We start from the raw sequence: 72089 nt of genomic DNA, 5'->3' as shown, positions 1-72089 counted from the left end.
ATGGAGTCCAGCTAACACCCCTCAAAATGACGTTCTTTATAAAAAACACAACACCTTTTAAAAAAAACACATGGTTAAAAAGTCTGGAACTGAACAATTAAGAGAACTGACTAGTTTCTTGCTCTTCTGTAATCCTGCATCACCCACTATCACCCCACCGGGCTTTCAATGTCAAATTTTAACTTTGTTCCCTAACAATTGTAAAAATATATGGAAAAATCGAAATAAATTAGTAAGAGATTATAAAATCCTGTTTCCATGCACGGGATCTTCTTCAAATTTGCTACATATATACTATAATACTACTTGCCACAAAAGAGCTACATGTTAATAGTTGCTACTCAACATATGCCCCGATTTTACAAATTCTTAAGGATATGCTTCACTTTAAGTATATGAGCAATCCCAATGAAGTCAGTGGGGCTAAAACTAGGCACATGATTAAGTACAGTGTTGAATCAGGGCCTGTTAAGAACACAACTATGATGTGGGCAGTCAGGCCTAATGGCCAAAACCATGGGAGTAGCCATGCCTGGAAGTTAAAGCAGAGCTGAGCTGTAATCAAGGAGCAGAGCCACGGGACACCTGGGGACATCACTGAGAGCAGAGCTGACAGTCAGAACCAGGGATAAGAAGCCAAATGCCAGAGTCAATGGATGAGCCGGAGACTTGGTCATGAAGTAGAGCCAGGGGTGTCAAGAATGGAGAAGGGGAGGGGCTAAAGTAGGCACAAGAATAGGTGGGGGTGGGGCAAGGGTGGGCAGAGAATGCATTGAGCAGCCAGCAAGTACTGGCTGTTGCTGGAACAAATACTAGTTAGCTCTGCCCCTCCACGACTCAGGAAGTGCAGTCAATCAGGCAGCCCCTATTAGGATCAGCTGTGTCCAGTGTGTTGCTAAGACATTGCCCCTTCTGCAGCTGGCTCCCTGACAGGGCCATAAGTACTGTATCTTTCTTCACTTGTTGGAATTTATCAAGTTCTGGGTGCTTTTGGCTCTCAAAAGTTCTTTAGGAACTCTCATGGTTGCGGCTTCCTGTCCCCTGTTCACAGAGTTCACTGTCACAGCCCTTTATCTTTTGCAGATCCACCCCTTCATTTTTATTAAGAAGTCATAAACTCAGCTTTTGCCTCACACAGAGCTTCCAAGCAAAGAAACGCAGCTGTATTGACATGCAACAACTGTAAATCTCTGCAGTCATCCCAAATAAAGGCAAAGAATCTATACTAAAATCCATGTAAAATACATATGATTTTTTAAAACTCTGTTTGTTCCATTTTATGGAACTATTTAAGGTAAATACCCTTATTTGGTATGAATGCCAATTTTTAAACCATGCACCTTGGGGAACAAATTATTTTCTTATTAACTATGAATCCAGAGTATCTCTTACTGAAGGAGACATGCTCTGGATTTACTCTGGTGTAACTAAGCAGAATTTGGCACAGTAGTTTTGTTGCCAGAACAAATTAACTTTTCAGGTTTCCTCTAACTTTTCTACACAATGATCCCCCCCTTTATAACAGTGGTTCTCAAACTGGGGTTCGTGAACCCCTGGGGATTCACAGAACGTTACAGGGGGTTCGCCAGAAAAATTACACGAATGGCGGCCAGAGGACCCCAGGCATTGGAGGCAGCAGGTAGGACCTGGTTGCAGGGCAGACAGCCCGAGCCCCAAGGAGAGCGGGGCAGGGCAGTTGGGCCTGGCAGCCCGAGCCCTGCCCCCGTGAGCGGGGGAGTTGGCAGCCCAAACCCCAGATACTGAACACTGAGGAGAAAGAGACATTGATTGAGATCTCCTGTGATTACGAACTGAAAAGGAGTTTCAGAAATCTGTCATTGATCAACTTTTGGCTGAGTTTAAGAGACGAGTACCCCCTTCTGGCAGAAAAAGCTGCTGCAGTTTTGTTACTATTTTCAACAACATACTTATGCGACAAAGCATTTTCCTCATATGCACATCTGAAAACCAAATACAGAAACAGACTTGATGCCAAACCAGACCCAAGACTTTATCTTTCTCCAGTGGTTCCAGACTTCCAAGAGCTATGCACAGCAAAGCAAGCGCATCCATCACACTGAAGAAATTTAAACTTAAATCCCTGGAAATATTCATTTTTAGGAGGGGGTTCACAATTTAGTGAAAGGGGTTCGCGGGCTGTTAAAGTTTGGGAACCACTGCTTTATAACAAGAACAAATAGCCTGATTGGCTGATTGAAAAATCCAGGTAGTTGATAAACAGAAGGTAGGTTCGGAAGTTCAAGCACCTAGGTGAACTCAATGATGAATTTATAACCAGAACAGGAAGACGTGAACTAAATGGAGAGAAGTGAATGGAGTGATTTGTGATAGTAGAATGCCTATCAAACTGAAAAGACCTACAAGACTGTAATCAGGCTTGTGCTTTGGTATGGCTCAACTGTTGAGCATTGAGGAAGCAATAGGAGCAGATCCTGAATACAGTGGAAATGAAAATGTTAAGGTGGATAACTGGAGTTACAAGGATGGGCTATGTTCAGAACACATGAAATGAAGATGGTACCAATTAGAAAAAAAGTTGAGGCAGCCCAGGCTTAGATGGTTTGTTCATATGAAAAGAAGATTGGAAGGATGTATAGGAAAGGGAGAGCTAAACATATAAGTCAAGGGTAAGAGAAGTGTTGGAAGACTCATAACTAGGTGGATGGTTTGTAGGTCATACAAAAGGATCTGATTAGCTGCAGAGTTTCCAAGGAACTGCTTCAAGACAGACTAGAATGGAGAAGAAGGGCTCAAAGAGATGACCCATATAAAGGGTCAAAGGCTAGAAAAAGAAGAGTTGATAGATAGAAGGAGAAAAATTCCCTTCTGGATATCAGAGGACAGAGTCTCATCTAGTATAAATGGGTGTGGCTCAACTGAAGTCCAGAATGGAACAAAGAAGCTATTTAACAATATACAGCAACATGTACTATAATATTTGATGCACTAACACATTTGTGAAATCATCAATAATCATGTAGTTTAGCACATGAACCACTTTCCCTAGAGAAAGATCTAACAAACTTTCACCGTGGTAGTTTGAACATCTTGAGAAATTGTTTAAAATTCTATTTTGGTTAAAATGCTCTATAAATATTTTTGGTTTCTGCCTACATGGCCATTGGCTCTTGAGTACAATTATTTTCCAGTGTAAGTTACAGCAATATCCATCACAGACTACAAAAATAAATGAAAACAGCAGATTTATAATCATAAAAAGCTTATATCACCTATTGTCTTAAAACCCATGAATGGCTGCCATATGACCAAAAACAAGTCAAATGTCCCTCCTGGAAAATATAAAATACATTCCACCTGATCACAGAGTTCTCCATACCAGCATGAAATCCATGGCAATCGTTTCCTTCCCATAACATTGTTGTGGTTATTACAGCTAGAGCAATCATTATTAAAATCAACTTCCATCCAAAAACTGTCCTTTCAAGAGCAGTTGAAAAAGAGCCAATTTTGACTCTGAGAAAGTGCTTGTGAAATCTTTTGTCCACAATTTTGTAAATCCTCTGCCTATCTGCATAGCATACGCACTATATTAAAGTTATAGGTAAACGGTTTTCTGATATATTGTATTTCGAATATATATTTAACAACTTATGTTGAAGCAATTTAACAAATGTAAGCCTCAGTGTGTCTGTTGGTAGGTCTCATTTCCCTCACTGGCTGAGACATTGCACAGAGTGCAAACAAGGGCAGCGGTGGCTAACCTCCCATAGGCATCAGCAGGAGTTCCATGTGTACAATGAGAGGCGAACACCGCAGTAATTCATGAGGAGCAGGTGAGGCACTGTGATCATTTGTGCCGTCGCACTAAACGTGTCAGAAATAATCCTCTGTATGGGGGTCACCCTTAAAAAGGTCTATATCCAAGAGATCATTTTCTGTCTTTAACATAGGAAATACCCTTTGACTGAGGGATATCTTTCAAAACCATTAAAATGTAACCACCATAGTACAGCTCTCATTTCCTAGACAGTGCACCCTGTGGTACTGTAATTGTCAGTGTGAAACCATTTGCAGTCTCTCATTTCAGCTAACAAACATTCAAACCCTTATGCAACATGCAAGGCATTCCAAGGTCCCATAGCACTTCCCACCAGATTGGGTCTTGAATCCTTCATCTTGATGCCTGGACACATTCCAGTTCAAGTAACTTACATTCTTTCCTTTAAAGAAAAGGAGTACTTGTGGCACCTTAGAGACTAACCAATTTATTAGAGCATAAGCTTTCGTGAGCTATAGCTCACTTAAATTGGTTAGTCTCTAAGGTGCCACAAGTACTCCTTTTCTTTTTGCGAATACAGACTAACACGGCTGCTACTCTGAAACCATTCTTTCCCTTGTAATTGCAATTAGATATAATATTCATATTCACTTCCTATTCTGAAGTGTTGTTACGTGGTCTAATCCATCAATCTGTTTGTCTGTCTGTCTATGGTATATCAAAGGCACATATCAACATGGTATCTAATCAGCTCCTAATTTCAGTGGTGAGGAAAGTGGTTGCAATTCATTTCCTATTTGATAGGAGAGTGTAAGTTGTGCTTCACTGATATGTGCTCTGCTTTTATAACCACTTTCTGTGACTATTCTAGTGACCCAGTCTCCTGGCAGATATATTTATAGAAACAGTGAAATTTAAGCAAACACTACAGAATATTGATAGAAAATGAATGTTGACCTTGTAAACAGAGGCATGTGCATGGGAAACCTAATCCAGTCAGGGAGCAGAAATAAACAATGTGATGCATGTGAACAGTCAAAACTCATCAATACAGCTGGAATTTCAGATCTTCACTACACATAACAAACCACTAGCAAACAATCTTCAGACCAAGAATTAGCTAAAGAAATAATTTGACAAATATTTTAAAATGACAAACTGCAAACTGCTTGCAGACAATTCGCAAATAGGACAAAAGGTGATGTTCATTCAATACATTGTTTATTCAACTGTTGAATTAAGTCTACAGAAGATTTTTTTTCCTGGTCTTATTTTAGCTTTAGGAACAGAGAAATTCATACCAATAAGTCGAATGTTGATGGCTTTGATGTTTCAGAATTTACCCATGCTGCAATTCATGATTATAATGAAACAGGGACTGTTAGAAACACCTGTCTTACAGGAAAGGAGTATGATGCATGGAAAACCTTTGCCAAGAAAATACATTGAAACAACAAAGTCCATATTTACAGATTCAGCCTGGATCTCTCTTATCTGACAAACCATGAAGGTACACTAGACAACCACAGAGTGAACAAGCCTATGGACAATGGAAACTATTTGACTTATTAAATAGAAAACCTGTTAAACTATTATATATATTAACAACAATCAGTGATGATTTAGATGCAATCCTTTAAAGGCATTCATTGGAAATCACTTTGATAATTACCCTTATTATACATCATGAAATCATGAGATTTAAGTTTGAGATTTATTTCCTGAAAGGAAGTGTGGAAATATATTAAAGGGGGTGGATGGGGGAGGAGGGAGAGAAAGAGTTAGTTTATTAATTTACTTAATTAATTAAGCAGGGTCCTGAGCAGCAGAACTGTGGGGTTAAATCCTGGCTCCGTTGAAGTGACTGGGGCCAGGATTTGACCTCCCGGGTTCTATTCCTGGCTTTGCTGCTGATTTCCTGAGAAACCATGGGTAAGTTAATTCCCCCTTTCAACTTCAGTTTCCATATCTGAAAAAAGGATCTAACAATCCTTCCCTACCTCACGTAGGTGTGGGAAGGTTTCATTTATTAGCATGGGTGAAGAACCTGGAGCACCTGAGGTGAAATATGCTTTACAGGTTGTTATTACCTTCTCCAGGTGACCTCCAGGCAGCTGTGGTTGGGAAAATATGTATCCCTTCCCTCGACCCGGTGTCACCTCTTTCCTCCTATTCCACCCTGCTCAATTCCTGCTCTCCTCCTTGCATAGATTTTGGACAATTTCCAGTTTCAAGATTTTTGAGAGGCCTTCACAGACTCCAGGAAAAATGGGAGAAGGCTACTTTTGTGGAGGAGGCTGAGTCTCCACCCTGTGCAAGAGGAAGTGGTCTGCACTGGGATCTGGGGGCATGATTTTCCCCTTTGTATACAATTTCCAAGAGCAAATAGAAAGAAGATTCAATCCTGCAAATCACTGAGTGCCTCCAAGTCCCAAAGAAATCAAAGGGAGGAAAGGGCACTTGCAAAAATCAAACCTATTGTCATCTCTCAGCTGCAAAGAGATCTCAATAAAGAACAAACAGCTGGTAAATCAAAAAACACTGCACAAAAACCAGAGCTCTTCAGTGAAAGAGCATTGGAATTCAGGATACTGATATTGGTGGAAAAACCTCCCAGTCCATTGGTTTATAATCAAACTGCCTTGGATAAAATCAGAAGGGATCCAAACCTTCAGTCAGATCTTGAACTGAATCCAGATTGAACACTTCCCCAGTTCCACATATCTCTGTCACTTCCTGGTAGAAATTGATCCAAGGTGGATTTCTGAATCTGAACTTTTGCAGGGGAAGATTTCAAATTAGACTCCCCAACTGGATAAGGAACTTTCTCTAGAACTGGTTGAACCAAAAACTCAAATTTAAACAGCCCCAAACCATTGGGGATGTTTGAAATCCAACCTACACTAGCTTTATATCAGCTGAGTATTCCTCCATGCCAGAAAATCCTTGGCTGCACATTTAGGATAGGTTTAGTGGCATGAAGGGACCTAAGCAGAGCCAGGGATCTGGCTTTTAATTTTGTGGTTTCAATCCTATTTCAGGAGCTGCTAATCCTCCACATTAATTTAAAAATAAAGTCTGCTGCCTCATTCAATCCCATTTTTAAATAGTGGTTCCAGATCCTTAGTCCCCATTCCAGCTGGAAACCCAGTGATTCCAGCTACCTGGGGATTCCCCTGGTATCTCTGGACATGGCGTACAGTTGGCACAGCTGACTCTATAACCCCCTCCCTCTCAACCCCTGGTGAAAGGGTGATGTTGGGATAAGACTGGAGTGTTGCTGTGATCCTCAGCTGCCAGTGGAATGTGGGACAGCCCTCAGGCTGCACTAACTTAAGCTGTGGGTTGAACTGGCTCCAAACATCTCTAGGGACCACAGAACCAGAAAGGTGTCTTAAAGCCCACTTTTCTGCACACTGAGATGAGCGTTGGCAAGGCTGAGGATGTGGTCCCCATATCTTGACTCTTTTTTTTTTAAAGGACTTGACCTTTTTCGGTTGCTCAATTTTTCTTTCCTTTCATTTCCACAGTCAGCATTTATGTCGCGTTGTTGTTACATTCTTTTTTGCCAGTTGATTGGCTTTCCAGTCGTGGACATATTAATGATCCCTTATTTGTTCATAACATTCCCGACAAGGCTTTTCTGTGTCAGATTTTACCATGAACTATAAACCTTTTCTTTTTCTTGTTTGGTATTGCTCCTCCTCTCCCCCACAAATGTTAATTCCTTATGAGAACAGTACATTCTGCTAGAATCCCTTTAACTAGTGTAACAAATTATGCTTTGGACATAGTCTGACCCATACTCAACATCATGGATGTGGCAATTAGATATTTCTTTTGGCTTTGACATGATAAATGACCAGTTTATATTAAACAGATATGGCTGTTAGTTGTGACTTATTTCCTCTGGCAAAGGCAGGGATTTGTTGTCTTTCCTCTTACCATTCCTTTCCTTAAAAACTGAAAAATTATAATGATTTGCAGGTATGTTTTCTGCTATTCCAAAGGGCTCAGTTCTTGGCCCTGTACCTTTCCTCTGTCTAGTTGACTCTATGGGGCAACATAAGAGTTCACCATGACCTTGAATATAATTGCTGTTCAAAAAAACACATTGATTTATTGTTCCATTGAGGGTTTACTGTCAAATTCCAATTTCAGATATTCCAGACATTAAGATTAAGCAGTGGATGTGGCCTCAGCAATTGGTCTCTGGTTGCTTTAAAAGTTGAGTTAATTGCTAATGCAGAAATTTAAATGAGTTGCTTTGCTGATGCTGAAATCTCTGGTGCAACATAGTGGCTCTGCCAGGGACATTGCAGTATGGACAATGTAATCAAAGCAGCCTGTCTAGTCAGAGGAGCATCTATATTAATGGGCTGAATTAATACTGGGCAAAAGGGGCATTTGCCTCAAACTCTGGGATTAGTGAGTCCCCAAGTGGGGTATTACATACAGGGTCTTTTGTAGTGTTGTAGCTGTGTTGGTCCCAGGATATCAGAGAGACATTGTGGGTGACATAATATAAAAGATTTTACCTCACCCACCTTGTCTTTCTGAGAAATGGTCCTGTCCAGCTACTCACTTATCTTTCTAATACTATTGACTGAAGGCACTTGTCATAAATATAAAGGGAAGGGTAAACCCCTTTGAAATCCCTCCTGGCCAGGGGAAAGCTCCTCTCACCTGTAAAGGGTTAAGAAGCTAAAGGTAACCTCGCTAGCACCTGGCAAAAATGACCAATGAGGAGACAAGATACTTTCAAAAGCTGGGAGGAGGGAGAGAAACAAAGGGTCTCAGTCTGTCTTTATGCTGCCTTTGCCGGGGATAGACCAGAAATGGAGTCTTAGAACTTTTAGTAAATAATCTAGCTAGGTACGTGTTAGATTATGATTTCTTTAAATGGCTGAGAAAAGAATTGTGCTGAATAGAATAACTATTTCTGTCTGTGTATCTTTTTTGTAACTTAAGTTTTTGCCTAGAGGGATTCTCTATGTTTTGAATCTAATTACCCTGTAAGGTATCTACTAACCTGATTTTACAGAGGGGATTTCTTTACTTCTATTTACTCCTATTTCTATTAAAAGTCTTCTTGTAAGAAAACTGATTGCTTTTTCATTGTTCTCAGATCCAAGGGTTTGGGTCTGTGGTCACCTATGCAAATTGGTGAGGCTTTTTATCCAACATTTCCCAGGAAAGGGGGGGTGCAAGTGTTGGGAGGATTGTTCATTGTTCTTAAGATCCAAGGGTCTGGGTCTGTAGTCACCTAGGCAAATTGGTGAGGCTTTTTACCAAACCTTGTCCAGGAAGTGGGGTGCAAGGTTTTGGGAAGTATTTGGGGGGAAAGACATTTCCAAACAGCTCTTCCCCAGTAACCAGTATTTGTTTGGTGGTGGTAGCAGCCAATCCAAGGACAAAGGGTGGAATATTTTGTACCTTGGGGAACTTTTTGACCTAAGCTGGTAAAGATAAGCTTAGGAGGTTTTCATGCAGGTCCCCACATCTGTACCCTAGAGTTCAGAGTGGGGGAGGAACCGTGACATGAATCTGTTTGTTTCTTATATGTTACAGTGGTCACACTTAATGTCTGGCTAGTTTCGCCTTAGATAAATCGATGAGACTGCCTAGCAGTATCTGCAGCCGTCCCCATATTTGCTATAAGGAGCACTTACAAATACTGAAGTAGTAGTATTTAGGCCAAAGGCAACTGGCAAGCCTTTAAAGATGACCACAATAACATTTTGGCTACAGATGGATAATCCATTGAAAGCTATCTGGGGATTCATCCCAATTAAGAATCATAGCAACGTATAATCACAACAGATGAATTATATGAGTAAATATTCATCATAGCCTGAAAGGAATTTTGGCAAGCTCCCATGAATCAATAACAGAAGATGTTCACCTTAGCCCTGAACACAGTGTTATCATTACTGTCGTCTCCAAGGGTGAAATCCTGGCCCCATTAAATCAAGAGGAGATTTGCTGTTGACTTCAATGGGGCAAGAATTTCATCCAAAGAGTCTAAAGGGTGTATTCTTATTTTGATGAAAGAATGGTTCCCTGGGAATATCAAATGTCTATGCACTTGAAAGTTGTTTTTCAAACTGCAGAAGACAGTGCTATGATACAGCCGATAAGTATGATCAAGAGCAGGCTAGTGTGGAAGAAGTGAACATGTACTTGGTCCTAACTTCACTTATGCCCAGGGCCTCAGCTTGAGCTGGCCAGCAAGTTACTATACAAAATCTGTCAGGTGTGTATGATTTATCATTAACTACTGACATGCATCAACTAATCGTTTCAAAGACTTAAGAATGTATCCATAACACTGTCCTCCTGCTGAGATTGATACCTATGTTATTTTGCACATGGCTTATAGTTATTTTCTTATATCAGCAAACTCTATTTTATCTGTATAGGATACAATATGTGGCAAGGACTATAAAAGAATGAATTATCTCTAATTGTGTTGTGGGCTGGAGCGCTGCTTTCCCAGCCCAAAATAAAACAGTCAGAGGTTTCCTGAACCAGTGCCAGCTCCTGTTCTTGTTATGTCCCCACTTGTTCCCTACTGACCAGGCCTGGTTTGGGCTTATTGTTAGTTTATTGACTGGGGAAGCCTTGGCTTGGGCATCTCCCCTCTTGGAACAGTCCAGCCCCCTCCTAGGCCAGTTGGAGGAGTCTATTCGAGCAATGTCTGATCTTTGCTGACCCTCACTGCACCTGAACTGTCAAGACCACACTTCAGGCTCTATGACAGGGGTGTCGACCTCTGGCCAAATACGCAACCAAGTGCTGCCTTCTGTCTGTGGACACTGAATGGAACAAGGCAGCACAGTGTCACCATATCCAGCTAGAATGAAGACACTAAAGAGGAGTTGGTGCGGGCTGAACCTCCATCCAGTCTGGATGACCTAATTGATTTGTTCATTCGACTTGACATCCCCCGACTGAGCAGTGCCATGAGCATTGCTCAGCACCCCAAAAACTGCCAACACCCTGGACTGTGACTCTTCACCTGCGCAGTTCACTTCAGGACCTGGAACCCAGGCAATATGACCAGGTCAGCTGGCATGTACCAGAAGCAGAAAACCACAGACACTAAGCATCGGTGCTGTGCTTATATTGTCCGGGACCTAGACACTTCACAGCATTATGTCTGACAAAGGCTGGGTTGGTCTTTGGGTAAGGAAGCCATCAGGCCACAGCCTCGATAAAGGAACCTGCGCTGGACCAGTCTGTTCCCTCCTTTATAACTTCTTGTCTCCCACATGCCAGTGTCAGGACAACAGCAACTGCAAATCAGCATCCGACACACCTCTGATTGTCACTGCAGATCTGGTTTTCTATGAGGCCTCAGATTCACCTGGAAGCTCTAGTTGACTGGGGGCCTTGGACAATTTTGTGAGCTGGGACTTTGCTAAGGCCTAAAGGATTCCTACCCTGTGCAAAAACTCTCCAGATCTAGTGGAAACCATTGATTGTTGGTCCTATTCTTGGGCCCAGTAGCTCACCAGACCATTCTCCTAGGAGTTGTTTATCTAGAGGGACATCAGGAAGCTCTCAAGTTTGGGTTAATTTTGCCCCCTACCACCACCACCACCACTCTGCGGTTATGCTCAGTCTGCCCTGGCTTTGTGCACATGACACTTGTAGTCAAGCCTGTCTCCCAAAAGTCAGCAAGAGGATTGGTATTCTCTGCACCTCATGCCACAACCCAAGGAATCCCTATGCAAAGAAAGTGATCTCACAGCAGTTAAACATGCCTGCCACTGTCCCATCTGCTGCTGTCAAGATATCACTAAAATATCATGATCTCACTGATGCTTTTGACAAAGGGAAAATGGACAAAGGTGACTGTTCTATCGACCTCCACACCACAGCTGAGATTCCCTTTGGCTTATATATGCCTTCTCTGAACCAGAGCTTCAAACTCTTCTCACATATCTGCAAGACAACCTGCAGAACTGGTTCATCTGTCCAGCCACATCTCTGGCAGGAGCGCCAATTTTCTTTGTTAAGAAGAAGGATGGGTCCTTGATCACTGAGTATCGAGCACTGATCACTGAGTATCGAGCAAGGTGACTGTTTGAAACTGTTATCTACTCCCTCTCATTCATGAGCTCCTAGACCACCTGTACTCCACCAAATTTTTACAAAGCTAGATCTGCATGGGATCTATAACCTGGTGCATCTGTGAGAGGGAGACAAATGAAAGACCACCTTCCACACTCAGTTTGGCCACTTCAAATACCTCTTCATGTCCGTCAGCCTGTGCAATGGCCCATCAACCTTCCAGCATTTTATTAATGACATCTTCCAGGACATGCTGGATCAATTCATCATTATTTCCTTAATGATATCTTTATTATTTTTGGAGAATCAGGTACATCATGACCTGCATATATGAAGCATCTTGGAAAGACTTCACATGAACTACTTCTATGCCAAGCCAGAAAAATGCCAGTTCAGCCAGGACAGAGTGGAATTTCTTGGCTATGTCATCTCGCCTAAGGGACTGGCTATGGACCCAAATAAAGTGGCAGCCATCGCAGATTGGGCAGCGCCAAAAGACATCCATGGAATACAATGCTTTCTGGGCTTTGCCATTTTCTATAGGTGATTTATCAAGGGGCTCTCCAGTGTGGTTGCCCCTAATACTACTCTCCTACAGAAGACAGCCTTGTTTGTCTGGTCTCCAGAAGCACAGACTTCATTTGATCACATTCATATCATCCACCATATTGATCCACTCAGATCCAGCCAAACCATTTACAGTGGGGGAAAATACTTCAAACTTTGTGTGGGGAGCAATCCTCTCCCATTTGGCTGACTCCAATGGTCAGCTTCACCCTTTTGCCTTCCATTTGTGCAAACTTATCCCACTGGAACAAAATTATGACACTTTAGACAAAGAGTTATTGGCCATTAGAGTGACTTTCGAGGAGTGGCAGCATCTCCTGGAAGGCACTAAATTCCCGGTCCAAGTTCTTACTAATCACAAGAACCTGGAACTCCTGAAGACAGCCCAGCATTTGAACCAGTGGCATGCCCACTGGTCTCCTTTACACACTTCAATTTTGTGATCACTACCACTCGAGAATAAGGAATGGGAAGGTGAATGCATTATCCCAAAAGGACAAGTATTGTGAGCCTGGCATGGAAACCCTGTGCATGATCCTGAAACCTTTGAATTTTATTGCTGATACCACAGTCCCTAACCAATACCTCCATCTGATCTCTGCTGCCCAATGATCCATTCATGATTAAAATGCATTGGGCCCTAGAAGATACCAATATTCAGTCCAGACTGGTGTTCACACTCCATGATGGAATCTTCTACTGCAAGGGAAGCATCTACATGCCTGAGGGCACAACCAGGCTCCAAATCCTATGACTATTTGCCATGACCCTCCTCTGGCAGGCCACTTTGCACGATTCAAGACCTACGACCTGATGTCTAGGCGCTTCTGGTGGCCAGCCCTGTGCACTTCCATAGCAGCTTATGTGAGATCCCGCAATCTCTATTCCTGGACGAAGAACCCCCTGACCCATATGATACCCCTGGATCTCCTTCAGCCCTTGCCCACCCCATCTCAGCCATGGACTTAATCATGGAACTGCCGCCCTCCCAAGGACACACCATGATTCTAGTCACAGTGTACCTTCTTACTAAAATGGTGCATTTATACCATGTGGAGGCCTCCGCATCACCCAAGAGACAAGCCTGCCCTTTTGAAGAAAACATCTTTTGCCTCCACAGGTTACCAACGAGCATAGTGTCTGACTGGAGATCCCAGTTCATTTCCTGTTTCTGGTGGTAATTTCCTGTGCCCTCTGGGAATCAACACCTGTTCCTTGACCACTTACTACCCAAACACCAACAGTCAGACAAAACAAGTCAGTCAGGTCCTGGAGCAGGACCTATGTGGCTTTCTTAATTACCATCAGGATGATTGCTTACCTCCCACAGAATTTGCCTACAATAATGCCACATACATCTCCATCCAACCGACATCTTATTTTTTCGCTAATTACGGATTCCATCTTTGCGTTCACCCCAAATTCCCCACCAAGTCTCCAGTGACCACCATTGCTGACCTCATCACTCACATCCTTCAGATACACCAAGAGTTTAAACTCTGGTTAGAGGAAGCTAAAGCAGCATACAAATGATATGCTGATCAGCACTGTTGGCCAGCCCCTAGCTTCTCAGTAGGGGATTAGGTCTGGCTGGCCACCCAGAACCTTAGATCTACTCACCCATCTGCAAAGCTGGACCACCAGTACATGGGGGCCTTTCAGATTACAAAATGGATTATTATAGTAACCTTCAAGCTACAGTTACCAGAATCTCTTAAAGTCCATCCCATCTTCCAGATCTCCCAGTTAAAGCCACGTACCAAAAATACCTTCCCATATTGCATCACTCCCCTGCCCTTACCAATAACCATTCAGGGTCAGGAAGAATATATGGTTTGGCAAATTCTGGACTCTCGCTGACTACAGGGAAGGCTCCAATACTTAATTGACTAAAAGGGATATGGCCCTGATGAATGCTTGTGGGAACCTGCAGAACATGTCCATAACTTAGACCTCCTGCTCGCTTTTCACTGCATCTACTGAGAGAAACCAGGCCTCATGGCCTTTGAGGAGGGTAGTGAGGGAGATACTGTCAGGGATTAGGGCTGCAGCAGAGTCAGTCTCCTGGCAATCCAACAAGCATAGCTAGCCTGCACTACATTACCTGGTTGATTGCATCACCTGTTTGGTCAGGAAGGGCAGCTGGCTGGCTTTAAGCACAGCAGCAGCTGCAGCTTCCTGGCTGCTCAGTGTGTATCCTGCCATTCCAGTCCCTGTATCCGCAGGCTTCCAGACCCTGCTCCTAACCTGCTCTGGTTCCCCTTCAGTTCCTGCCTCTGCAGAGCCTATGACCCACAACTCTGATTGCCCTCCAGCTCTGGCATTTGGCTTCTGTCCCTCTGGCCCTGACCCTTGGCTTGTTCCTGGACTCTGCTCACCCAGAACCCAGCTCTAACCAGTAGGCCAAACTCTCGCTTTAACCAGCAGGCCAGACTGCCTATGGCCCAATCTCTAGCAGTCCCATTCATTTCAAGGTGCTTTTTAGAATCTCACCAGGTGCTTATCAGCATCTCTAGGTACCTAAATAACCTTATAAAACTGTTACTTAATGCCAAGTATATTCACGTACATTCATTCAGATTGATCTTTTCCCATTTTTCTCTTGGCTACCTGCTTCTGCAGAACCAGCTGCCTTGCTTAGATACTTTAGATGAAATCCTGGCCCCCTGAAGTCAATGCAAGTTTTGCCATTGATTTCAATAGGCACCAGAATATCACCCTTTATGCAGACTTGTAAAATACGTGTCCCTAAATCCGACTTCTCATTTGGGAAAGTCCATGTTACCTGGCAAGGTGCTAATTTAAACATCCCTAAGGAGATAATATATTTCCTGTTTGAGAAAAAATTGAATCCCCAAAATAACAAACCTTCTCCATAATACCTTACGTGGGGCGAAATTGATCTGTGATACTAGTTATAAAAGAAACACTGCCCCACAAGAAATACTTCCTGGAATCATGTGATTCACAGCATCAGCCAACCATTACAATGTCATTTGCAGATTTTTCCGAGGACTCTGTCGTGATTAGCACAACACTGTGCAGACACATCGTCTGGTAAATGAAAAATTTCAACATCACTCAAAGTAATCTACACACAAAATGAGCTCATCAAAGTTGTAAACAGACATTTATTGCAAATAAAAATCCACATTCACATCATTAATTTTAAGGAGATTGTTTCACATGAAGAATCTGTATTCATCAGGGCTGCTGCTTTTATCAAAACAGCTGCTTGTGACATACATGTATTTGTTTAAATGTGGCAAACCAAAATTTAACTATAAAAGTTTTGATTTGGCTGATGACCTAGTTCTGACACTTCCATTGTTTCATTTTCTCTGGATCTGACAGTACAGGCTCATCGAAAACCCCAAACCAACAATCTAGAAAATAAAGATATTTATGGTATTACTTGGCAGTCCTGGAAATCCCTGCATAGAATTGATACACAGTGAAAACATTTTGTTTGCAAATGTCTTGGATTTACATAAATCTGTGGAGAAGTAGATTTTTTCCAATGCCTTTCATTAGAAGCATGACTCTAGAGTATTGAGATTTTAATGAAATCAGTATGTACCACAGGTAAGATTGCAGAGAAAATGGAAAACTTAAACTTTGTTTAAAAAAGATGACCCATGTTGATGGGAGACCCTTCTTCAGATGTGGGATTTTTAAATGCAGCTATTCATTTTTATTTTCTAAATCACTGGAATAACTTCTCAGACTCTGTTGTATGCCAAGATTTTAGTTTCTTTGACATCTTTAATCTTTTCTATTTTTACCTTTCTTGTGTTTCACTAGCTTTTATATTACATCTATACACACACATTATATGCATATGTACTCAGACACCCCTATCATTTTGGGTGCTAAATAGTCACATTACAAATATTTTAAATTTACCAGTAATCTGATCAGGCCAGAAGTGTTGCATCACTTAAAGAACTAGCTGACTGAAATAAAATCTGACTAAGGCCAAGTTTTGATGCAAGAATTACTGGGTGAAATTCTGTGGCTGGGGTTATACAGGAGGTCAGATTATTCAGTGGTTCTTAACCTGCGGCCCATGGGTCACTTGCAGCCCAATCAGCACAGAGCTGTGGCCCATGTGACATCCTCAGGGCCATGGAGGTACATTTGATGCAGCCCACATAACACATTGCGGGCCACATATGGTAAATAGGTTGAGAACCAATTAGATGATCATAATGATCCCTTTTGGCCTTAATTTATCAGTATTTGAAGTGTTAAGTAAAAACAGGAAAGATCCAAATAGTCATTTATGAAGCAACTAAACAATAGTGTTTAACTTTTTCAAGAAATTTACAATGGAGAACATATAGAATATACCAGTGGTTCCCAAACTTGTTCTGCCACTTGTGCAGGGAAAACCCCGGAGGGCAGGGCCAGTTTGTTTACCTGCCGTGGCCACAGGTTCAGCCGATTGTGGCTCCCACTGGCTGCAGTTCGCAGCTCCAGGCCAATGGGAGCTGCTAGAAGCAACTGTCATCTAAGTGATCCACCATAAGTAGCTTCTTGAAATAATACCCAGCTGTCATAGGCAAGCTGAGTTCAGCCTGGCTTCTGACCTAGCAGTTACCCTCAACCTTGCCCCTGATCTAACCATATAGGGGCAATTAGTGATACCAGCTGGATGTAATGGAGTGAGAGTGACTGACCCCAGCTGCAGAGGATTACTTAAACACAGCTGAGTGGAGAAGGCCTAGGAGAGAGGAGGTATGGAGTTCCGAATCTCTATGGGAAGGGGTTCGGGCAGTTAGACTGAGGAAAGCGACAGTGATAGAATTGATCCCTGTGGGGGGCAGGCCCTGGAAAGGGGACAAGATCCAGGGAAAGACCATAGAGAAGAGAAGACTTTCCTATGGAGACAAACCCACAGAGTAGGCTCCTGTGGTTGCGTAGCTCTGAGGTAGGGTTTCTACATGGCACAGAAGACTTCAGTTGCCCAAGAGGGCAGAAGAATTATTCAGATGTTTGGATTTTCATTTGGACCTTTTGGTTACCCTGAAGGGGATTTGAACTTTATGTGACTTGGCTGGAGGGCTGAGGCCTGGAAGAGACAGTGGGAGGCAGATGGTCAGTAGGCAGTGCTGGAAACGAGTACCCTGTGCAGCATCGCACCCTGACACAAAGGTGTGTTATGTGTGGTGAGCACACAGTCTTATAAAAAATGCTAAGTAAGAGGTTAGTTGCAAGTCATATCAAGCACTTCAGCTGTACTGAGTCTTTCCTGCTTACTATTACTTTCCTGGACGTGGATTTTTTAGGCTGGAGCTCCTGCCCACTTTTAGGGCAGGGAGAATAATTCTCTGCCAAAGCAGTGCTACAATTTAAATACCTTTTCAGTCTGAATTACGGATTCAGTACTGCAAAATTCACTTTGTCATTCTGTGTTTACCTCAAGCCTCTAATTTCAGGGGGGGAAACTACAAAGAAGTAATACAAAAAATGTGAAATAATGGAATGAGGCAAAGCAATTAAATCCCATGTTTCTTAGTCATAGACAGAACCTAACATTAGTCAGGTGGTTAACTAGATAACATCACTTTCCCCCGCTCATTCCTTTAGAGAAAATGTGTTGTGTCATTGTTCAGTAAATGAAGAAACAATTGACATAAACAGCCCGAACATTCCAATTGTATATTCTGCTCTTTACCTGCTTAAATCTCCTCTATGGGGGAACTGTGTCCTCAGAACAATAATTCCACATCATAATCTCTCTATTATATGAGGGCTGCAATTTAGTTACAATTGAGATAATGTAGCTGACCTGAACTCTTGACAATACAAAGCTTTCTTAAATCAATGTATTTAGAAAGACAAGGTTGATAACGTTTTTTTTGGACCTGATCCAAAGCCCATTGGAAGGTCTGTTGACTTCAGCGGACTTCAAATCAGGGCCCATTAAAGCAATTTTTAAAAAAAGAAAAAAGGTTGAATTTCAGGTTCCAGCAAGTAGTAATGACTGAAACTGAGAAGGTTCAAGGTGACCATCCGATTCACATGAGCATCCCAAAGTTCAGACCAACTTCCAGCTCATCTGGAAATCCCATAAGGATGGGTTCTCTTGTGAAATTTCTACCATTCCCTTTATCCAGTTGGGCCAGAAATAGAACAAGAATAGCATCTCTTTCTGTATTTTTGGCCCCTCTATTTCTGCTGCTGACAAGAACCTGTCATGTAATCCTGTTCAGACTCCATTTTAAAGCTATGTTGTTTGCCCCATTACCCCTATTGGGAGGCTGTTCCAGAACCTCACTTCTGTCGTAGTCAGAAACCAGTAACTGGCCAGACGCACAGTAAGTAAACTATTGTCCTCCCAGAAAGTGGGGGGAATAGGGAGAGGACTGTGACTCTCCCCAATATGCTGCTGCTACGTACCAGATCTCACTCAGGGCCAATTGTAAAATTAAGATTAAGCCTTTAGGCTGTAAATTCTTTGCAGGAAGTGGGACATGCAACCTGTTTGTACAGCACCCACCACAGAAGGGTCCTGATCCTGAGGTCTTGAGCCTTACTGCAATATACCTAAATACTAAATGATAGTACAATTAGGGATGAGGTTAAAGCCAATTCATTGTTGCTTAATAGTTGAGCAATCCAGGTATTTTAATCCCAGTCCCAGCACATTTCAAATACAACACTTTGCTTGTCATCTAGTAAATATTTTAATGGTTTATACTGATACCTCAATAAATGCCAGTCCAAATGCGATCCCCATAAGTATGACCATATGGTGTTTGAAGAAATCAATTATCACAACGCCACATGGCTGAAAGAAAAGAAAAGATTAATTATGAGTAATACAAGCTCATTAGGAGTATAGCCTCTAAAATCATTGGCTGCATGGAATAGCACTGGCCAAAAAGGTAATCCACCATGTGCAAGAGAAGCTGTTCTAATTTGCTCGGGTTTGTTACAAAGACAAAGAGTACATCTGCAACCATCCTGTGCTCTGGGAGGAATATCTGCTCTTTGTGTTCCAAAATATGAATCTAGTATCCAAATATACACGTAGGGTAAAGTTTCAGAATAAAAGACACTGCTTCAGTATCTAGGGTTTGTGATACTGCCACATGAAAAATGAAATAAAAATATCATTTACCCTTATTTTCTCTGTCTAATCCCTTTTCATTAGCGAGGGGCCAAAGCTGTGAAGTTCGGGGCTGGAAGTGAGTCAATTTCCCATTATACTGATATTTGCATTTGCTATTCCAGGTCAGGTTTATTACAGGCTCAGAGCAGGATAATTGGATATGGAGTCACATTTAAATCCAAACTTTCTCACATGTTCGACAGGCTCAGGCTGGATGTGGGATGGAGTGAGCAATTCAGATCTGAAGTTCCAGTTTGAGCCTCTCTGTATTTTTTTATAAATGTACATATGCCTGTTCTTATCATGACTACATTTGCTCAAGTCGGTGGCTAACTGCTCTTGCAAACCATGGTGAAGACCAAGTGAGCCCCAGAGCCATCAAAACTTCAGGGACCCTCCACCACCGCCACCACTATCCCCTGCCCAACATGTGGATGGACTTTCACCCTATTTCCTCCCCAATGATAAACATGTTTATCTTTCTCTCAAAAAGGCTTTAAATTTAGCTCTGACTCACTATTGCAGCAAGTCTCAAAATGGTGAGTTTCCTTCACAAGGATCCTGCCAATATCCACCCCTGCCCATAAAATTTGGTGGTTTGCACAGGGAATTTGTCTTGCACCCACAATAATTTATCTATATTTTCATGCTTGCATTCTGTGGGTTCCATTTAGGCCCTGACTAAACTTTGGCCAAAGGGGCACATACCATTTCGTATTTTTGAATGTTAGGTCTTGACTCTGCCACCCTACACACCTGCTGAATATACCCTTATTCACAAGCAGATTTCCTTCAGTGACACTACTGCAGGAATGAATTAGTACTCAGCATAAATAAGGGTGGCAGAATCTGGCCATGAACTTCAATATTTATAAAAATCTAGCCCCAAAATTTGATATTTATGGAAATTGGCTATACAATGGATGCAGATAATGGCAAAACCAGACATGTCGTAGCACTAACTTTCTAAAAATGCAGACATTTTATGCCTGTTTTCACTATTTTTCTCTGGATTTGCAGAGTTCTAATTTCCATGCAATGAAATCTTGAAATAGGTTAATTGAGTTCCCTGCTGCCCATTCTCCAATTTGTGTCTGAATCTCTCTTTGCTGCCTGTCATCATGCACCCTGTCTTACTGTTCTAATTTAATGCTGAAAGCTTTTCCACGGGGTACAGCTGGGGGGAAATGGCCCCTCAAGTGTGCTGTCAGAAAACATGCAGCATTTCCTTCCAGTGGATTCTATAACTGAGTGTGAACCTTTTTAAAAGAGATTAACAATACAAGTATCTTACATTGAAGCCTTTCATCCTGAAATATTCTTAAGTACTTTAAAAGCTATTGGTCAAATCCTGGGCAAACATGTCTGACAATGTAGTTATTTTATTGTGTGGAATCTTGAGCCTGGGGTGAGAGAGGAGGTGAGTAATCCCTATAGCAATATGGAGATGTTGCTAAGGCCTCCTGTCACTCAGAATCCTCACTGGTGACCACAAACTGGGAACCCAGACAGGCTGCAGAGGTCCTTAGGGCACTGCACCACACTGTGGAAATGCGGGTATGGCAGGGGGAGCAGGCAGCAGCCAAAAAGCATGCTGCACTTCACAACCACTGGAGGAGAGGAAAATTTAACTAAGGAAAACAGAACAAACCCTTTTCCTTTTCAAAAGTATCAGGGGCTCTTTAATGACCAGGCAAAGCAGACAGAACCTCGCTCTAAACCTCTTTTTGGAAAGTGAAATATGTAAAAATCGTACTTACCCTTTTATAAATGTTTCTGTTAGAATAAATGGTGCAGAGATCTGTATTTTGATCTTTCTGTGCACATTCACAGATCTTAAAATTACCATAAAGAGGATTAAAATTGCTCCCCCAGTCTTCATATCCCTTCACCAAACCACAGCACTGATTCTGTAAAAGAGGAGAAAAGGAGGGGTGAAAGGGAAGAATGGTGACTGAAAATAAGTCATAAGAATGGCTATAGTGGGTCAGACCAAAGGTCCATCCAGCCCAGTATCCTGTCTACCAACAGTGGCCAATGCCAGGTGCCCCAGAGGGAGCGAACCTAACAGGTAATGATTTAGTGATCTCTCTCCTGCCATCCATCTCCACCCTCTGACAAACAGAGGCTAGGGACACCGTTCCTTACCTATCCTGGCTAATAGCCATTAATGAACTTAATGTCTATTAATTTATCTAGTTCTCTTTTAAACCCTGTTATACTCCTAGCCTTCACAACCTCCTCAGGCAAGGAGTTCCACAGGTTGACTGTGTGCTGTGTGAAGAAGAACTTCCTTTTATTTGTTTTAAACCTGATGCCCATTAATTTCATTTGGTGGCCCCTAGTTCTTGTATTATGGGAACAAGTAAATAACTTTTTCTTATTCACTTTCTCCACCCCACTCATGATTTTATATACCTCTATCATATCCCCCCTTAGGCTAGGACTTTTCAGCTTGGAAAAGAGGAGACTATCTAATCTCTCCTCATATGGGCATCATTCCAAACCCCTAATCATTTTAGTTGACCTTTTCTGAACCTTTTATAATGCCGGTATATCTTTTTTGAGATGAGGAGACCACATCTGTACGCAGTATTCAAGATGTGGGCGTACGATGGATTTATATAAAGGCAATAAGATCTTCTCCATCTTATTCTCTATCCCTTTTTTAACAATTCCTAACATCCCGTTTGTTTTTTTGTCACACAAATCTGTTTCACACTTGCAAACCTTACCAAGCCATTGCACATCTAAGAGGCCCTTTGCGTACATGTATCCATGTCTTCTATCAATAATCAGAATGGCAGGTGAATTGTAGTCAATAAATAAAGAGGATGAAGAAGGAACAGATTTCCAATATACAATAAGAAAGAATCAGTAACATGGCTTTGGATTAATGACTGCATGTGCCACAACATAGCCTGTAATAATGTTGGATGTTTTCAGAATTATGTTTTTTTCCCTGCATTTTATATATGTATGTTAGACATAGCCAAAGTATTTCACATGTGAAAAAAAGCCAACCTGGAAAAAGATAATACAGGCATATAAAAATGAGACAGCTAGACAAATAACCCCCTCAATGGATGGGTAGCCTGTGAACCTAGCCATGGGCCAGAGAGGCTATGGATTTGTTTTGGGTTTAAAAACCTAAACCAGGTGTGGTTTTGATTCAGGTTCTATTTTCTCCAAACCATCAAAGTGCAGGGGTGGAAGCAGGGCAACATAAAGTTCTGGCTTTAGCTCTTCTCTGTTTTAAAGGGCAGCTGGAACCATGGGACATAATAAAACAATCGTGATCTACTAAAAAACAGAGCCACTATGGCTCTACCTCTACTTTTTCCAGAGAGACTCCTCACCCCTCCTGGGGGCTGTCTATGATATCATAAGCAGCGAGCTGGGTCAGCAATGGGAGGGGGCAGCAAAAGCTGTCTAAACACTGTTTCTGGCTACCATTCCACTAGCATCCCTGGCAGTGTTCAGAAGAAGAGCCCTCAAGCTCATCCCCTAAAGTCATGTGCTCCTATGGACCAAGCAATGCATACCCAGGCATAACAAGAATGAATGGTTCTGAGCACCAGCTGCTCTGTGGTGAGCGGCCTGTCCCCTGGTGTAAATGGGAGTTGAAAATATTCTGCGCTTCTCAGGAGGCATCTTTCAGGATCAGACCCATCTTGAATGTTCCACCTTTTGGTGTTAGGCATGCATGGATATGAGTCTAGACATAAACCCGCAGAAGAACCTCTCTTTTATCTCATTTTATTTCCCTCTCTTTTACAATAAAATATAGCATTACATGACTTTGTAGTAGGGAAGAAAATATTTCAAATAAGCAACACATGGTGAATGTTCCATAAGATATGGTCATTTTTCTTTATGACTGACATAGTCCCTGACTGGTTCCCTTATCCCAGGAGTAAATTTGCCACTACAGACCGGTGGATGATTTTAAAATAGTAAAGGTTGGAGTAGCAACTTTTCTTCAAAACCTCTTCAGTTTGGAACCAATGGCTTGGAAGCAAAGCGTCTTATCTCACTGGTGGTGCTGTCACTGGGTGACATTTGTCATGACAAAATAGTGTCTGTCATTCTTTGAGTGCTGAAAAGATTATACAGATTGCATATCTAGGTTGCTGCCATAGCTTGTTTGAATGGGGAGTGCAGCCAGATACAGAGAGAACTTCCCTTAGATAGGGAGGCTTTTAATGCTGGGCGCGTTCTCTCCCCTGGCGCAGGAGTCTGCCAGCTCTGAGTTATTGCCTCATTAGAGACCTGTAAAGTGAAGACCCCAGACTGGAGAAGGAAGGGAGGGTTAGGACTAGCAAAGCTTGTTATAATGTTATCATTCTTTGTTTTGAATCCTCCTTAATAAAGTCTTTATACAATGTTTGCTTTCTCCCATAAACCCATTATGTCATCATTCCAGCTGTGCTTGGATCCATCATCATTTATTTTAAATAAGATGTCAAATTTCAATTAACATTGCTAAACGGTGTGTGATACATAGCTCTGTGATGGAGTATACAAATCCCACACTGGGACGGAAGAGGTTAAACGACTAGATTGGGCCCAGGTAGGCCTTCCCCTCCAATCCTGCAGAGCATGCTCCAGCTGCAGACAGGGTTGAAAAGGGAGCAACCCAGCTCAGAAAGGGGAGGCTGAGGAAGAATGCAGACCTGCCCTGAAGGCTCCTCCCAAAAGGGGCGGGAGAAGCCTCTCTGAAGGCACAGTGCTGTAGGCACAGCCCAGCTGGGACTGGCAGTTTTGGTTTCCTTTTTCTTTTCCCCTTATCTGGGATCAGAAGCTAAGGGAAGGAAACTGTGTTAGAAAGAGACCCAGGGAAGGTCTGGTGACCCTCCTAGGCAAGAGTGCCAGAACCTCAGTATAAGTGGGAAGGCCACAAGGGCCCCCCCTCCTCTTCCCATGTGGCCCTGACCCTGCTCCTCCTCTTTCCCTCTGAGATCCAACTCTCTGGCCAGGCCAGAATCCAGAGCTGGGCTGTGGTAAGAGCTGCCCAGGGAGCCCGGGCTGCTGTGGGGAGCCCCAGACCCTCCACCTGCCCTGGGTGGGGGTCAGGGTGCCTGAAAACAGCCCCTACCCTATGTCCCTGACCCCTTGGGCACTCTACTGAAAGGTTTGGGGCTCCCCACAGCAGCCCGGGCTCCCTGGGCAGCTCTTACCATGGCCCGGCTCTGCTTCCGGCCTGGCCAGGGGACAGGACCTCAGAGGGAAGAGGAGGAGCAGTGGGTTGGGCCTCTAGGCAAGGGGGCGCTGAGGCCCACCTCAGCCTTATCCCCTCTGGGAAGAGGCTGATACCACTGGCAGGGGCTATGCTTGACAGCAGGGGAGATGATCGCCTTATCAGTTCCCCCCACCATGAAGCATAGCCACTGCTGCCACCGCTCGGTGCCTGCCAAGACTTGCAGTTTGGGGGGGGGGTCAATGAGGCCCCCAAACTACACCCATGTTATAAATTGGGAGGCCATGGTCCCCTTGCCTCTCCCCCAGTTCCAGCATCCCTGTTCCTAGGGCCCTGGATCAGAGCCCAGTGGAGTGGGTGAGCCCAGACTCTCCTACCACTGCCCCATGACCGAATAAGTGCTAACCGCTAGGCTCCTTGGCCCACTGAGGGCCCCTTTACAAGCTCCTTCTTTTGTCGAGTATTTAGAAGAAATAAAAACATTTGAGCTAAAACAAAGTACTTTAACTTCCATCCTCCTGTATCATGTTTGTGTTGGAAAGAAAGTTTTTCTGAAGGGCATAGAAAAATATTGAGACATTTCAGGCATCACTTAAATGAGAAACTGAACAATGATTTCCAGTCTAAAGCAATGCAAATGCTACAGATAAGTGCTTCACCTACAGAGAATAACCACAGCGTTTGAGCGAAGGTGAGGCACTTTTTATATTGGGAATTTCTTTAGTATTTTTAAGAAGAAAATGAAAATGTTATTTATATTTTATTCCCAGCACTGGCCAGATTCTAAGGTCTTTTATTAGTTATTGAGTCCTTACACAGGTAAATTCCAATCAAAGTTCTATGGAGTCATAGATAGAGTTTAAAGCTAGAGGGTGGTGACAGAATCACAATCTAGCCTAGGGGTGAATCCCCATTTGAGCACGGGGGGGTTCAAATTGCACCTCTCGTGTCCCCATTGCTGTGAATCAAGAATCATAGATGTGAATCAGGTCTGTTTTCTCCAGAGCAGTTAAAGTCCACTGGCACCACAGTCAACAAACCTGGCATTATATGAGGTATTCAGAATGGTCAATAGAGACAGCTCCAAGATGCAAAGTTTGGTTCTTTATCTGACTTTCCCTGTTTTTGAGTAGTGTTTGAATCTAGGGATTTAGTCTTTCACTTTATTCAGAGTGACAAATTTTAGATCTGGATCCAAATTCAAGATACTATTAGACTGTAATCAAGTCACCCCTTAACCTTCTTTTTGTTAAACTAAATAGATTGAGCTCTTTGAGTCTGTCACTATAAGGCATATTTTCTAAAGCATTAATCATTCTTGTGGCTCTTCTCTGAACCATCTCCACTTTATCAATACTCTTCTTTAATTGTGGGCACAAGAACTGGGCACAGTATTCTAGCAGTAGTCACACCAGTTCCAAATACAGAATACAAATACAAAAATAACCTCTGTCTTTCTACTTGAGATTCCCTAGTTTGTGCATCCCAGGATTATAACAACTCTTGTAAGTAGCTATATGGGAAACAAATATTTACTAATGGGCTCCTCAATCTAGAAGAGAAAGGTATACCATGATCCAGTGGCTGGAATCTAGACAAATTAAGACTGGAAATAAATATAAATTTTTGACAGTGAAGGTAATTAACCATTGGAACAATTTACAAAGAGTCGTGGTGGATTCTTCATCACTGACAATTTTAAGTCAAGATTGCTTTAGGAATTATTTTGGGGAAGTTATATGGCTTTATTACACAGGAGATCAGATAATCACAATGGTCCCTTCTGGTTTTGGAATCTATGAATCAAAGATTGGATATGCTCAAATTCAGAGGCTTGGTTCAGGTATCTCTATAATTGTCTGTATTTGGTTATAGGCTGCAGACCCTGTACTTTCCATAGCAGTAAGAATAAAGCTTACAAAATCAACGGAATGAGTATGCAGACCCTGCAAAAGAAAGACAATACCTCTGGGCCTTCTAAACTCAATAGATAAAATCTGCACTCTTGTAAGCTCAATAGTGGTACAACAAGTGCAGAGCTTACATGGGCCTCAGGAAGGGGCTGGAGACCTTTCAAGGAACAGGTGAGTCTACAGACCTTGTAAATTCTCTTGGCAGCATGTGAAGACCTTGAAAGCTTTTTATTCATGGCTTTCTATGTTACTTACAAGAACTGCTGGGTGCTTCAAATTTTCTTGAGTCAGGGTGTTTGGATGAAGAAATTTACAGTATCTGTAGGCACAGGGCAGAGTTTGTAATCTTTGAACCAAAGTTATTTGGTTTATTTTGTTCCAACTTAGGTTTTTTGAAACAGGCAATTTAATTTATGGATCTTAGATACATAATATCCAGACTTTATAAACTCACATGGTCCTTTAGTGATTTACAAACTTTACATGGAACTTTGAAGTTCAAATAGTTGTAGTAAATGAGTCAACCATAAAACCTTCTAAAATATAGCTCAGTAGTTCTGAGAGAAAACAAATGAATAGAACAAAGTTGGAATTTCTATACAAGCAAATATGATATTCCTAAAAAAAGAAATGAGATAACTACCAAACCCTCTCTTTTCTTCAAATGCTCATATATCAAAAATGCTTTGTGCTCTGACAACATGCAGGTACTTAGATAATACAATAAAGAGAGTGGGATAAAGACAGAGATATCAAACTTCCTCAAAATGTTCCTCTAGAAAGAGACTTTCAGAAAGTTAAAGGATGACTCATATGTAAGCCCCTAGTCAGTGGCTTGGACCCTATGTGCAGGGTGGGGGGGGGCGCGCTGGGCATGGGGAAATTGCATAGTGGTGGATCCAGTGAATATTCTAAACAAGAGACGACGTGTGGGGCAGGGCAAGTAGGGTCATGTGCAGTGATGAGCTGCCAAAATCTTAACAACGGGTTCCCCCCTCACCCCACGAGGGGGTTGTTGCCCACCCCTGCCCCCCAGGACTCCTGCCCCATCCAACCCCCCCGTGTTCCTTGGACGCCCCACCCCCAAGACCCCTGCCCCATCCACCCCCCTTCCCTGTCCCCTGACTGCCCCCAGAATCGGGCAGAAGGATCTTGTGGGCTACCGTAGTGGGTGCCCATCCCACCCTAAGAGCCAGAGGCACCTGCCGGGGTGCGACGTGGGGAGTCCCAGTAGTGCTTACCTGGGGCAGCTCCAAGGAACCATCCGGCAGGTCCCTCTGGCTTCTAGGGGCGGGGGAGCATAGCTAGGGGGGAGCAGGGGGAGTGGCTGCTCCCCCCACTGATCACATCAAAAGTGGCGCCTTAGGCACCAACTCCCTGGGTGCTCCGGGGCTGGAGCTCCCACGGGGAAAATTTGTTGGGTGCAGAAACCCCACCGGCACCTCCTCGCCCCGCGCCTGGCCCCAGCTCACCTCCGCTCCACCTTCTCCCCTGAACCCACTGCCCCGCTCTGCTGCTCCGCACCCCACCATCACCGCTGGCTTCCCGTGAATCAGCTGTTCAGCGGGAAGCCGGGGAGGGCTGAGAAGCAGGCCGCAGCTTCCCGCTCAGGGCAAGGGTGGCGGAGGTGAGCTGGGGCAGGGAGCGTTCCCCTGCGCGCCCCCCCACCCTGGGTTACTTGTTGTGGTGCGGGCGGCCCTCCTCGCGCCCTGCCCACCCCGAGCTCATCTCCGCCTCCCTGGGCCTCAGTGGGAAGCTGCGGCCTGCTTCTCCGCCCGCCCCGGCTTACCGCATGAACAGCTGATTCGCGGGAAGCCTGGGAGGTGGAGAAGCAGAGCGGGGCAGTGCGTTCAGGGGAGGAGGTGGAGGCGGAGCGGAGGTGAGCTAGGGCCGGGGGTGGGGTGGGGAGCTGCCAGTGGGTGCTCTGCACCCACCAAATTTTTCCCTTGGGTGCTCCAGGGCTGGAGCACCCATGGAGTCGGCACCTAACACGTCACTTTTGGCCGGTTAAATTTAGAAGCCCTTTTAGAACCAGTTGTCCCTCACGGAACAACCGGTTCTAAAAGGGCTTCTAAATTTAACAACCAGTTCTAGCGAACCGGTGTGAACTGGCTCCAGCTCACCACTGGTCATGTGTCTCCCCAGATTTGCTGCTTGGCTTGTACTAAGCATGCTCACATGGACTTCACATGCTCAGTAGCATCTGCTGAAGCCTCTGCCCTCACTCTGCCTCCCCCAACTCCGCCACCCTCTATCAGCGGGAGATCGGGTACGGGTCATCTCTGTGCTAAACTGCTACCCCCAATTCTTACATGAATGTCGCTGCAGGGAAATCGCCACAGGGAAGAACTCCAAGCCACACACGGAGAATAGAATCCCCCTGTACAGTTTTTCAGCTGCATTTAGGGCAGTTTATGCTTTTTCAGAAGGGTGATATTCAACTTTGTGGCAGTGTAGTGATAAAACAAGGATTAACTCTGCATCAGATGCAACAGACTAAAAAGATAACACCTGTCTTCAGTTACCATTTTCTCAAACTTCTGAAACTTCTCTTGAAATACATGAGAATCCGAAGTGACGCCTTGCAACTGCTTTGCCTCCTCGAAGAGAGTCTTGTTAAGTGTTGTTTCTATCTGGAAATCCAAGTGATATTATATTGTAATAGTTCATATTCTATGTAAAATATTGCAAAGAACTTAGCAAATGTGATTGAACCATACAGTACCTGAGACTTATACACTGCTCCCAAAATACCTGCTACGATCTGAAGGATCAGGATCAAAAGGAGTCCAATAAAAAACTAGCAAGAAAACAAAGAAGGGAAAAGTTAATACTTTTGACCAGCAAAAGATCATTTCTTCCAGCTTGGTGGCAAATTATTATTTACATGAATGGAAACTTTGGCAGAGTAAATTTACATCGTGCTTAGAGCTAATCAGAGTATTCATCCTAACTCAGTTTGAGACAAAATTTGGCCTTTTTCTGTACACAAATGCCCTGGGCCAGCATAAGGGGTGATGTGGTATTTCACTCTTCCAGGAGGAGCATCGGGAGCTATTATGTCTCAGGCAGGCACAATCTATCTGAAGACTGCTAAGTTCACACAGGGGCTGCATATTGTGTTCTATCCGTTGGCATGGTACAGATTGCTGCCCTCCCCAGTGCAAATGTTTTGTGCAGCTCCATGTGTGACATTTTATGCAAATGATGTAATGAACTAATTTGCATATTTGGACAAACCAATCCCATAATCTTCAATTTGTGGGGACTATACTTGCACTCCAAGCAGTGTAGGGTAGGGTGTAGAGCTGCATAGTACTTAGCAGCTGTGGTTAAGGATGCTGGGTAGATGGCTTGGTGCTGGGTAAGGCAAGCTGCAGGTTGGGGGCAGTCAGGTGTGACCTGGGGGCTGTCTGAGGTGACTGGGTGGAAGGTGACAGTGGTGGGAAGCTGGGAGAAGATTGGCAGGGGGAAGCTGAGTGGGAGTTGGTTGGGAGAAAGCTGGGAGCGGGCTAGGGGCTTTCTGGACCCAGTACTGGGTCCCCCTCACCTTCTGTTCCCACTAACTGCTCCTTCCCCTCTGGGATCCAGAAGAGGGAAAAGGGCGATGGGAGGCAGAGTGCCCACGGTGCCCCTGGCAGGCAGTACCAGCCTCAGGCCCATTCCCACAGCTGTCAGAACCAATAACATCTCAGTAGGGCTGCAAGGATGTGAGTGTCACACCAGATGCATGACACTTGGCAGCTATACCCGTACACCAGCCCTGCTCTGTGTAAACTGTCCTTTGGGATAACTTCTTCCTGGGGTTGAAGGAGTTAGCAGTTCCAAGAGTGAAGGGATTGCTATCATGGAAGGCCACTAAGCAGCCACAATATGGCCTAATGTTTTTTGAAACCCTCCCAACCCTGCTTATGGAAGTTGCCTTTGTCAGACAGTGAGAGGCATCCCACCATGCACTGCGTGGAATGGGTCCAAACAGTTAATACAAGTAATCATTTGATCAAACAGAATTGCGCCAGATTACAATTAGTCTCATTTGCAAGGAACTTTTCCACCAGCCCTAACTTTAGCTTGAAAAGTTTAGACAAAGGTTTTTCTTTCCATGACCCTACCAAGATCAGCATGCATTGACTTTCCTTCATTGCACCACAGCAACCCAGGAAACCAAGGACCATAATGATGGATCCCACTGCTATCATCAGGTCAACAGCTGAAAACAGGCTACTATCTAAATGGATATCCTGTAGAGAGAGAAACAAAAAGTCAGTTGTAAGAAAACCCTTTCTAGAAGAAGGGTAATTTGTTAGATAACCTGATCTACCTCTTCTTACCCACCCCACCCCCCAAAAAAGAGGGTGACTTTGTAGTTGAGGATAGAGAACTGTTATGTATGGATTAATCAATCAGGGTGATGTTCTCTCCTGAGCAGAGGACACACCTAAGGCCTATGCACTCATTTCAGCCCTATTTTGAGAGTTTAAGTAGGAATTGGCAGTCCATTGTCTTTGTGCTGGCTCTCTGCACAGCGGTGAATTTCACCCTTAGTGAATAAACAAAGGTCTTTTGTCTTAAATATGTTTTGTTCTGTTTTCAGCCAATAAATATTTGTTTCTACTTTATGTAGAAAAAAATTATTACCTGGAAAAGTTCTTTGTTATTAATCTAGTGTTGGGGGGAAAAAGAGTTCTTCATGACAATCCCAGAAATTTACTCACTTACTCCATTGCACTTCCCGTGAGAGCACTATTCAGAATAGTACTGGATACACGAGAGGGCAAGGTCAGATACATTTTTCCAAGGCTTCTCTTTGTTTTAAACTGGTTCTGCAGTATTACTCTAAGGGATGGTGTCTGTATTTTGATGTGTGTCATATTTAAGCAAACAATTCCTATAATTCAATATAATTAAATATCAATTTATTCAGTTCCCATTGGGCATGAGCAGGGCCGTAGGCCAACATTGGGAGAAACCTTCAAAGAATATTTTCCTCACTGTTGCCAAGATTAGTAACAATGTCTGGAAGTTGTCACATTTATCTTCTGATGGAAACAGTGAAGGTGCATATAGACTAGTATAATTTTAGGAATGCAGGGTGCTTTACTTTTCCAAGTGAAATAAACCTCCTATTTACTGTTAGAGAGCTGTATTCATCTACAGCCAAATCCTGAAATGGTTACTCAGTAAAATAGACAAAATGCATATTGACTTTGAATGGGAACTTTGCCTGAGTGAAGACTGAAAATAGTGTGTAAGGACTTCAAGATTTGGTCTCTAACTCTTAATTCTGCAGCAACTGAAGGGGTTCAACTATTTAGAACTAGGGATCCAATTCAGGAAAGCACTTAGGTACACACTTAAATACTGTCCTGAATAGAAATGCTTTCCTGACTCGTGGCCTTGTAGAGCACAGCTGTGATTAAGGTGTTCCAGGTATACAAGGCCATTTGGGGAAATGTACTGTATAAAGTCAATAAGACGTGTGGCAACTTGAACCTCTGTGGAAGACTGGGAGATTCGAAACTAGAACTTGTCTTCTATCCTCTTATGTAATAAAGAAGCTCAAAGCTCTCCACTTCCCCCCCACCCATGACTTTATATAAAATATGGCCATATTTCATTGTACCAGAGGACTCTATAACATGTCCACACTCTGGCAAAGGTGGGAGTTCACTCTGAGATTGACTGGCTGCAACACAGCCAGCCACCAGAGGTAGGACGCCAACATCTGGGATTTGTTTGTTTTTTTTTGTTTTTTTTTTAAAAATTGTAAATGTGAAAATGTTGATCAAAGACATATTGTTCTTGATTGATGGGAAAAGTGCCCTGACTCATGGTATGGCAACAGACTGGCAATCAAATATCTTGGCACTTTAATCAGCCCTATAAAATCAACCTGGAAATCGCAAAAATTGTTTCCAAAATGGATAGCCATTTTTTTTCACTTCTGGAATCAGTCAAGAAGCATTTTGAGAACAAAATTACTCACAAAGTCTCAAACCCATTTATCTCCCTCTGGCCCAGATTCATGCACTGAGGAAAAGAGTTATGTTTCTCAACAGTTTGGAGCTGGATGTTTCACCACCACCCCCCAATCAATATAGTAACTCTTAAAAGCTCAGAGCGCCTACTATTCCACTAACCCCCACCGTGCTATCGAACCAGCCTCCCACTAAGGGAGATTCCTGACCAGTGGCAGATGGAAGAGTCACAACAGTCACCTCACTGAAAGGCTAGCAAGCTCAGGGAAATTACTGTGGAAAATGACTGTGTTTATTAGCTGACACAGCGCTTTAGCATTTTAGGGTGAAAAAATGTTTTTTGTAGGACAGAATACATTTACCTCTTGAGCAGATTTGCTTACACGCAACCAGATAGAGACCCCCAGAATAATGCAGCCACATATCTGCAGGGAAAAAACATCAGTAATAATAATATCTAGCTCTCATGTATAGCACTTTCCATCACTAGCACTCAAAGTGCTTTACAAAGGAGATCAGTATCATTATCCCCATTTTACAGATGGGGAAACTGAGGCAGACAGAAGGGAAGTGATTTGGCCATGTTTGCCCAGCAGTTCAATAGCAGAGCTGAGTCTCTGCCCATTAGGTTACACTGCCTTCCTGTACACACACTTACCATCCCCAACTGCACCAGATGCCTGCAGAAATACTGAAATTATCTGTACAGCAAAGTGAAAGAAAGATCAACGGCCTACAGCTTCACAGCCAGAAAACTTCATAAATGGCAGCTGAATTTCCCTCACTCAGCCCAGTGGTGCAGTTTGCTGTGCACCAGCTGCCTGATGTTCCAGTCCCTGAAGTGCCTACAGTTCAGTGATGATTTATGTACGTGGTTTGGGAGGCACTTTGTGATCCGGTGGGATGAGGGTGTATATAAATGTACAATGTTATAATAGTTAGAGAACACAGGGTATATCAGAGTTGTAAAAAAAGATCATTTCTCATATCAGGACCATCCACATGGAGGCCCTCTTCCCCCAGCTGCCTTTTGTTCCATGGCACTGTTTCTCTAATGAAACTGCACTACCAAGGACTCCCTCTGCCAACAGCCTTCCAAAGCTGTGTTACCTTTTCCAGGTAAGTACTGCAGGACCAGAGAAGGGATGGTGTGCATTCCCCCACCCCCCTTAGCCCACCCACTCTTTCCACTTAGCTTAGCCAATACTTGACCCAACCCAATGGGTTCCAACCCTGCAGGCAGCTCTCCACAGACTGGTAGGAAGTGAGAAATGGTTCTGGGTGCAGGACAGATATATTCCCAAGGCCCCACTGTGGCCTAATATTAATGATCAAGTATCAAATATTGAAGTTCTCCCTCACTTCTTATTCAGGTAAACTTGCACTGATTTCATGGTTTTTCTAATTATGTCCCTGGGAGTCTGATTGGTGACTGAGTAAAATCTGAGAAGGATTTCAGGATTTGGCCCTGAGTGACCAGCCCACCCCATGTTTTTTATTAGCTGCAATGTTTGACTACAAACAACCATGTGCAGATCCTGGTTTCCAAGAATAATATCAGCATTGCATATCAAGCAGAGGTGTACTGTACCCAACTGGAGACATGCCCAGCTAGTTGAAAGCATACATCAGATATCCTCCTCAGACCAGAGAAGACCTTAATGACTGGATGAAGGATAAGTAGGCAGGCAAAGGGCCCGACTCTCCTCTCACTAACTCTGATGAAACTCAGATTAGAACTACTGAAATAAAGATAGTTATACCAGTGTAAGAGGAGAACCACATCCAAAGAATGTACTGGCTTGAAAGAATGGAGGGGATGTGGGGAGAGAAGGAGACAGAATAATCATTTAAGGATAGACTGCCATGCTTACACAAGTTCAGTACTACCTTGCTGTATCCCGTCAGGGGTCAATTTAAGGGCGGTAGAAGATGACCTTTAAATTTGGAGAGAGATGATGATATTGGTGTCTCAGTAAGATTGTGACCATTCCTGGACATTCTAAAGTAACATTGTTATTTTTATAATTTTTAGACAATTTTCCTTAAAAAAAATCCTCACCCACTCAAAGGGCCGGTATAATACTCAATCTCAAATCCCATAATGACTTTAGCAGATTATTTAATGTGGAACATGGCCAATACTCAAACCTGAACACTACATTTTTTCTGCTTCCAAGTAAAAGTCCTGTAAGTACATTAGTATTTAGTCTGTTTATAGGCTTTTATATCTGAACAAGAGGAAACAATAAAAAGAGAGGATATTATTTGCTACAGCTATCTCACCTTATCAAATTTTAACTAGAACTTCCATTGAAAGGAATGGGGACTTTGGCGTAAAAACTGATGGTACCATATGACCCCATGTTCAGGCCTTGGTCTATGTCACTGTGTAAAATATTTGGTTATGAACCAGACATTATGGGCTTTAGTCACGTTTACTTCAGTGGCACTTCTCCTGTGAGAAAGTACATTTGGCCTAAACTCATGAACAAAATTTGAGCCACAATATTAATGACTTAATTACTGCCACAGAAATATATCAGTAATAATAAAATGAATAATGGGCCCAAACTAGATTTTCCATTTAGTGGGAAACTCCAATTTCAAAATGTTTCCTTTCCAAAATAAAAGAGAACCAAATATTGTTGCAGTTTCCGGCAAAATTATGAAATTTAGCCCCAACACCCACAGAAATAGTTTCAGGTCAATCAAAATGTTTTGCTTTGATAAAGTCAACGCATTTTTTTTCCAATTTAGATTTTCTTCTATAAAACCCAATTTTTTAAAAAGTCTGAAGCAAAAAGTAGTTTCAAAATGAAAAAATGTAAGCATTACATTCTGAGAGGGCCAAAACACAATGTCTCAAGCTTACCAGAATGCTCCATTCTGGATTTTTTTTTTCCAAATGAAATTTTGTCAAAATCAATACATGTTGACAAAATGTTTCATTTTTGACAAATCAGCATTTTTGGATGGAAAAATGTGCCATCAGAAAATTTCCAACCAGTGCTATGGGTAATAGCAAATAACTGAGGGCTATATTGTGGCTTTGCCACAAGCCCTGACCAAGGGCCACTGTCATAAATATAAAGGGAAGGGTAAACCCCTTTGAAATCCCTCCTGGCCAGGGGAAAGCTCCTCTCACCTGTAAAGGGTTAAGAAGCTAAAGGTAACCTCGCTGGCACCTGACCAAAATGACCAATGAGGAGACAAGATACTTTCAAAAGCTGGGAGGAGGGAGAGAAACAAAGGGTCTGTGTCTGTCTGTAGTCGTCTTGGCCAGGGACAGAACAGGAATGGAGTCTTAGAACTTTTAGTAAGTAATCTAGCTAGGTATGTGTTAGATTATGATTTCTTTAAATGGCTGAGAAAAGAATTGTGCTGAATAGAATAACTATTTCTGTCTGTGTATCTTTTTTGTAACTTAAGGTTTTGCCTAGAGGGGTTCTCTATGTTTTTGAATCTAATTACCCTGTAAGATATCTACCATCCTGATTTTACAGGGGGATTTCTTTATTTCTATTTACTTCTATTTTTTATTAAAAGTCTTCTTGTAAAAAACTGAATGCTTTTTCATTGTTCTCAGATCCAAGGGTTTGGGTCTGTGGTCACCTATGCAAATTGGTGAGGCTTTTTATCCAACATTTCCCAGGAAAAGGGGGGTGCAAGTGTTGGGAGGATTGTTCATTGTTCTTAAGATCCAAGGGTCTGGGTCTGTAGTCACCTAGGCAAATTGGTGAGGCTTTTTACCAAACCTTGTCCAGGAAGTGGGGTGCAAGGTTTTGGGAAGTATTTTGGGGGGAAGGACGCGTCCAAACAGCTCTTCCCCAGTAACCAGTATTAGTTTGGTGGTGGTAGCGGCCAGTCCAAGGATAACGGGGGTAATATTTTGTACCTTGGGGAAGTTTTGACCTAAGCTGGTAAAGATAAGCTTAGGAGGTTTTTCATGCAGGTCCCCACATCTGTACCCTAGAGTTCAGAGTGGGGGAGGAACCGTGACATGGTGGCACAGTGGTGGGATTAACCTGAAATCATTTTGAGATCCAGTTGAGATTTTTTGAACTAGAAATACAGATTTTAAAAAGGAATTTTTAGGAAGTCCAGAAAGCAGCTTTGGAACTGAAAGCAGCTTGGTTTCTCTCTGCTTTGTGGCCAAGCAGAGACAAAAGGGGATTATCTTGTGAATTGCAGGTTTTCTTTGCCTGGAGGCAGGGTACTTAACTCCTGCAGGGAAATTCACAGTCTTCCAACCCAGAGGTTTTTTTTTTTCGTTTCTTCCTAAAAGTAAATAGGGGGTGTGTGCTCTACCCATTTGCCTGGAGACAAAAGTGGCAGGGGTTTTTTTTAGGATTTTGATTTTTTTTTGTTTTACAAGGAGCACAGGTTTGAAAATAATTTTTTTTTTCTTTGGGCTGGGTAAGCAGGTTTCCAAGTAGTTGGAGGTTTTTTGCTTTAATTTGGGCCCAGAGCAGAGACAAGGGAATTGTCTTTTTCTGTAGGCTGACAATCACTATCAGAGAATAGGTATTCTATTCCAGCACAGCAAAATTTTACAGCCAAGTTTTGTTTGTTTATTTCTAAACCTCGGGTGTAAAGTTAGTTAAAAACAGAGAGGTTAGAATGGCCAAATCCTCGGCTCGACTACAGCTGGAATTAGCCAAATTTCAGGCTGAGGAAAAACAAAGGGAACATGAAAGACAGATAGAACTCATGCGGCTGGAGAAGGAGGTACAGGAGGCTGCCCACAAGAGGGAAATGGAGGCAAGGAAGCATGTGGAGGAGATGGAGAGGATAAAGGCCCAGCAGAATATACCAACAAACCCTAGCAATCCTTCTCCAGGTACCACTTCCCATCCCAGAAAGTTCCCCACCTACAAGGCAGGTGATGATACTGAGGCCTTCTTAGAAAACTTCGAAAGGGCCTGCCTTGGGTACAACATCTCTACTGACCAATACATGGTAGAGCTGAGGCCGCAGCTCAGTGGACCCTTAGCTGAGGTGGCAGCTGAAATGCCTAAAGAACATATGAACAAGTATGAACTGTTTAAATCCAAGGCGAGAGTCAGAATGGGGATAACACCCGAGCAGTCTCGTCGGAGGTTCCGAGGCCTAAGGTGGAAACCAGACATGTCATTTACCCGACATGCCTACCACATTGTGAAACATTGGGATGCCTGGATATCAGGAGCAAGTGTTGAATCTCCAGTAAATTTGCCCTTCCTAATGCAAATGGAACAATTCTTAGAGGGTGTTCCTGAGGAAATAGAAAGATACATCCTAGATGGGAAACCCAAAACTGTAATCGAGGCAGGAGAGATTGGAGCCAGATGGGTGGAGGTGGCAGAGAAGAAGAAAACTGGTCGCAGTTGGAGCGGAGACCAGAAGGGACCACCCCAGACCACACCCTATTACCGGGGGCCGCTCAAAGCCCCACCTACCTCCCAAAGAACCCTCCAGACCCCTTATCGTCCCACCACCTCGTTCTCCAGCAACCCACCTCGCCCCGGTGACCCGTCAGCTGGACGATGTTTTAAATGTAACGAGCTGGGGCATGTAAAGGCCAACTGCCCCAAGAACCCCAACAGATTACAGTTCATTGCACCGGAATCACACCAGAGGTCCACAGGCCCAGATACCTCCCAGATACCCTTGGAGCGGAGGGAAACTGTGAGTGTGGGCGGGAAGAAGGTCACCACGTGGAGGGACACCGGAGCACAAGTGTCAGCTATCCATGCTTCCTTAGTGGACCCCAATTTAATCAACCCAGAGATCCAAGTGACGATTCAACCCTTCAAGTCCAACTCTTTCAATTTGCCTACAGCCAAGTTGCCTGTCCAGTACAAGGGCTGGTCAGGAATGTGGACTTTTGCAGTCTATGATGATTATCCCATCCCCATGCTGTTGGGGGAAGACTTGGCCAATCACGTGAAGCAGGCCAAGAGGGTGGGAACGGTCACCTGCAGCCAGGCTAAACAAGCCGTGGGGCCTAGCTCTGTTCCGGAAACTTCTATCAGGGCCCGGTCAGAGGTGATGGACCCGGACCCCAGGCCAATGTCTGCAACAGCAGTAGTGGATCCAGTCCCAGAGACCCAGACGGAACCAGTCCCAGAACCGGAACCAGCCAAACAACCAACACCAGACCCCGTGCCAGCACTGAATCCAGTACTTGCAACCTCAACACCAGAGGGCCCCACCGAACCTGAACTGGCAGCAGCCGATAACCCTACACAAGAGGCTCAGCTGGAGCCTGAATCCCAACATAGTGCACCAGCGGAGAGCGGTTCACAGTCAACAGAAACAGCTCCATCCCCTATATCGCTTCCAGAGGGACCAAGCCTATGTCCCCAATCCAATGAGGAACTGATGTCTCCAGCATCAAGGGAACAGTTCCAGACCGAACAGGAAGCAGATGAAAGCCTCCAGAGAGCGTGGACGGCGGCACGGAGCAACCCACCGCCTCTCAGCTCTTCTAATCGATCCAGGTTTGTTGTAGAAAGAGGACTTTTATACAAGGAAACTCTTTCTGGGGGACACCAGGAAGACTGGCATCCTCAGAGACAGTTGGTAGTTCCAACTAAATACCGGGCCAAGCTCTTGAGCTTAGCCCATGATCACCCTAGTGGCCATGCTGGGGTGAACAGGACCAAAGACCGTTTGGGGGGGTCATTCCACTGGGAGGGAATGGGCAAGGATGTTTCTACCTATGTCCAGTCTTGTGAGGTGTGCCAAAGAGTGGGAAAACCCCAAGACCAGGTCAAAGCTCCTCTCCAGCCACTCCCCATCATTGAAGTTCCATTTCAGCGAGTAGCTGTGGATATTCTGGGTCCTTTTCCGAAAAAGACACCCAGAGGAAAGCAGTACATACTGACTTTCATGGATTTTGCCACCCGATGGCCGGAAGCAGTAGCTCTAAGCAACACCAGGGCTAAAAGTGTGTGCCAGGCACTAGCAGACATTTTTGCCAGGGTAGGTTGGCCCTCCGACATCCTCACAGATGCAGGGACTAATTTCCTGGCAGGAACTATGAAAAACCTTTGGGAAGCTCATGGGGTAAATCACTTGGTTGCCACTCCTTACCATCATCAAACAAATGGCATGGTGGAGAAGTTTAATGGAACTTTGGGGCCCATGATACGTAAATTCGTAAATGAGCACTCCAATGATTGGGACCTAGTATTGCAGCAGTTGCTCTTTGCCTACAGAGCTGTACCACATCCCAGTTTAGGGTTTTCCCCATTTGAACTTGTATATGGCCGTGAGGTTAAGGGGCCATTGCAGTTGGTGAAGCAGCAATGGGAGGGATTTACACCTTCTCCAGGAACTAACATTCTGGACTTTGTAACCAACCTACAAAACACCCTCCGAACCTCTTTAGCCCTTGCTAGAGAAAACTTACAGGATGCTTAAAAAGAGCAAAAAGCCTGGTATGATAAACATGCCAAAGAGCGTTCCTTCAAAGTAGGAGACCAGGTCATGGTCTTAAAGGTGCTCCAGGCCCATAAAATGGAAGCATCGTGGGAAGGGCCATTCGTGGTCCAGGAGCGCCTGGGAGCTGTTAATTATCTCATAGCATTCCCCACCTCCAACCGAAAGCCTAAGGTGTACCATATTAATTCTCTAACGCCCTTTTATTCCAGAGAATTAAAGGTTTGTCAGTTTACAGCCCAGGGAGGAGACGACGCTGAGTGGCCTGAAGGTGTCTATTACGAAGGGAAATGTGCTGGTGGTGTGGAAGAGGTGAACCTCTCCATGACCCTTGGGCGTATGCAGCGACAGCAGATCCAGGAGCTGTGCACTAGCTACGCGCCAACGTTCTCAGCCACCCCAGGACTGACTGAACGGGCATACCACTCCATTGACACAGGTAATGCTCACCCAATTAGGGTCCACCCTTACCGGGTGTCTCCTCAAGCTAAAACTGCTATAGAACGGGAGATCCAGGATATGTTACAGATGGGTGTAATCCGCCCCTCTGAAAGTGCATGGGCATCTCCAGTGGTTCTAGTTCCCAAACCAGATGGGGAAATACGTTTTTGCGTGGACTACCGTAAGCTAAATGCTGTAACTCGCCCAGACAACTATCCAATGCCACGCACTGATGAACTATTAGAGAAACTGGGACGGGCCCAGTTCATCTCTACCTTGGACTTAACCAAGGGGTACTGGCAGGTACCGCTAGATGAATCTGCCAAGGAAAGGTACATCTCGGGCTGTATGAATTTAATGTACTCCCTTTCGGGCTGCGAAATGCACCCGCCACTTTCCAAAGACTTGTAGATGGTCTCCTAGCGGGATTAGGAGAATATGCAGTCGCCTACCTTGACGATGTGGCCATATTTTCGGATTCCTGGGCAGACCACCTGGAACATCTACAAAAAGTCCTTGAGCGCATAAGGGAGGCAGGACTAACTGTTAAGGCTAAGAAGTGTCAAATAGGCCTAAACAGAGTGACTTACCTTGGACACCAGGTGGGTCAAGGAACTATCAGCCCCCTACAGGCCAAAGTGGATGCTATCCAAAAGTGGCCTGTCCCAAAGTCAAAGAAACAGGTTCAATCCTTCTTAGGCTTGGCCGGTTATTACAGACGATTTGTACCGCACTACAGCCAAATCGCTGCCCCACTGACAGACCTAACCAAAAAGAAACAGCCAAATGCTGTTCAGTGGACCGGAAAGTGTCAGAAGGCCTTTAACAAGCTTAAAGCGACACTCATGTCTGACCCTGTACTAAGGGCCCCAGACTTTGACAAACCGTTCCTAGTAACCACAGATGCATCCGAGCGTGGTGTGGGAGCAGTTTTAATGCAGAAAGGACCTGATCAAGAATTCCACCCTGTAGTGTTTCTCAGCAAAAAACTGTCTGAGAGGGAAAGCAACTGGTCAGTCACTGAAAAAGAATGTTATGCCATTGTCTACGCTCTGGAAAAGCTACGCCCATATGTTTGGGGACGGCGTTTCCACCTGCAAACCGACCATGCTGCACTAAAGTGGCTTCACACCGTCAAAGAAACTAACAAAAAACTTCTTCGGTGGAGTTTAGCTCTCCAAGATTTTGATTTCGACATCCAACACATCTCAGGAGCTTCTAACAAAGTGGCTGATGCACTCTCCCGTGAAAGTTTCCCAGAATCAACTGGTTAAAATGGTCCTTGAGATGTGGAAAATATTGTTAGTCTTTATGTACTTGGTAGTATATTTAGAGATGCATGTGTCTTATTAACTCTGTTTTCCTAGAGCTCCAGGAAGAAATCTCAGCCAGTGTTTCACCCTAGCTGAGATTTGGGGGGCGTGTCATAAATATAAAGGGAAGGGTAAACCCCTTTGAAATCCCTCCTGGCCAGGGGAAAGCTCCTCTCACCTGTAAAGGGTTAAGAAGCTAAAGGTAACCTCGCTGGCACCTGACCAAAATGACCAATGAGGAGACAAGATACTTTCAAAAGCTGGGAGGAGGGAGAGAAACAAAGGGTCTGTGTCTGTCTGTAGTCGTCTTGGCCAGGGACAGAACAGGAATGGAGTCTTAGAACTTTTAGTAAGTAATCTAGCTAGGTATGTGTTAGATTATGATTTCTTTAAATGGCTGAGAAAAGAATTGTGCTGAATAGAATAACTATTTCTGTCTGTGTATCTTTTTTGTAACTTAAGGTTTTGCCTAGAGGGGTTCTCTATGTTTTTGAATCTAATTACCCTGTAAGATATCTACCATCCTGATTTTACAGGGGGGATTTCTTTATTTCTATTTACTTCTATTTTTTATTAAAAGTCTTCTTGTAAAAAACTGAATGCTTTTTCATTGTTCTCAGATCCAAGGGTTTGGGTCTGTGGTCACCTATGCAAATTGGTGAGGCTTTTTATCCAACATTTCCCAGGAAAGGGGGGGTGCAAGTGTTGGGAGGATTGTTCATTGTTCTTAAGATCCAAGGGTCTGGGTCTGTAGTCACCTAGGCAAATTGGTGAGGCTTTTTACCAAACCTTGTCCAGGAAGTGGGGTGCAAGGTTTTGGGAAGTATTTTGGGGGGAAGGACGCGTCCAAACAGCTCTTCCCCAGTAACCAGTATTAGTTTGGTGGTGGTAGCGGCCAGTCCAAGGATAACGGGGGTAATATTTTGTACCTTGGGGAAGTTTTGACCTAAGCTGGTAAAGATAAGCTTAGGAGGTTTTTCATGCAGGTCCCCACATCTGTACCCTAGAGTTCAGAGTGGGGGAGGAACCGTGACAGCCACCCATGTAGTTGAACTGCCTCAGGAGCAGACCAGGGCCCAGACTGTGTCTCACAGAGTCACAGTCTGGTGCCTGGTTCCCCACCCCCTTCCTTCAAAGTCAAGTGCAGTAATCTGTGCCAGCCCTACACTTGATGGATGTACTGCAGATGTACTGACTGTGATGTCTAACTAGAATACTAGGACTCCACCCACTCCCTACCCACATGGGTAGGTGGGGGAGTAGCAATCACATGGAGATTGCACTCCTCCCTGCACTGCTACTCGCATTGTATGCAGCCTGGGTAAAGAAGCAAAGAGGAGACTTACACACCCTTATACCCTTGCACGGATGCATACGTTGGAAATCAGAAAGTTTCTAACCCTCAGAGGAGTGAGGTTCTGGAACAGCCAATAGGAGTTGTGGGGGCAAACAACCTAACTAGTTTTAAGATGAAGCTTGATAAGTTTTTGAATGGGATTGCCTGTGATAGCAGGGGATTGGACTTGATGACCAAGGAGATCCCTTCCAGTCCTATGTCCTTACAAGAGCCCTGAATAAAGCACTGCCTTGATTTTGTTGAAATTCAATATACTAAAAAGTACTCAAGTGGCAGAAGCTGTTCTGAGGTTGATGTTACCTTAGCTTCCTATTATAAGCTCGATTTTTCTACCCCACACTGGGGAGCAGTGCTCTGCACACTTCTGGAGAGTGCCAGGATGAGTGTGCCTGGGGAACACTGGCTAAAAGATGTAGTAATACCCACTGTTCTCTCTCTGTTTCTGTTTTCACCAAAAGGGTTAGTAGCAATTGGACATCTAACATAGTAATCACCAGTGAAAATGAGGCTGAAATAGGGAAAGCACAAGTTAAAAATTACTTGGACATGTTAGATGTCTTCAAGTTGGCAGGGCCTGATGAAATACATTCTAGAATACTCAAGGAGCTAACTGAGGAGAAATCTGAGACATTAGCAATTATCTTGGAAAACTCATGGAAGACGGGAGAGATTCCAGAGGACTGGAAAAGGGCAAATATAGTGCCAATCTATAAAAAAGGGGAATAAGGACAACCCGGGGAATTACAGACCAGTCATCTTAACTTCAGTACCCAGAAAGATAATGGAGCAAATAATCAAGCAATCAATTTGCAAATGCCTAAAAGAAAATAAGGTGATAAATAACAGTCAATATGGATTTGTCAAGAACAAATCATGTCAAACCAACCTAATAGCTCTCTTTGACAGGGTAACAAACCTTGCATATGGAGGGAAGCAGTAGATGTGGTATATCTTGACTTTAGTAAGGCTTTTGATACTGTCTAGCCTGACCTCATAAACAAACTAGGAAATATAGCCTAGATGGAGCTACTATAAGGTGCGTGTATAACTGGCTGGAAAACCATTCCCAGAATAATCAGGGGTTCAAAGTAAAGCTGGAAGGGCATATTGCATGGGGTTCCGCAGGGACGGGTCTTGGGTACGGTTCTGTTCAATAGCTTCATGAATAATTTAGATAATGGCATGGAGAGTATACTTATAAAGTTTGCAGACAATACTAAGCTGGGAGAGGTTGCAAGTGCTCTGGAGGATAGGATTAAAATTCAAAATGATCGGGACAAACTGCAGAAATGGTCTGAAGTAAATAGGATGAAATTCAACGAGGACAAATGCAAAGTACTCCACTTAGGAAAGAACAATCAACTGCATGTAGTAACTCCTTGCTTAACTTTGCAGTTATGTTCCTGAAAAATGCTACTTTAAGCAAAACCATGTTACATGAATCCAATTTCCCCATAAGAATTAATGTAAATAGGTAAACAGATTAATGTAAACAGATTAGACAAACACCTGTCAGGGTTGGTCTAGTTATTACATAGTCCTGCCTTGAGTGCAGTGGACCGGACTACATGACTGTTGAGGTCACATCTATGATTAATGTCCCTTTAAGTACTGTTATGTAAAAAGTTCACCTTAAACTTTAAACGCACTCAAAATCAGCCTGGGCTAGGTCTAAGTTCACAAACCAGCACTGGCTCATTAGAAGTTTATTTATTGTGTCCTCAAGGCATGAAAGGTTTTTGCAAATTCTATTTGTCTAGCCACAAACTTTCAGAAGCTACTGTTTGTGGTTCCTTTTGAGTTTTGTCTTCTGTTCACTGGGAAAGATTCCCTGAGGCAAGTCCCATGGTGTAGCTACTAATTCCACTTCTGGTTTCAGTGTCCCCATTGTCAACCTGTTACATCTCTTGCCTAAGGGTTGACAAGATTCAGCCATGAAAAGGCTGATTTTATTTGGACTCAAACCTTTCAAAAAATTCTAGGTCTGCAAACAAGTAGACACAACAAGTATGGAGATCTGTTTCAAACCAAACTCAGAAGGCTTCACGCTGCTCTTCTTTTACATCAGGCCTGGATTCTACTCTCTCACATACTCCATCCACTTCCATATAATTATCCCTAATACACACCATTGCAACCTGTCAGCTTGCCAAAGCCAAAGTAAGAGACTCAGTGCAAGACAGCGCCAAAATACGACACACACAAATTATTCCTGCAAAAGATTTGAAAATGCTTCTATAAAATTATTCTAAACCCCGATGTAAATAATTTACAAAGTAAAAGCAAGATAGTTCATGTGTAACATAGGCAACTTTTGGACTATAATGAGTGATGTCCCTCAAAATGAAGGCACTTGTGATATGTCGTCACAAGAACTAGATCTCTAATTTCGAATTTACAAAAAATGCAGGCATTTACTAAGCATTGAAAATGAAAGAAAACCAGAGACTAAGCCAATGTTGCTGATAAAGTGAAATTGAATGGATTCTCTCTCCCCACTGCTCTACCTATTTCCAATCATACTCTAGTTTTTTATTTATATCTAATTTTCTTTATAACTGCTGCTGCTATATTCCCTGAATACGGTGGGCTCTGGTTCCCATGCCACTATTAGCAACTTAAAAATCAACTTACCCAGAACAAAAAGTTGAAGATGAACATGGAATATTTCATGCAGCTGCTCACCCCTGCCATTTTCAAAAGCTAGTGGAACCAAGGTTTAAGAAAGAGTTTTTACAGGAGCTCTTCCTCTCTCTCTCTCTCTCTCTCTCTCTCTCTCTCTCTTTTTAACTCTTCGAAAAGCTCTGAGGCTGTGTTCTGTCCTTTGATACCAAAAGTCTTGGAGGAAAGCAGTTACAATTATTTACTTAATACATATGCCCTGGGTAAATATTAACCAAGCACCCAAAAGCACCATCAAGTGTTATCTCTGAATATGTGCATAGGCATGTTCTCTTGTTCTGGCTACAGGATTGGACGTTTTTATGTTTGCATTCTTATTTTCCATACCCCGAAAGTAAACAGATACTATAGGATAAGGCATAATATCAAAAGTAGAGGAGAGGAAATGAAAATGTAAAATGTTTATGGGGTCAGTCTCAAGAGAATCCAACATTAAATGCTAAACGCTTGCACTTCTAATGCTTCTAACAATTACTAGATTTGCTCTGTTTCATCACTTTATTTACACACTGCCAGAATTCATAGACCTCCCCTCAGTCCTGTTCCAAACATCCAGCCTAAGTAATGGGATGGATGCTGGCTTTCTCTGCACAGGAATGGGAGAGAGGAATCTGCCACCATTACTTCAATCTCAATGCCCTCTCCAGACTGCTCTTGGCTCTTCCTCCATGACAGCATCCCATGGAGCTTGGATCTGTAGTGCAGAGCATACAGGCCCTGTGCAGATTGCCAGATTTTTTTTCTGCCCCAGCACAGCGGTCACATGGTTCCACTCTGAGACTCCCTACACCCGGAGAGCAGGGGCCAGGATTTTGTCCCAGAGTAAATGACAATGACAACTGTAATGACTTTACTTTGGTTTCGTTGTTTGCCCTCAAAAAGATATTATTAAACGACTATAGATATCAGATTGTTTGGCCTCCTCTATCGCTATGTTTTCTAGAGGAAACCCAACAAAACAATCCCAGGGGGATGAAAGTCAGGCAGGGGTTATGCTGGGTTCTCCATGGAAAGAAAGATTTAATTTGCAGATGGTCCCACAGAACTTTTGCCTGTAGAGGCTGGGGATGGGCTACATTGAACCAGTTTGAGTCCCATTCACCTTGATCAACCTCCCTCTTTAGTCAGCGGTGTTTACTGTTAACCTCCAGATCTCCATTCTGAGTGCATAGCAAGGTGGTTTGGGGAATGTTCTATATTTGCATATGTAACCCTTGCTCCCTCGGAGTGGCACTCTGTCCCCCTCTAGTGGTGGCTAACCCAGCTAGAGATTGCTACAGTCTTGGCTAAGAGATATGCGTCTTTTGGCTCATGCATTTAGCTCAAGAGGTCCAAGATTTGATGCCCACTGCCAACACCACACCCTTGTGTGAGGCAGCGTTACATGTATATGTAAATGGTTAATAGGCAAGGTGTCTGAAGATGGCACACATGGATACATAACCTTGTCCTGGGTTTTGTTGGACCAATACATTTTGTTGGGCATGGGTTCTTCTTGTTGCTCTTTACAAAGGGGACATGCTCTAGGTTACACTGGCTAAATATAGCCCATAATTTTTATTTAACTAAATTTAAGAAGACCCACCTGCTCTGAATTCTGATGACTGGTGATTAACCTGACTCACAGATATTCAAATTTCAGAGGTATGGCATATTTTTTGGAGGTAACAATTTTTCTGATTCTAAGGGCTTGGCTTTCTGACTAATTTATTTCACAATGTCCAAACTAAATCGGAGAATGTTCCTATGAATAATTGTGCTTATGAAATGCATATTTCTCAGAAACTTGGAGAAACAACAAAGTAGTATGTTTTAGATCTAAATACCCAGATAAATAAACAAGTAAATAAATTTATATATCTTCATGGAAAAATTACATAGCCACAAATGAATCATGAGAATAGTTCAAGTACCATATAAAATTATATGACAGATTCTATAAAGGGCAATGAAAGAATTACAGCTGACATCTGCTTTGAAGAGATAAAGTCTAAAGTTAAAGCATGGAATTGCATTTAGAGCAGGTTTATTATCAGACTAGCTCTGAAGAAAAGTGTCATATTGTACCCAGAGATTACACAGTCATGAACTGTCTTGTATAGTAGATATCCATTAACGATTAATAAGTTTTAAAATAGTTTTATCTGAAATGTTTGGACCAGACATTCAAAAAGAAAGGAAATCACTGGGGGGAAATGTGATAAACTGCAAGGCATTTTGATATAGAAACCAAGGATAAACACGTACAGAATGGCCCCTCTCTAGGAAGTTAGTATGCAAACATTTCGCAAGTTATAAAGGGAGTCTATAGGACCAAATCCTAGCTCCCACCCCACCTTCCCATCTTCTTTCCACCACTCTGAAGCACAAAGCAGATACAAAACTGGTGTACTGGCTACCTAACTCCAGAGATCCCCAGCTACTGGAATGGCCCCTTTAGGAGCTGTTGAAGTTGGGAAGAACTTAGAGCTAAAGCTGGGCAAATTTTTTTTGACAAATAGTTTATTCATTGGCATAAGGACTTGAATCCAGATCTTGCATTCGCAAAAGAGCGCTCTAACCACCAGACTATGGAGTCTTTCTTTGTTTTTTTTTACAAAGTGGAACAGCATTAACAGGAGAACTTGAGAAAGACCTAGCCTAGAATAGCCAATATCACAGTGGTTAGAACGTGCTTCTGAGAAGGAAGAGACCCAGGTTCATAATCCCTGCCCTGGAGCAGGGACTTAAGTCTGAATCTCTCATATCCCATGTGAGTTTCTCAAACACTGGGCTATTAGGTTAAGAGGAATGGTGGCATCATTTCCTTCTCCAGCGATTCTGTGACTCTAGCCCTTTGCTTTTACTTAAAGGTTAAAGTTGCCAGAAGTGAAATGAAATCTATATGTTTCAGGTTGAACACAATGTTTTGTTTGATCCCAAACAATATTTTTGAACTGCCAGCAAACCAATAAAAATATAATCAGTTATTCACCCCACTCTATGAAGTTCAAGCCGGAGGCTGCTCCAAAGTGTGTCAGAAATAGAGCCAGTTTCCCGCTCTGTTATGTTTTCAGTTGTGCAGGGCACAAGACCAGTATAATTGCAGATCTGGCGCTATTGTGTATACAGTTGCAGTGAGGTTAGAAGACTTAAAAAGTTTAAGATCTAGATTTTAGTCAGCCTATTTTTTCAGCATTGCAGGTACAATTGGAGGTTGCAGTTGCTGAAGTAATTTATCAGAACCTCTGGGATTTTATTTCTCTTGTCAGAAAAGAACCACTTACCAATTATTTGACAAGCAAGTCCCAGGAGGATTCCAGTTCTCCCTAGAACTGGGGGCATCTCTTTTGTTGACCATTTACCCAGGAGTAAAAACCATCAGGACTTTTTTTTCCCTGGTCTCTCTGAAAAAACAAAAGTGAACTTTAATATGACTTGATTGCTATTCCTCATTTGAGACTTGATAAAAGGGGAATTGGGGAAAGTTAAACACATTCCCAGTGTGAATTATATTCTAATTATAACGTAATCTTCATGTATTACATGAACTTGTCATAACAGTGATGTTTCATATCTATGTACCAAGGTACTTAAAGTAAAAATGTGAAGTATATGATTAAAAGTATGTGAGTGCCTTCCATTATTGAGAAGTTTTTAGTGACAGTTGTCTGCAGAAGACGGTAGCTCTATTGTATATTAACCTTTTTTCTTTGCAGTTGCAGATTTGGAGTATCCTTGATCACTGTACATCTATCTGCAGTTGCAGTTAGAGCTGAAATGACCTGATTTGTAGGTGCAACCAGAATTGCCCGTAGCAGTTCTAAATGGGTACAACTCTCAGCACAAGTAATTCTGCCTTCAGTTTTGTGCCCATATTTAATTGTGCATGCCAAATTGCTCCCACAATCCCAGAGACTCTTATTCAACATTTAGGCCCTTATATATCTGTACAAAAATAAATGCTCTGCCACAAATCACCTGCAATCCTTTTCCAGTTAAAAGACTTGAAAATACAAATTGCAAATAAGGAAAAACCTAACAGGTTAGCATATGAAGTTACCAGTTACTCATTTGGGTGCAGGGAATGGGTGAGGCTAGCATGCTAATGTAGGGCAAAAGCTAAATACAAGTAAAGGTGAAATTCTGGTATTCTGCAGCTGTGTCTCTTGACTGAATGATTAACCTGAGATTGTGATGAACAGGCCTGATTAAATATCCCAGTGCACTGTTTTGCAACAGAAGGTGTGAGTCACCCCCTCTCATCTATTTCTGCTTTCGTTAATTACATTGCATTTACCCTGTTCTGGGATTTCAGTTGGATACAATCTTCTTCATTTCCTGTCCCTAATATTGTGTACACAACTAAAGAGCTGCCATATACTTTCCAAGGGTGTGCTGCACATCAGTATGGGTGAAGTGATTTCTACATATAGTCAGTATTGAATGCACTTTGAGGTCCATCAAGAAAGATAAAAGATAGATTAAAAATGGGTTTCAAATCAGATCTGAATTGCAAACTCCCCAAAGTGTGTGGGATTTGGATCCACAATTTTGGTTATAAAGATGGAGTAATTTGCAACATTTAGATCTGTGTTCAGATTTCAACAACCTACAATATTTTATGGATTTTGGCTCTGGGATTTTGGATTGGGTCCATCTATAACAAATATAAGATATTATTAGGTTATTATTATTAGTAATAATAATACTTAAACTGGAAATCAGTCACTGCCATTTTAGCCAAGAAGCAGTTAAGATGCTATTTCAAATGCAGGCTCACTGGACTACAGTTTTAAGTCAATGGCAAGGTGAAAAGGATGAAATACCGTATGAACTTTTTGCCCAATATGGTTAAAACTGCATAATATAGGCTGGATATTACAGAGATATTCCTGTCTATTTGATTACTGATTATGTTCAAAATCTGAGAACTGTATTGGGATTTCCTGTCTGCTCTGACTCACTCATTCCTTTGAAAGCACAGCTATGCAAAAGATGCATGCAAGACAATGTGCGTCACTAGACTATGTGGCTGCAGATATGTGGTGAGGAGGAACAAGCTGGTTGTTTCTGCTCACCACGATGTATCACGGTTGGGAAGGGGAGAAGCCACTAGAAAAATGGCTAGAAGAACAGTTCTCTGTAACTTGAGACACCACAGTCCCTTTATAGTCTTTATTCACTGGAAAATTATATTGTGTTCGAACACATATGGTGTTTCCAGATCTCACAAGTTTATCCTCAACTACTAGGATTGAGTGATTATATGAGAATCTCAGCTTTCATTTTAAAATAAACTATGTTTCTATCCCCCCACCCCCAAGATTGCCGTGGGGAGCTAGAAAACATGACACGAATGCTCCCTAAAGGCTCAAAAGCCAGGAGGCAAATAAAAAGAATCAAAAATATATTGGCATTTTTAAAAATCTTGTGATTTTTCTGATCTGACTCATGAGTTTTGAGGGCTTAGTGTTGGCAATACTGCTAATATATTTTCTCTCTCTTTCAAGAGGAATTGGAATTGCTCATTTATGAGCATAAATTTGACCTAGTTGGTATTACTGAAACCTGGTGGGAAGATTTGCATGATTGGAATGTTAAAGTAAAGGTTATAATCTGTTTAGGAAGGATCGAATGAATAGGCAAAACAGGAGTGGCACTACATGTTTTAAAGTCACTGACAACTCAGAAGAAAATTATCTTTAATGCTTTTGGAACAATGTAGTAACAGATAAAGCCCACAATGGGGTACTAGTTGTTGTCTGCTACAGACCACCAAATCTCACTGTGAAACAGAATACCAGCTCCGTAAGCACCTATCTATAATGTGTAGGGGGGAAAGCTGCATTATTATCAGGGACTTCAATCTGAGTGACATATGCTGGAGGCCTCAACAGCCTCAGAATTTCTAAATAGTACAGATGAGAACACATTGCATCCAACATGGGAGAATTCTATATCAGACCTCAGCTTGACAAATAAAGAGGAACTGATCACAGCACTAAAAATTAGTGGTTGCTTTGCTGCAAGTGATCATGACTTGATCACATGTGTTGTGCAAACAGAATAAAATCCAGACCTGTAATATTCATACTTGGAAGTTTAAAAGGGCCAGTTTCACAAACTGGGAAACAGCTATGAGCCAAGTCAGTTGGGAGAAAGAATTTAAACAGAAAAAATGTGAATGAAATTGGAAACTATTCAAGAATATTTTCTCAGATTCCCCAGAACCACAATCACACAATCAAGAAAGAAGGTTATACTGGTTAAAAACCAACCTCACTTAGAAGGGAATTAAAATCATCTATAAAAATAAAAAAACAATATAACTAATAGAAAAAGGGGTAGGTTTATAAATGAATGACTATCAGCTAAGAGCTAGAAATTGTAGACAATTGATACAGGACACAAATGAAGACAAAGAGCTATCTATATCTATAAGAGTTAATAAGAATAAGAAGAGGTGTTTTAAAGTATATTATGAACAACAGGAATCCTAACAATAGTATCGGTCCATTACTAGATGGAAATCGGAATGGTAGAATTTTCAATAAGGCAGAAATGTACAAAAAATATTTCTTAGTCTGGATTTGGGCAAAAGCCTGTTGAATTCATATCAGATGCTGCTGATGATGAAATACTTTCCATTCAAACAGTAACTCAGGAGGATGTTGAATGCAGCTACTGAAGTTGGACATTTTTGAATCAGCAGGTCCAGATAACTTGCATCCAAGAATTTATGGAGGAGCTCCCTAAATGATTAATGTTGATTTTCAATAACTCTTGGATCACTGGGGAAATTCCAAAGGAAGAAAGTTAATGTTGTGCCAATACTTAAAAAGAGTAAAAGGGTCATTATCAGCTTATCAGCCTGATACTGTCCCTATGCAAAATAATGGAATGGCTGATATAGGACTTGTGTAATAAAAAATTAAATGAGGGTACTATAATGCCAGTCAATATGGGCTTATGGAAAATAGTTCTATCTTTTTTTAATGAGATTATAAATTTGGATGATAACAGTAATGGTGTTGATGGAATATTTGTTGACTCTGGAAGGCATTTGACATGGTACTGCACAACATTTTAAGAAACTAGAACAATAGAAATTTAACATGGCACACATTAAATAGATTAAAAACTGGCTAACTGATAGGTATGAAAATGTAATTGTAAATGAGAAATCCTCACTGAGCAGGTGTGTTTCTAATGGGGTCCCACAGGTATTAGTTCTTAGCCCTATGCTACTTCACTTTTTTATCAAATGACCTGGAAGAAAACATTAAATCATTACTGATAAAGTTTGCAGATGTCACAAAGATTTGGGTGCAGTAAATAATGAAGGCAGGTCACTGATAGGTCAATTCATAAACTGGGCACAATCAAACACTGTGTATTTCAATGTGGTTGAAGGTAAAGTCATACATCCGGAAACACAGAATGTAGGCCGTACTTACAGGGTGGGGGATTCTATCCTGGAAAGTAATGACCCTGAAAAGGGTCATGGTGAATAATCATGCAAGTTCCGAATGCAACACTGTAGCCAAAAGGGTTAATGCCATCCTTGGACGTATAAACAGGGTAATGTAGAGTTGGACTAGAGAAGTTATATTACTTCTGTATTTGGCACTGAGGTAACCACTTCTGGAATACTGTGTCCAGTTCTGGTCGCCACAAATAAAGAAGGATGTTGGAAAATTGGAGAGGGTTCAGAGAAAAGCCATGAGAATTAGTAAAGGATTAGAAAACATTCCTTATACCAAAAGATTCAAGGAGCTCCATCTATTCATCTTAAAGAGAATGTTAAGGGGTGACTTGATCACAGACTACACAGGGACTACACAGGGAACAGAAATTTGATAGTAGAAGGCTCTTCAGCGGCCAAAGATATAACAAAATCCAATGGCTGGATGTTGAAGCTAGACAAATTCAGACTAGAAATAAGAAGCAAATTTTAACAGTAATGGTAATTAATCATCTGAATAACTTGCCAGTGCTCAGTTCCCTGTGCCTGTTCTTTGACAGGGGGATCTGAGTAGAAGTCAATTTACTCAAAATTCAGGGTCTGCTGCACCACTCTGCGGGTAGCAAGACCTTGGAGCCCAGTGTTCCCTGTGCAAAAATCCAGAAGTCCGCTCTGAACTCAGCACCCAAATCCAGGCATTCCGAGGTGTCTGGCTGACACCGCCACGGCTCTCCCACCCTTGCCTTTGCGAGGTCTAACAGCAATGTGTGCTCGCACTCTCTCTCCTGTTGCCTAAGCAACAACTCTTCTGCAAGGAAACAAACTTTACACAGCGTGTCCATCTATGATCCACTCTTACTTTCCTCCCCCAGGAAACTTCTCCTCTTTCAACAGATTGGTGATTTTTTTCCCAAGTCTACCCAGTTCTTTTAGCTGAAAACTCTAATGAAAAACATTATTTTGAAACACCTGCTGATATTTTGCTCCATACTAATGTAAAAAGACTTGATCTCCTTCCTTTACAGGATGAGGGATGGCTACAGTTGGAGATAGGACATTGGAGGAAGAAGGACAGGACTCTGAGGTGGCACTGAGCATTCTGTTTCTCTCAGGTGCTTGGCTGGCTGGTTCTTGTTCACGTGCTCAGGATCTAACGGATGGCCGTATGTGGGGTTGGGAATAATTGTTCCCCAGGTCAGATTGGGGGTTTCATTTTCCTCTGCAGCATGTGGATACGGGTCACTTGCCAGAAATATTTGGGTATATCTCACTTAATCATTTCTGTGCCACTGGGGGGCCTGGGGTATTGGTGTACCTCACTCCTTTCTGTTCTCTGCCTATGAAATGTAATATTCTAGTCTCCTGTGGGCTGTAATACTTTGGTCTGATTTTGGCTGTTGGGTTTAGCGTGTAGGTGCTGGTGGCCTGGGATATACAGGAAGTCAGACAAGATGACCTGGTGCTCCCTTCTGGCCTTAGCCTCTATGACTCTAAGTCCCAAGTATAGTCTGCACATTTCTATTTTAACCCTCCAGCAAGGCTTTTCATTTACTGTTAACTTCCTTGGCTGTTTTACATCCTTTCTACCTATTTCATTAACAAAGCTGTTCTTTTATATAAGGCTCAGTTGGGGACTCTGTGGTTTCCAGGACCTGGCCAGGATTCATTTAGGCTAAATGATCTTGGATTTAAAACATTTCATTGCTTTCAGAGGATCTACTGATGGAGTAAGTTACTACTCAGTGTGAGGAAGGGTATCCACATCTGGCCCTTAATTATGCAAACCATTTACTAGAACTTCAAAATATCACTGCCGTCAAAATACTCTTATTACGGGACAGATTCTGCCACTCTTACTCATATCGAGTATTATCATTTATTTGTATTAGCTCCTAGGGACCCCAAACATAGGCCAGGACCCCATTGTGCTGTACAAACACAACAAAAAGACAGTCCTTCCCCCACAGAGCCTGCAAAGTATCTTACTCTGTGAGTAGTCCTATTAGAATCATTGGGGCTACTTGCAGAGTAAGCTACTATTTGTTGTAAGGGTGGCATAATCTGGTGCTAAAGTTTAGAGAGCAGTGCTCTGTAAAGAGAAGACAATGAGTGAATTCAGAAAGGGAGAACCAATCTGCCAGAGAAACATGTCCTTTTCTCCTTGAAAATCCCACTGCCCTCCAGTTCTGGGCTGGTGGTCCGGTGGCAGGTGAATTGTTAATCTCGTGATCCAGAAATAGGATCTTTATAGCCTTAGAAATCTAGGCAGCTCCTTTTTCCGGTGTTATAAGACACGGAAATAATACACCACAAGATAGCAGAGCTTGAAACTATAAAGTTATTAGGTATCAACTATTTTAAATAGCTTTTAAGGTTTCATTATGGTCTTTATTCTTATAATATACATTATGAAACATGTCCTACGCAATTTGGACGGGGGGCGGGGGGAAGAGTCACTGCTTAGGATATTTCTTTTTATGTTTACAATTAATAAAATATGACCCCACAACATCTGCCACAATAGAACATATTTTCACAGCAAATGCAGGTTTGATTATTTCTTTTGTCTAATTGCGACATCCATTGCAGCTGATAGATCATATCAGGTTTCATTTAGGCTTACCTGTGTTTGGCAAAATAAATAAATAAACCATTTGTAAGTGTGGGAATGGTCCTGCTTTCATGTGGAATTTTGCTGGCTTCTCTACTGCCTGGTGAAAGGATCTGAGTCCTCGCCCTAGCTCCCTTTTATCCAGATGCCTGTCTGGCCTCAAGGGCCCCTCTTTCTCTCTCCTGTATGGCAGAGTCCTTGTAACCCCAATACGAGTGGGCCAGGATCCCTGGGAGGCTTAACCCCCAGTCTTGTCATGGGTCGCTCAGGCCAGGGACCATATGTCTCCACTCCAAAGTACTCTCTCCTCACCCGCCACTTTCCTGACCCACTCATCACTACACAGAGTTTTAAACACATATGATTATTAAACAGCAACTGTAAACAAATAAGGAAAAAACTGAGAAGGTTAAAGTATCAAGGAACCCTGCACTATGGCCATGGGGAACACCATAAACAACAGCCTCTGGAACACAAGAAAATCCACAATCTATTCCTTACACATCCCAGGCCTCCTTCCAGGACCTGGATGTGCTGTGGTGATACTGTGGTTAAAACATCTGCTCTGGTGGTGGCTACACACCCTCAGGTTCTCAGTGGCAGGGACCCATCTCCCCAGTATTGGCCCTCCCGTCAAGTTCATACCACCCCACCTCTGAGTCAGCCTTCAACACCTTTTTGTCTGGTGACATCTCCCTCTGTTGGGTCCTCTCTGTCCCAGATCCCCACCTCCTTCTCCTTAGCCATTCACTGCACTTGGCTCCAGTTTACTTGCCACATGGTGGACATTTCGCTATCCCAGTTCTGGTCTCATAGCTCTCCACTGTAACTGACAGTTCTGGCTCACTGTCGGCTCGGCTGGTCTGTGCTGCTCCAACTCCCCAGTCTTGGGCTGCTGCTCTGGCTCTGGGGTGCTGCACTTTTCCCCAGCTCAGCTCTGAGCTCCTGTCAGACCCAGGATCCTGACTCCTCTTCAGCCTATCCACTTTCTCCTGGTATTGGGAGAGGGCCAACCAAAAAAACACTAAGTTTTGGTAAGGGGCCAACATACTAGGTCCCATCTGGGGTAAAACATATATTAAACATCCTAGGTCCCATCTGGGGTAAAAAACCCAGCCATCTAACGGTTAAATGTGAGAGGGTTTTTTTTACAGAACAAGGATGTCCATTGTACATAAATAAGACCATACATCATTTGCCCCTTCATGGGACATATGTGGGACATCCCAAGATACCAAGTTTAGCAATACCACGTGAGTTCTCTACCAGATGTGTGCAGTCCTTTCATAGGCCAAAGGGGGGTTTCCTCACATCACAAACCTATCTGTTCTCTAAACTTAACATTCCTGCTGATATTAAACTTTGCTGACTTCCCACGTTCAGTGGACACTAAAACCTTTTTATGAATCAGGGAATAGTAGACCCTTTTTTCCCAGTGCAACCCCCTTGCACACAATAATTTCATTTCTACATTCCGGGCTTTTTCTTTTAAGAGCTTCAGTAGGAAAATTCCACCTTTTGCAGCTCATAAACATTTGCTGACAAACACATGCTTTTTATTCCCCAGTCATATTTGTCTCTCAAGCACTAGTCATTTTTGTCCTCCACAAACATGGAAAGATACTTTGCTTTCCCAGTGTTTTTCATTTGGCCAACAAGACAGGAAGAGTGTTCAGTTCAAGGGTAACACTTTATATTAACTACTGAATCAGCAAACTTGGTGGCTTTACCGAGGGCACTAATCCTATATATAAGAGCATGTCTACACTACAAACTTAAGTCAACTTAAATTTACATCCAGCCACCGCAGTAATTAAGTTGGGCGGGCGTGTCCACACCATGTTCATTGTGTCAGTGGGGGGCGTCCTCAAAAGCAGCGTTTGCATCGATGCAGAGAGCAATGCACCATGGGTAGCTATCCTACAGTGCAAGTAGCTGCAGAAGGTTTTCGGAATGGCTTGCAATGCCTCATGGGACCAAAACATTGTCACAGGGGGGAATGGGAACATGGCTTTGACCTCCCATGATGCAGTTTCCTCCCTCCCTGCCCTGATATCAATGGCAAACAACCCATGCTTTTTGGCGCCTTTTTTTGAAAGCCTGGCTTATCCGCATTCCTGCCATAGCCCAAGAAGCATGGACCCTGCTCAGCTGTGCACTACTGTTGTGAGCATTACAAACACCTCGTGCTTTATCCTGCCATATTTCCAGAGCCGAGACAGGAGAAGACACGTAGGACATTGCAATGTCCTTCAAGCAGCCCTGCTGCAAGCCATAGAATGAAACAATTCCTGGTTGCTGCTGGCAGTCACACAGCAGTTGAACATGCTAGAGAGCCATTTCTGATGCTGGAAAACAATCACTGACTGGTGGGATCACATCGTTTGCAGTTATGGGATGACGAGCAGTGGCTGCTGAACCTTCAAACACGGAAGGCCACTTTCCAGGAACTTTGCAAAGCTTTCCCCAACCCTGAAGCACAGGTCTAAAATGAGACCTACTATCACAGTGGAGAAGAGAATGACAGTCACTCTGTGGAAGCTTGCAACGCCAGACTGCTACTGGTTTGTGGGGAATTAAATTGGAGTTGGTCAATCCTCTGTGGGAGCTGTTGTGATCCAAGTGTGCAGGGCCATTAATCGATTTCTGCTAAGAAGGGTAGTGGCTCTGGGCAATGTCCAGGACATAGTGTATGGTTTTGCAGCGATGAGGTTCCCTAACTGCAGTGGGGCAATAGATGGCATGTGTATCCCTATCTTGGCACCAGACCACCTTGCCAAAGAATACATAAACCAAAAGCGGTACTTCTCAATGGTGTTGTAAGTGCTGGTGGATCACAGGGAGGGTTTCACTGACATCAGCATGGTTTGGTCAGGAAAGGTGCATGCTGCACTCATCTTTAGGAATACAGGTCTGTTCAGAAAGATGCAAGCAGGGACTTTCTTTCTGGATTGCAAAATAACCATTGATGACATTGTAAAGCCAATAGTGATTCTGGGAGACCCAGCCTACCCCTTGCTCCCATGACTCATGAAGCTGTACACCGTCCATCTAGGCAGTAAGGAGCTGTTTAATAATAGGCTGAGCAAGTGCAGAATGATGGTGAAATATGCCTTTCGACGTTTAAAGGGTTGCTGGCACAGTTTGCTTACTAGGTTAGACCTCAGTGAAAGCAATAGCCCCATTGTTATCGCTGCCTGCTGCATGCTCCATAATATCTGTGAGGCAAAGGGAGAGAAGATTCCACAGGGGTGGGGTGTGGAGGCGGATAGGCTGGCAGCTAATTTTGAGCATCCTGATACCAGGGCAATTAGAAGAGCCAAGCAAGGAGTTCTGTGTCTCCAGGAGGCTTTGAAAACCCATTTTAGTAATGAGCCACAGTAATGTGCACCGCTTATCTCCGATGTATCGTCCCATACCATCCCTTCCTTTGCATCAGTTTCCCTGTACCTCCCCTTCCCTGCCCCCAAGCTTGCAATGAATAAAGAGTGCTTAATTATCGAAACATTGACTTTTATTACACAAACATAAAGAAACTGAAAGACCAGAGAAATAACTTAACCTTGGGCAAACGGTGGGATAATTGGGGAGGGAGAAACCAAGTCAGCTTGTCTGTAAGCACAGAAGTCTTGTCCATCAAAGGCCTTGGAATGGCTGCCTTTTGTTCTTTGTACCCTCCCCCGGTGTCGAGAGGAAGGGATGCTGCACCTTCCCCTCCCTCCCCACATCCTCCTGGAATGTTTAGGGCAGGGGGATTGGGAGTACAGTGATGGTTGCAGGCCGTTCTTCAGGCGCTGCAGTGGGAGTCAAGACTTAAGCTGTTTTTTTGAAGCTTAACCAGGTGCCTCAACATGTCTGATTGGTACCTCACAATCTGCAGCAGCTCATCCTGATGTTATGCTCATTCTCGTGGGCTGCTCTCCTGCTCTCCATGTCCATGTCCAGTTTTTCAGACAATGAAATCCTCCAGGCTCTGAGCTCTGTGTCTGCTGTCCCAGAGGCGTTCATTATCTCACTGAACATGTCATCATGTGTTCTCTCTTTCTGTCTTCTAATTTCCTAGAGCCTCTCCGCAGGTGTTGAGGCTGTGCTGAAGGCCAAGCTTTCCATTGCAATGCATGCAAACCACAAGGCAACCATTGTCAGTGCATACCCTGCAGAGACTCTTCTCCCCACAGACCAACACTTGACCTCCTATGTACTCCAGGATGGAGCATGTTTGGGTTGTAGAGTTGCCATGATCAGCTGGGCTGTCAAGCTCTCCACACTGATCAAACAGGAAATGGGAATTCAAAAGTTCCCGGGGCCTTAAGAGGGGAGGGACTGTTTCCTCTGTAGCTGGCTGCTGTGCAGTGGAGTTGAAAATGATCACCAAAGCAGTCACAGCAGAGCATTGTGGGACATCTCATGAAGGACAGTTCAGTCGACTTACACAACGCTGTGTCTACACTGCCTTTCTGTTGCTGCATCAACATCAAATTAAGTGCTACACCTCTCATGGAGGTGTAGTAATTAAGTCAACATAACAGGCGAGTTAGGTCAGCAGAAGGGATCTGGTAATATAGATTCAGACATTATTAGGTTGATGTAAGTTGGCTTTCATCAAACTAAGTCTGTAGTGTAGACCAGGCCTAAACTGCACATGTGTAATTCACATCAGTATTGAGAGCATGTTTCCTACTGAAATCATAGAAGAAAGACTCTGTAAAGAGCCTGAGCCTGTGAGATGCTGAGCAGCTCATTCTTCCTGCTAAGCCTCCTCAGCCTCCACTCACTTAAATGGGAGTAGAGGGTGCTCAACAGCTTTCAGAAGGATTTCAGCACCAGGCAGGATTGGCCCCAATATTTTGACTTCCACTATAAAAATAGCATCACTGTCTCAGCCTACCACAAATATTCTGGGATCACTACCACCTGCACAGACAAACCTCTGGGTAGGACCAGGGGACTAGGTAGCACAGTGGAAGGTGCCTTAGACTGACAGATAAGGGGCAGAAAAACCCTGGTGGTTCTCTTCATTCCACCTGCAAGCGTTTCCAATAGATTGTTCGATTGAGATGGTAGAAGGAGATTTCCCCTCTGGAAGAAACAGGGGGTTCAGAATCCACAGATCTGCCTGGAGACCAAGTCATCCATTCAGAGATCCAGGCCTTCTTCCGCTGCTCTGGGGCATCCTGGTCCAATCTGGATCGGGCAGTGCAATTCCATTCGAGATCAACTAACAGGGACTCCCTGACTGCCACCATCCATGAAACCTTCACTAAAGTGGGCAGTTCACCGCTCTGCTGGAAAGTTAACACAACTTCGGGCTACATTCACTTCTAGAAACCTTCCCTAAAGAACTGATATGGGACAATATGTGTAGTGCACCTGTCCCTCCAGCTGTCTACACTATTCTCCGCCCCCCAGCTCCTGCAAATATCCAGAGTTCTAGAGGAGTTTCTGTTGGCCCTAGGACAGGGAGCAGGAACGGTCCCATGAGGTAGTACTCTGCCCTTTACTGTGGGCATGGGGATGAGCCAGGCCAAAATAAGGATACGTTCATATTTTTGTCACCATAGCTGCTATTACAAGTCTGTCCCCATGCTAAAGCATTTGTCAACACCAAAGCTAACATTTCAGGAATCATCTAAACTGCTTCTGGTGCATGCAGTGAATACATACGGGGAGGAGGAACTGTAAAGCACGTAGATCAGGCGTGGCCAACCTGTGGCTCCAGAGCCACATTCAGCTCTGGAGCAGTTAATATGTGGCTCCTTGGATAGGCACCGACTCAGGGGCTGGAGCTACAGGCGCCAACTTTCCAATGTGCCAGGGTGTGCTCACTGCTCAACCCCTGGCTCTGCCACAGGCCCTGCCCCCACTCCACCCCTTCCCACCCCCTTCCCTGAGCATTCATTGCCCTTGCTCCACACACACCCCCAGCCTCCTGCATGCCACAAAACGCCTGATCAGGAGATGCAGGGAGGGAGCGGGAGGCATGATCGGCGGGGCTGCCAGTGGGTGGGAGGCACTGGGAGCGGGTTAGGGGAACTGATGGTGGGCTGCTGACGTATTACTGTAGCTCTTTGGCAATGTACATTGGTAAATTCTGGCTCCTTCTCAGGCTCAGGTTGGCCACCCCTGACGCAGATGATCAACTTACAGCTTAAATCTAAAAGGAAATAATTCTTTTTGACAAAGAATATTTCAAAAAGAAGGCAATAATGCTGAAAGGAACAACAGAGTGAAATCATCATGGGATCAAATGAAACCTGAATGTTTTCATTTCATGCCTCCTTTAAGCATAATTGCTTTGATTTTCAACAGTTAGGATAACAAAGGATGCTTTTCCCATTGAGACTGTAGGCTCCACATTGGCATGCAGTTGACCTTTATGCCTCCTCTATGCTTAATCATTGGTTGCCATCCCATCAAAGTGAATGAATTTTTTTGGCACTACCTCCTCACGACAAACAAAGAACAATATTTATCTTGAAACTGTGTCACATAGTGTGGAACATCCACGCAAACATGCAATTCCAGCTTCCCAAAACTTTGCCAAGATCATCTATATCTGTAGTCAGGGTTTCCATATATATATATATATACTATATCCAAAGATGAGCCTGAACAAAAGCTATGGATCCAAACATACTCCATCTATATTGATAATCAGACACAAAGATGTGACCTTTATGGCTGGAACCTGTCTCTATAATGAGGCAAACTAAAATCCTGGATCTGACCACCACTCATGCTATTGGGGAAGTTCAGATCTCTAATAAGCTCTGAACTTTGCTGTTTAGATCCATCCCTGCTACCATCAGTGTACAGAACCAAAATAAAGTTTATGATCCATAGTGTATTATTATTTAGTATTTATATTATGATGACACACAGATGTCCCAGTCAAGATGGGGGGGCATTTTACTAGATACTTTATGTGTATAGCAAGAGTAGTAAGAGAAAATCTGTGCTCCAGAGCACTTATTGAAAGGAAAAAATGGATGTGTTATATACATTATTCACTAAGAAAATTAGAGTCCTTTAACTTTCCCAAGTTGTAGGTCCAATGCTTGCTTTCCTACCTTTTGTATTCCATGCTAAATATTTGCCCATCTCACTAAGTCCGGGAATGCCAATCATAGACAATAAAGGGCCAAATTCTCATTGGGTGTAAATTTGCACTGCTTTGTTGACTTCAGTATAGCTATGATGATTTACCCTAAAGGAGCATCTGGCCCAAATACTAAATATTGCAGTATAAAAACACCATGATCCGTAAGCCAATCCTAAAATGGCTCAAGGGGAAAAACATCGGATATGGATATATGTAGGATGCTTACTCCAAAACCTCTCTAGAGAATCTATGTGAACTATTTCCTCACAAAGCATGTCAACAAAGGCAACAAATGAGGATTATCAAGGTCACAAGCCTTTACTCAAACCCCAATCTGTACTACATTTGTACAAGACACAAAAGCTGTGTTACTGATAATTGGTCCAATTTTTCATAACTAACATTTCACATCCATTTGCAAAATGTCAAATACACATCAGAGATAAGAATTTTTTTTGGAAATCAAGATGTATCTAAATAGCATCCTCCATTGCAACAAGACCCATGCCTTGGAAAAGTACCATTTAATACAGGCATTTGTGTGCCCATACACATTTCCCCAGACATGCCTCTAACTGAAAACCCAACTGCTACATGAAGACAACTTTCCACTAATTGCTGTTGCAACAATGTTATTTGGATTACTGGTGCATAAATCTGGTTGAGCTCTTGCACCATCAAACTAGCCATTCATATGCAAATATGAAGTGATGCACCTCCCAGATTATGACAACATAGCACATAGCTTAATGGTGTGCTTATGAGTCTTCTGATGCTGTGGAGATGTGATATCATTGGACCAGTTACTTGACCACACTAAATCTCTTTTGTGCCATTCTAGCCCATTTGAGAAAACTTAAACTTTGTTTAAGTGGCCACCTGAAGATCTCCTTTGCACAGAGAAACCCTCCAGTTATGTAGAGTTGACATAGTCACCTCTACATCACCTTCATCATAGTTTCTGGCACAGGAGGTGTGTCAGAGCATGGCCAAGGGAAATGGAAATGGACCATGGCTGGAATGCTTCTGGGCTCCAGCAATCCCCAACTGTGGAGTTGTGCAATGAGGCACAAATTACAGCAGCCTTGACATTGCTTTACATTGAATGTCCAGCCCCAAGGTTACTGGGGACATACAACCAACTTTGTCCCCTCAGGACCTGCACTGGGCAAAGCTTGTCCGGAATCGAGACTCTCAACCATTATATCTTAAAGTTACTTGTGTATGGAAGTTAAAAAAGTCACATATGCCTAACTACAAAATTCCTGAATAACACATTCATATTTCCATTCCATCAATGCATAGCTGCTTCCCACACATGCCCTCATGGCCTCAGAGCACTCTGCAAGCAGCCCTTGCCTTTGTTTCCCCAGTCAAGGGGCTTCTTCAATCATTCATAAATCCTTTTGTCCAATCACAGCTCTTCTCAGGTTCTGGTTTATTAAATTAACAAAACATTCAAAATTAAGGTCTCAAGTCCATTCATTTGCCTCCTCATTGGGTCACTCCCTGGCCTTTCAGGTTTCTATCCTGGAGCTCCCAGAAGCCTCTGTACTCCCACTCTGTTTTTCCTGAGAACTCTCTCTCTCTGCAGGGTCAGCAGCCTGACTTCTTCCTGCCATTCTTTATAGGGGGATCAAATGATCCTTGCCTAGGTGTGCCTCCTTAGTAACTATGGTTGGTTGGCCCATAAGCATCTAGGCCTTGAGGGGAAAGCTAGTTGCACACTCCTTGATGCTCCTTCCTTATTGTGCATCATTCCTTCATCCTCCACTTCAATCAAGTCTTAAGGTAGTAGTATTCATGCTCTCCTCCACATGCTTTGGAGAATACAGGCACACACAAATTTGGCACACCTTTCCACAAATCCATTTCACCTGTGGGTCATCATTAGAATGGCCAAAGCTTTCAAAAGTTGTTCTGGTTTCCTTGTGGCCCTTAGTGTACACTAATCCAGCAGCACATCCCAGAGTCCCCTAGGCTGTCGTACTATCCCCAACAATAGAACATATAAAACATATTTTATGCTGTAAATAGCATGCCCCACGGAAGTCTCCAAATACCCATCACGTTCCATTATGTACATCAGCCCAAACAGAAATATACAGTATCCTGTGCTGAAAATGCTCAAATCAGACTTAGTAATAGAACAATTAATTAAAACAGGAATGTGGTAAGGCCTGGCCTCATTCACATATCTCTCAGTATGTGACAATGCATTCTGAAGGTTCAAAAATGGAAGTCCCAGTTTGAAACTATGTTCAGTCTTCCCCACACCTTGCTCTGTTAATAAATAATTTGCTCAGATAACAATTCATTGCTATGTATGATTCTTGTTTTGATGGAGAGTTCCCCTACATTCACATTACATATTTTCTACAAACACACCTTGAGAGCTGATAAGAATGTGTGGGTATGGTGACTCTGTGTACTTCAGTAGTTGGTACATTATTGATAAGGAAAAATCGGTTATATTTGATGAAAGAACAAGGAGGAAAAAAGAACACCCTGGCAGATACATGCTACAGAAATGTTCATGGAGGAATATTGTCAGCCAGCCAAAGGTACAACTTACATAGCGTTATGTTATATATGATACAGACTTATTTAGGGCTAGTCAAAAATTTGCCCTCTGTTTTTCAGCAGAAAATTGGGTTTTTAATTAAACAAAAAAAGTTGTAAAGTTTGTTTTCCATGGAAAATTTTGATTTTCCTTTTAAAAAATGAATGCACAAAAATGTACACGTTTTCAGTTTAAAGCTAAAAGCAAAATATTTCAGTTTGGAAATGCCATCATAGTGGCACGTGGGAGTTGTAGTATGGTTTTCTCACATCCCCATTCTCTTCTGTGGGCTGGGCTTCCCAGCCAGACTTCATCATCAGTGGTGCACTACAGCCATAGGTATCCCATGATGCAATGCCTTCAGCCACTGAGAGAGGAGACCCTGCTGCATCATGGGAGATTTATTCTGACCAAGCAACCTGACTTTTAGAGGAAAATGGGAGCAAGAATCACCCAAATTACCCTAACTATAACTCGTAGGAGAGATTGTGGCAGCATTTCTGAACGGAAATATTTCAGGTTTTGGGCAAACTATTGTGGGTTTTGATTTTTTGTTGAAAAGAGAAGAGATTTTGCTGAAAAACTTTTTTTTTTATTTTTGTCAAAATTTTCTAAGGAAAAACAGCTATTTTCCAAACAGCTCTAATATTAATTTATTTATTTATATTACAGCAGCACTTAGAGGCCACAGCTGAGATCAGAGACCCATTGTGCTTGAGGCTATACAAACACACAGTAAGAGACAGTCCTTGCCCCAAAAAGCCTACAGTCTAAACAGACAAGACGGATAAAGAGTGCGGGGGGGAAACGGTTATAAAGAGGCACAAACAGTCTTGGGGCACCTGTGCCTGTCTAAAGTTCAGAATCATGGGTGAAATCCTGGCCCTAAAGAGGTCAGAATTAATGCCTCTGCCTCCTCCCACCAGAACAAGGCGGAAGCAGGGAAGGAATAGTGGTGCAGAGGAGTTTCTCGGAGGCCCACTGCTGCTTTCGGCTGCTTCTGGGGTGGTGCATCTTATATACTACCCCTGGCTCAGGGCTGTGCCTAAAGAGACAATCTAGCCCATGGAAATAGCAGCTAACAATTGGTGTGGAGAAATTTTGTGCTCTTGAGCAAGGAAACAAGCCTCACTGGTTGAGAATGTCTGAAAAGTATTAGTGGGGAAAATCCTTTCCCATTCAAAATAAACAACCTCTTAGGAAGACATCCTCTGTATTTTGAGATACTAGACAAAGATTATTCAGCTTTTATTGTCTCCAATTTTCTGACAAAAATAGTTCTGCCAAAATAAAAATGTTGATTAGATATGCACAACACATAAAAATAATCCTTAGACACGCTAGAAAAAATGTCCGTTTTGTGCTTAACTAAATTTTTGTGGTGAGAGTAAAATCTCAAGGAATTTTATGGGAAACCTTTGCACTGCAAAACCACACACAAATATGCAGCTCTCAGTGAAAGTTGTAATTGTTTAGAAAATGTAAAAGACAAACTAATTGGAGAGGCCTAACAGAAAGGGCTTCATTCCCCACCCCCCAAAAGGAAATAAGGACAAGAGGCAGGTAAGAGAAAGTAGGAGTCCAGAAAACATGAGTTACTACTCATTGTGTGATGGAGCAGAAACAAGCATGTACAAAGGGGGCGGGGGTGGGGGGGGACTAGCAGCAATCCCCATCAAAGCAAAACAGAATTGTATGGGATAAGACACAGCAGTTCACGAAGTAACCAAGGTATGTACTCTTTTGTTTTCACGTTTCTAATGCAATATTTCTAAACAGAGGCAGGCGACTCAAAGGGCCAAAAGGAGATGAAGAAAGCTGTTTGGGAAATGATAAACCAGCTTATTATGAAACTCACATAATACTAGAGCTCCTTCCACCTGCTCATGTAGAACAATAGCTTAAACCAGGGGTTCTCAACCTTTTCCTTTCTTAACTCCCCCTCCCCCCCAACATGCTATAAAAACTCCACGGCCCACCTGTGCCACCATAACTGGTTTTCTGCATACAAAAGCCAGCACCAGCGTGAAAGGGTAGCAAGCAGGGCGATTGCCTGGGGCCCTATGTCACAGGGGCCCCTGCAAAGCTAAATTGCTCAGGCTTCAGCTTCAGCCCCGGGTGGTGGGGCTCAGGGCCCTGGGCTTCAGCCCCATGCAGTGGGGCTTCAGCTTTCTGCAATGGGCCTCAGCAAGTATAACACTGGCCCTGCTTGTACCCCTTAAACCTGTTCATGCCCCCGCAGGGGGCCCCGGACTCCTGGTTGAAAACCACTGGCTGAAGCCAAAGAATAGGAACAAAAAATGGTAGCCTGCCTGTTATTGTTTCTTCAAGTGCCAACGATGAGCGCCTCTTCCATATATACAGTTTGTAGCTGAGTCATTCGCAAGAATTGAAAAAGTTTTCACTTAGCTGATAAGAAAATAAAATTGACCAGAATGCCAATGCAAAGTACGGTACAATGCAGAACAGCTGACAGTTTGCTAGATGGATGCAAAAGATGTAGCATTTTGCATAGTCAAAATCTTTCCAAATATTTACACCAGAGCCAGCAGTGACAGGGGTGCTCTGAGCCAGGGACAAACACCAAAGGACTTTCTGGTTGACTTGGACAGGAGCCCTCAGGCGCAAAGGGGGAGTGTATGATAGAACAGACACTTCAACACATTTTGACAGCCTTTGGGGGAGGGCAGTGGTTACTCCCACAGTGCTGACCCTGTTGACTGTGGCATCACCCCAGCTCTTTGGGGAGGTATCTATCACTAGAATCCAGTTAGCTTTCAGTCTGAGGGTGCCAGGGCACAGACTGTAGTTACCCTTTGCTCAGGTGCAAAAAGGGAGAGTGCCTCGTGTCCCTTTTTTAACTCCACTGGACACCCACGGAAGTCTAGCAATTAATTCATTTACTTGTCCTCTTCTACAGTAGCCAGGGATACGTGCCCTGTATAAAATCAGTGAATAGTAAGGAGACGCTTTCAGTATGTTGGCAGTCAGAGCTACCAGAAGGCCAGCCCTGCCAGAAGGATAGCCCTACCAGAGAGAGGCAGCTTTGATGGGGGCGGAGGGGTGTACACGCCACCAGCTTCTTCAGGGGGAAGAAGAAAATGCAGCCCTAGTGGGAGGGAGCCCCCTAATCCAATCACAGGGGAGTATGTACTGCTGCATTAGGATTCCACCTCCTTGTTTGTCTGCCATCTTGGGTGTCTCAGAAGAGGTAACCTTCTTCAGTGTACCTCCTTGTAGGGTGGCTGAGAGGCTACAATTGCTCTTCTTGACAATGCACATTGAGAGCCTCGGATGGGGGGCTGTGTTACATAAATACAAAGAAGAAAATATCAGAGAGTGAAAATTACCATGGAAAATAGTGGTGTGTTGCTTTCGTCACCACTCCTTGATCTTGATGTGTCCAGGTAGATTGCAAACTAGGCTATTTATAGAGCATTTTAGAATGTAATTTAAATAGATATCAATTACTATTAGACACATGTTGGATTTTCAGTTACATCCCAGGGGGTGACTATAACCAAACCTTCTGCCTTTGGGTGGGAGCCCAGGCACCAGTGAGTGGCAAAGAAATGGGTGTACAATAGAATAGTTCATCTGTTAAATTGACCCGCAGTACTGCAATGATGCAACAGATGGCAGAAGAAAACACTGAAATAATATTACAAAACAGAACAGGTGTTCAGCTGTTGCTGAGATGCACTGGGCTGAAAGGAAGAAGGAGCTAATTCTGACCTATCTGTGATTTTATCTTTTCATCTAGTTGTTTTAAACTGTACTCATTGTGTGTCTGGGATATCAATATTGCTGGAGTTTACGTTGAACTCTGCCCTAGAACATTAAACTTTATCTACCACCAGGCTGCTGTGAATGGGTCCTTTCACCTTCTTATTTTACCGTTTTTTCATAGTCATGGGGTATTGTTAGTTTTGGATGCTACACTTTTGTTAACCTCTTAATATTCACCGTCCCAAGGGACATTGATCTTCTACATTCTCAGAAATGTGAGTGAAATCCCAAATTTCTCGTCTGAGCAGATTATTCCATAGTCCTCCAAATCTTTTTTCATTAAAAGAGTTTCTCTTCCTTCTGTTTTTACAATAATCAGTTTGCATGCTGGGGACACTGCCTGCTACATGGTGGAGTTTGCCAAAAGAAAGGATGAAAACACCAAGAAACGTGTGAACCCATTCGTTTTAGTCGTATTTTAACAAAAGTTATCAAAGTCAACAACGCTTTTCCTGAAAATGTGGGTGAAATCACATGTGGAACTGCAAAGAGGAATTTCTGTGTGGGGACTAAGCATGCGAGGATGAACTGAGCCACCTGATCCTTGAACCTCAGAACTGAATTGTGCTGGAATAGGAGTATGTATAAATTCTCTCTCTCTCTCTTCAGGACAATCACAAAAATGAGAAGGGTATCTAGGTATATCTCCTAACACTATCTGTAGCCCCCTGAGCAAAACTGTAATACAAATAAACAAACTGCTGAATTTCTGCTCTCCCATTTCCCATAGTGACCCCAGATACTCTCTTCTCCCTCTCATGCTCTATTCAGAAACTTCAGAACTGAGCTAGCTGATCCTTAACCCCAATGCTGGCTCCTTCTTTCCTCCTGGCTGACTCTGCTCTGCACCTCTCCTTCCCCAGGTATAGTCTAGAAAATGAAAGAAAGGCAAGACTTCTGTTGTTTTAAGAAGTTTTTAATTTCTCCCACTGTGCAGCTCCTACCTGTCCATCCACCTGGAGTGCAGTGCTGAGCCTGCTCATTGCAACACCTATGTACCACATCCCCTCACCAACTGAGAAGACAGCATTGCATGTGGCACAGAGGGATCTTCGTGATGAGCTGTGTCAGGAAGTCAGATTAATATCCACTGGGCAGCACAGTAAGAAGGACGACAAATATTGGGCCTGATTCTCATTTACAGTCAGACTCCTTTACTCTGTCACAGTGGTATAAAGGGGACTGAGTGTAAATGAGAATAAGGTCCATTTTTTAAAAAAATCATCATTTCTCTCATGCCTCACCCAGGAATAGGCAACAAATGAGTATACAAAATGTTCAAATTGGCTGACCCTCTACATGCGTGTCTGTCTTCCCATGCATGCATAGGTGGCCATAAAAGGGAATAGTGAAATGCAATGGCGAAATGCCAGAAAACAGCCTCACAGATGCCACTACTGTCCTGAACTTACAAATCTGGAAAAGAAAACTTGACCACTTTATTTACCATTCATCTCTGTCCCTACTTCTCCCTAGATTTGGCTTGTGAACATGCTGTACAAATTGAAGTTGTTTGTGTTTTTAAATAAGAACAACTGTGTTAATTTCACCTGCATTCAAAACAAAGCAAAACAAAAACATCTGGCAAGTGGAAAGAGAAGAAGGAAATCAATAGGAAAATAAACAGTAGTTTTAAGCTTCTAAAGAGGGTATTAAAATTATGCAGATTAAAGAACAATAAAAAGCACTGAAACACCTTGATGATGTCCTTTTAGGTGCACATGTGTGGTTTTGATTCATTCACACATGCTCTAGCCAGCTATCCAACCAGATTGCAAAAAGGGTATGTGTGATTTCCCCCCTCCCACCCGACCCCCAGAAATGTTTACCGTAAAACAAGCTGAACAAGTTTGATCTCTTTGTAATGAACACTGTTAATAATTTCAAGAATACAAATACTTGCTGCTTTTCTTTTTCTCTTATACCAACACGAGCTGTAAGACATTCCATTTATTACCTACCATCGGCACTTCTAATGCACCCATTGTTGTCCTATCTCGGCACCAGTTACAAGGATTAGTAGGAAGACAGAATCACAGGTATCTGTCCAAATCATCGCCCTTTCCTTGTTTGTTGGCTTCTGTTACTCAGGAGAATGTTGCTGGGACATTCCTGCCACTCCTTTACTGAAGTAAAATCTATGTAAGGGCATGGGTCTTGCAGCATGTTCTGAACCTAACAAAATGTGGGCTCACCCTGACCTCCAGTGGCAGTGAACGACACAGCCTATGACTTTCTACCAAGAATGCTCTGGCCCTACTTGTGCGAGTTTCACCCTGCTAGTTAAAGGGCCCTGTCTCTAGCAGCTGCTGTGACAGGCCAAGGTGGGAGAGGTATTCTGGATACGTTTCCTTGGAAACTTTAGAGAGGCTGAACTAGATCTGCAGTAAAACAGAAAGCTATTGCAGGCTGCACAGCACCACTACACTGTGCATTTTGGAGTCTGTTCCATAAATAGGCTAGCCACTGCATGCTGGGCCAGCAGCAGTTCCTGTGCTCCCTTAGCATTTAGTCTCAGGTAGAAAAATACCACAGAAGTCCATTGTGAAGGGAATGAAAGAATAAAGCACAGTCACTTGCCTCTTGCCCTGAAACCCTGGTATGTAAAATGAACAACCAACAACCCGGCAAAGGATTTCAGCAACTCTTCTTATCTGGGTATCCAGAAGCAATGATGGAACCCTGAGACTGAGCACTGCCTTGACTTCTGGGAAGCAGAGCAGGATTAAGGCACAGGCA

The 72089-nt window shown here is 43.1% G+C and overlaps 1 protein-coding gene across 2 annotated transcripts; it reads right to left on the bottom strand.

The window, feature by feature from the left end:
* Window positions 1–15558: 15558 nt before the first annotated feature.
* On the bottom strand, window positions 15559–45932 carry TSPAN8 (tetraspanin 8). Of its 2 annotated transcripts, XM_073331300.2 has the most exons (8): window positions 45791–45932; window positions 32980–33042; window positions 30752–30880; window positions 29365–29439; window positions 29165–29272; window positions 21287–21436; window positions 19119–19202; window positions 15559–15792 (listed from the first exon to the last, which is right to left on the bottom strand). In XM_073331300.2, exons 1-8 carry the CDS (start codon window positions 45848–45850, stop codon window positions 15739–15741), a joined length of 723 nt encoding a protein of 240 aa, XP_073187401.1. In that variant the 5' UTR covers window positions 45851–45932; the 3' UTR covers window positions 15559–15738. The 2 variants fall into 2 exon arrangements, with proteins under 2 accessions (XP_073187401.1, XP_073187421.1); XM_073331320.2 differs by lacking the exon at window positions 32980–33042.
* Window positions 45933–72089: the final 26157 nt, after the last annotated feature.

The sequence above is a fragment of the Lepidochelys kempii genome, chromosome 1 (genome assembly GCF_965140285.1).
Source record: "Lepidochelys kempii isolate rLepKem1 chromosome 1, rLepKem1.hap1, whole genome shotgun sequence".
NCBI lineage: Eukaryota > Metazoa > Chordata > Testudines > Cheloniidae > Lepidochelys > Lepidochelys kempii.
Note: the sequence above shows the minus strand (reverse complement) of the source record. Positions and strands in the feature narration are given on the sequence as shown.

What these genes read in the sequence shown, in the direction of transcription:
- TSPAN8 (XM_073331300.2), bottom strand. Translation starts at nt 45,850, where the DNA reads ATGGCAGGGGTGAGCAGCTGCATGAAATATTCCATGTTCATCTTCAAC. An exon ending in TAAGCAAATCTGCTCAAGAG is followed by an intron (nt 30,881 to 32,979) that starts GTAAATGTATTC and finishes CTCTCTCTACAG; the next exon opens with GATATCCATTTAGATAGTAG. An exon ending in GAGCAGTGTATAAGTCTCAG is followed by an intron (nt 29,273 to 29,364) that starts GTACTGTATGGT and finishes TTGGATTTCCAG; the next exon opens with ATAGAAACAACACTTAACAA.